Raw genomic sequence first — 72,089 nt, forward strand, 5'->3', positions numbered from 1 at the left:
CTTTTACCTTCAGTCTGTGGATGTCTTTGCTTATGAGGTGAGTCTCTTGGAGACAGTGTATTGTTGGGTCTTGCTTTTTAATCCAATCTGCCAGTCTATGTCTTTTGACTGATGAGTTTAGGCCATTAACATTCAAGATTATAATTGAGATATTATTTGTGTTCCTGGCCATTTTGGTTTATTTCTGGTTTTTAATTTGAGTTAGTTTCTCCTTTGATTGATTACTCCTTTAATGTAGTTCTTCCCTTTGCTGGTTTTCACTTTTTTAATTTAATTTCATTTTTTTTTTTTTTTTTTTTGGTACTGGGGATTGAACAACTGAGGGGCACTTGACCACTGAGCCATATCCCCAACCCTATTTTGTATATTATTTAGAGTCAGGATCTCACTGAGTTACTTAGTACCTTTCTTTTGCTGAGGCTGACTTTGAACTCCAGATCCTCCTGATTACAGGTGTGTGCCACTGCACCCAACTTCATTTCATCTTCACGGAATATTTTGTTGAGAATGTTCTGTAATGCAGGCTTTCTAATTGTGAATTCTTATAACTTTTGTTTATCATGAAAAGTTTTTATTTCATCTTCAGATCTGAAGTTTAATTTTGCTATATATAGAATTCTTGGTTGGCATCCATTTTCTTTCAGAGTTTGGTATGTATTATTCCAGGACCTCCTAGCTTTGAGGGTCTGGATTGAGAAATCAGCTGAAATTCAAATTGTCTTTCCCCTGTATGTAATCTGATATTTTTCTTTCACATATTTTAAAATTCTATCCTTATTCTTTATGTTAGGCATTTTCATTATAATGTGACTTGGTGTGGGTCTGTTGTATATTTGGGATCCTATAAGCTTCTTGTATTTGATTTTCCATTTCATTCTTTAAGTCTGGGAATTTTTCTGATATTATTTTTTTTAAAGATTGGCCACTCCTTTGGTTTGTACTTCCATGCCTTCATCTATCCTGATTAATCTTAAATTTGGTTTTTTTTCCCATGTTATTACATAATTCTTGGAAATTCTGTTCATGGTTTCTTAACATCTTCTCTCCATGGTCAACCCTATTTTCAAGATTATATATTCTTTCTTCACTGCCTGAGGTTCTGTCTTCCAAGTGGTCTAGTCTATTGGTGGTGCTTTCTGTTGAATTTTTAATTTGATTTGTCTTCCTTCATTTTGAAGATTTCTGCTTGATTTCTTTTCAGAATCTCTTTTTATTGAAATGATCTTTCACCTCCTGAATTTTATCTCTGATTTCACTCCTTACATTATCCTTTATGTCACAGATCAATTTAACTATGTACATTCTAAACTCCTTCTCTGACCTTCTTCTACTGTGTTTTTAATGGGTTCTATTGTTGGAGCATCTTGGTTTGTTTTAGGCGATTTGTTCCCTTGTGTCTACCCATCTAGCACTGTGGACCTGAGATAGTACAATTTCTACCCCATAGACTTATAGTGTCCCCTGAAGGTTTCCAGTACCTTGCCTTTAAGGGGGAGACAACAGCAACCAATGTAAACAATATACAGTCTTAAGCCAAATAGCTTCTATTAAGATGTCTACAGTTTTGTCACAAGAAACAGAAATGATGTGTTCAATTATTGTTTACAATCTAAACAGTAAATTTGCAGAAGAGTTCACTATTTCAAATAGTGGACAGAGAGTACAGAAGTGGTGTAGGATGTGATGTTTATGAGGAAGGAAGAGAGAAGATAGAAGTAAAAGATTATAGGAAGAGTGAAAAAAGAATTAATAAAGTCTGACTGTTAGCAGGAGAAAAAAAGAGAAAGAATCCAGGGAAACAGATAAGTGAGAGGAAAAATATACATAAAGTAAAAATGTTTAAAAACCCGAAAGAAAAGAAAAAAATAAAAATAGAAAAAAGTAAAAATAAAACAATATGCAACAAAACTGAAATATACTATTCAGGCATTCCAGTCCTCAATAAACTGATGCATGAAAAATACTTGGTTTCAAAAATGGTAGAAATGTGAGAGAGAAAAAGAAAAAGGATTTTGATGAAAAATTGAACAATTGTTTCCTTTGGACTTCAAAAGTTTCTCCGCTTCCCTTCTCAGCAGTTAGGTAGATTTGTCTGGATTTAGATGCTAGCTCCACCCTCAGGATGGGGGAGGTTGAGAAGGTTAGTCCTATAGGCGGAATCCTGGAGGCAGATTGTAGGTTTAGATATGCTCCAGTCTCTTCACTGGTCTGGAGATTTTAAGTCAGCTCACCTTCAAGCCCTGCAATTGACAGTCCACGCTGGAAGACTCCACCCCAGGAATCTCCTTTGGGTTCCACTTGTAATGGTGTAGGAGCCTGTTCTTAGCCTACTACTTCATCTGTAGACCCCATGGTTCCTTGTCTCTGATTCAGTCTCCTAACTTGATCTCTCTTGCCCCTGCCCTTTCTAATTCCTGGTCAGGCACTTCTCTTCTAGCCAGTCCTGCAAACATCCAGATTGGGGGAAGCGGGTGGTTTCTGTGACCAGTATTCCCCTGTGTAAACCTCTCTCCATGCTTGATTTTCTCCTGGTTACTTAGGCATACACTCTGTCATGCAATGTGTTTTCCCAGCTTGTTTTTCTGGCCAGACTTAGTTCTGCCTGTAATCAGCACCCCTAGCTGCTGGCCCTGGTGCCACAGCTGCAAAATAGTTCCTTCCATGCACATCACCAAGAGAGATGGTGGCCTCCCCAAATACTCCCCAGACGTGGATACTGTGCAGTACAGCTTATTATTTCTAAGCAGTGTTTCTGATCTCTAAGCTCTCTATACTCCAACATGCCTCAGTCTTCCTAAGATTAGGGGTTCCTTTAATTCCTTTATTGTTTTACTGTGTTCATGTAGGCATGATTCTGGTTTGTGCCTCTAGCCTCTATCGTGGCTGTGGGGCTGCGGATCTTTTCCTCTTATTTTATTATCCAAAATCTCCTGAGTCTCTGATCTGTTTTGAGTGTCAAGTATTACATTCCAGTAAAGTCTCCCCCCAAATTCTTGATCATTCATCCACCTAGTTGAAAAGCTGCCTGTCTGCTTTTATTGGTTCATGCCAAGGAGCCACTAGGGAACCAACTATTCTGTCATCTTACTGCCTCTCTCAGCCTAATTGTTTTCTTAACCAAGTTCATGGATTCCCTAAATCATGCAATCCCTGAAGCCAAGTGGAAAATTTCTGTTGGAAGCACAGCTGAGTCCCTCAGCTACCACTTTGCTTGGACAAATGCTATACCTTAACCTCTTGATTTTTGTCTTTTCCTAGTTCTTGGTGCAAAGCTTCCTTACCAGCTCATTAGTCCTTTGATGTTTAAAAAATATTTTCATCAAATTATAAAAAAAAATTTAAGCAAATATCGCAAAAAAACAAAACAAAACAAAACAAAAAAACTCCTCTCTTCGGTATGCCAGTTGATCCCAATTACCTGGTTGGTTCACCAGTAGAAGAAGCAGAAGTCCCTGCTTGTTGCCATGTTCTCTCCACCTTTGTGTACTACAAAGCTCTAATTGCTTCTCATGGGATTACCAGCCCAGCCCCTGGCTGCTAAGCGTCTGGTCTGGCCTCCATTCTCCAAAGTTGCCAGCAGCATTTTTCTAAATATAAATTAGATTTCTAAAAATGTAAATCTGATATTATTATCAGATCTTAACTTAAAGTGTTTCAGAGTCTCCCAAATGTTTTAGTGAGAATTCCAAACTCTAGCATGGTACATGAGACTCCTGTAAGACTCAGGTCTCCTAACCTAGGTCTCCCATGACACACACAATAACAGGGGAAACCACCTCTCCTCCCATACCCCAGTCTCCTCTATGCTCTTGCCAGGCTCAACAACTTAAGGTGTTCCCAGACTGCTGTCTCTGCCCTGTGACTTCTGTGCCTTTGAACATGGCAGCTTTTGTCCCACGTAACCGTCCCCTTTTCCCTTCTAGTCCTGACTTACTCTGACTCCAGTGTTTCAAATCTCAGCTCATACAAAGCCTCTTTGGGAAGCTTCCATGTTTCTTCCAGTCATTATAGTTCTTCTTGTGTTTTTTCATAACTCCCTGTGTCTATTACTATGTTGATAATTGTGTGTGTGTGTGTTTGTGTGTGTGTGTTTATGTGTTTTGTTTTGGTATTGGGGACTGAACTCAGGGAATTTTACCACTGAGCTACATTCCCAGTCCTTTTTATTTTTTGAGACAGGGTCTCACTAAGATGCTCAGGACTTCACTAAATTGCTGAGGCTGACCTGGAACGTGATTCTCCTGCCTCAGCCTTCCAAGTCCCTGGGATTATCAGTGGTCTATTCTGACCTTTGTAAAAGCATATTATACTGTGGTTTGTGTTCTTGTATATCTCCTTTAGTAGACACTTCCACTGCTTTTAAGTTAGGGACTTTCTTCTCTGACCTTACATGTTGCAGTTCATAAAATGATACCCCCAAAATATGGTGCCTTGGATGCTGATCACTTTGAAATAAAGGAGATTGGTAGTCCTCAGAAGCAAGGTTTCTCTGACCTACTTCTGCCCTCCTATCTCTTGTTCTTTTTTCTCCTCTGAAGCCAAAGAGTGAAATTAGAATTCCTCTTTCCAAGGTGGGGCATGGAAACTAGAAACTGTCTTTTCCAAGACAAGCCATAAAATCTAGAAAGCTCACTTTCTCCTTTCTCCCTTAAAGACCTGCAATCTAGAGGGTTTTTGCCTCACACCTGGTAGGAAGAATGTCACCCAAGAGGCCAAGAAGAATCTGAACTGACAGACCTTGCTGGGTTTCCCCCCTCAGTCCATTGGTTGTATCACATTTCTACATGGATGTCTGTTTATCAAACTTAAGCGTAAAAAGTTTTCCCAGGGTGTTTGCCTCTTCATTTCTGGAGGCTCCCATTTCATGTAAAATTGATTAAATAAATTGGTGATGCTTTTTTTTGTCTCTCTCTCTTGCAGTACTGGGATCAAATCCAGGGTCTCATCATGTGAGGCAAGTGCTCTACCAACTGAGTATACCTCAACCCACTTTTCTTTTATTATTCTTTTACTATAGGAGTGTGGGTTGTGATCCTGAGGAGGGTGAGGAAACCTGTCCTACCTTTTCTACTCCTATACATAACACATATTACAATGTCTGACCATATATGTTGGTTTACTAAATTGAATGGAGTTATACTTACTATATTGCTTTTTTTATTTTTTTGGAACTGGGGATTGAACCCAGGGGTGCATTATCACTGAGCTACAACTGCAGACTTTTTTATTTTTATTTGGGGAGAGGGTTTTGCTAAGTTTTTCAGGCTTGCCTCAAACTTTTTGATCCTCCTGCCGCAGCCTCCTGAGTTGCGTGGTTATAGGAGTGTACCACCATGCCTGGCATAATTTTTTTATATATATTGTCTATTTTTTCCTTTTTTTTGACCAGGGATTGAGTCCAGGGATGCTTAACCACTTAGCCACATCATTAGCCCTTTTTATCTTTTATTTTTTGAGACAGGGTCTCACTAAGTTGTTTAGACCTTTGCAAAGTTGTTGAGGTTGGCATTGAACTCACGATCTTTCTGCCCTAGCCTCCCTGGCCACAGAGATTGATATTTTACCTGTCATTTATCTGACCTATTCATTCTATGAAAAAAAAAAAGTGCTAGAGTGATAGTATACTACAACTCTTACCTTTACTGCCACTTTTGCTTAGGTGACTCACATCAGAATTTGTATTCCGTGAAATGGTTTATGAGTTATTCATTCCCATGTTTTAAGAAGTGAGTACTTCAAATTATTAATGTATATCCAAGTTAACAATATGTACTTACTAATCCCTTATTTAACTCTTCTCTAAATTAGGGGTAGTTTTTAAAAATAAGGCAACATAGAACAATAAAGTTGTAGGTATAAAGAGAAGAGGGCTGGAGGTGAAACTTGGTGGTGGTAGAGTGCTTGCCTAGCATGCATGAAACTTGGGCTAGAGCCCCAGCACCACAAAACAATAATGAAAAAAAAAAAAAAACATGAAAAAGGAGATCAGAAACTATGGAAAGCCACAGGGGCCCTGTTAGGAGGAAGCCGGGTAAGGCAGTAAGCACGCTAAGTGGCTCTGTGATCTGTGGTGGGGAAGCCAGAAAGAAGAACCCACAGGACTAATCTGCCTGATTGTATATATCACAAAGTTTGAACAGACGAACTTCCTCTCGCCCTGTAGTGGGGATTGAACTCAGGAGTTCTCTACCACTGAGCTATAACCCCAACCCTTTTTATTTTTTGTTTTGAGACAGGGTCTCACTAAGTTGCCAAGGTTGGCTTCAAATCTGCACTTCTCCTGCCTCAGCCTCCCAAGTAGCTGGGATCACAGGTGTGTGCCATTACACCTACCTGAACAGACAAACTTTTACTGTACTAAGTTCTGAGAAAAACTTATTACATGAAACCTTACATAGAAAATAGTGGATAAGGTAGTTGATAATGTCTTTGGCTGTAATCTTAAAAAGACATAGAGGTGTAATTCATATGGCTGTTTCTTTCCTAAAAGCAAGGAACTAAAATTAATCCAGGATACTAATTTCTGGGTTCAAGTTTGAAACAGAAATAAAACTCAGGGGTCTAAGAGATATGGACTGACAAAACAGTCTTTAGGCTATTTCTTGTTTCATTTGTTCAACGTTGACAAAACTGTGGCTATCAGTCTATCACCTCTGAAGTCACTAAAGAGTTCCGAGCTCACTGAAGAGTAAGTGTTCTGTTGATTGGAGATCGGAAAGCGATAAATGTCATAAAATAGGCAAAAGTGATGACTGAAGGGCAAACCACTTGTCTGATTAAAGAGAGGCTTGCCCATAAAGAGAGCCCTGAGTGGCTGGAACACATGCTGTGCTTGTTAACAAATGATGTTAGATGTGGCACATGCCACTTTTCATTTTCTTAGTTTTTGACCTGTTCTGGAAGTTAGACTGCAGGCACACCATTAGGCTTAGAATGTCTAAATCATCTAGTTCTCTCCAGTATTACTAATATGCAATTCTGAGTATATTAATTCTCCAAAGAATTTTGGTGTGATTTTAATAAAAATAGTAAAACTGTAGGTACAAAAAGGACATTAGAAACTATTGAGGGAAGAGGACAAACAATTAGACTGGGAAGCTGGGGTACAATTGTGAGATAAAGCTGACTTCATGGGAGTGTTATGAGGATTAAGAAGAGTAACTTGTGGGAAACAATTTCCCATTGTCCACTCACAAATGCTCAATGAATATTAATCTCCTTTGTTCCTTCTTTTTCTGTAGGGTAATCATTGAAGCATGTATGTATGTATTTATGATACCGGAAATTGAACCCAGGGGCACCCTACCACTGAACTGCATCCTCTGATAGGGGCTCATTAAGATTCTGAGGTTCGCCTTGAAGTTGCTGACTTGGCCTCCCAAATCTCAGGGACTGCAGGTATTCACCATCCGGCCTGGTTAGTGTGTGTGTGTGTGTTTGTTTCTGTGTGTGTTTGTGTGTCCCACCCAGGGCCTCGGGCATGGAAGGTTAGTACTCTATCACTGAACTACATCCCCAATCCTGTCACTTACTTTTATTTTCATTCCTGTAGAACTTTGTACAACTAGACAGGAGGCAAGACTTATGTAATTGTGTATTGAATTTATTTTGAACGGTTTTCCTTGTCCTAACAAGTTAGGAAAAAATTGTAATAATGTGGTTTGTAGAATATGACCTGCTTAAAGGTGAAAATACTTCCATGTTACGAAAAAAGCCACATCCTCTAAAGTAATGCGAGTAGTAGTATTATTCCCTCAACTAAGTCTTTTTGGAAAACTAGAACTTACTCCATTGAAGCTGTCATAACTCAAAACTTTTGGGATCTTCTTTCCTTTTTGTGGAAAGAAACAGTGCTGGCAAGATGACTAAAAGGACAGACTTTGGAACTCTGGGCTTATTGGTATTTGATCCAACTTCTATTGCTTAGCAGTTTTGTGGCCTTCAGTAAATGAGTTTGTTTTCTCACCTATAAAGTAGGAATATCAATAGTATCTATCTTATGAGAACATAACATATAAGAAATTTAAAATATTTTTAGCATCTAGGGTGGAAATTGTTAATACTCAGAGACACAAAATGAACACATGCCAAAGATTTTATTTAATGAGAGAATCAGCAAAGTGTTAAAACTTTTTCACATGGAGATTTGACCTTATTTTCAAGAGGACAAAACTTGGGGCTGGGATTATGACCTAGTGGTAGAGCATGTGTGAGGCCTTGGTTCAATCCTCAGCACCACATAAAATAAATAAATAAATAAAATAAAGATATAAAAAAATCAAGAAGAAATTAAAAAAAAAAAAGAGGACAAAACTCATTTGTACTGCCATCAATAGGAATCACTGCATAGTGAGCCAGGAAATATGCACATTATTTTAAGTTTGCTATGCCAATTTTTAAATTTTATTTTGAGACATGATCTTGATAAGCTGGCTATACACACACACACACACACATTTTTAAGTTTGTTGGCCTCAAACTTGTGATCCTTCTGCTTCAGCTTCCCATATAGCTGGGATTATTGGCATGCACCACCACACCCAGCTCCTATAAGTCAATTTTTACCTTTTCAGGGTTATAAAATGACCTGTTGGAAGACATGTGTGCATACTCCACAGGGAACAAGCATTCTATTAAAAGGAAATCTGGTGATCTCTTCTGCCCATTCCCAAACCTCAAATTCTCCCATGCAGAGGGTTGTCGAGATTTACAAGTTTATCTACTTAATGCATAAAGTCTGATTCATAGCAAACACTTAATCAACACTAATTATTACTAGTCCTTTCAGAATCTTCAGTATAGTATGTTCCTTTAAATTCTCTCAGCATTTTTTTGGCCTTGTAAGGAATATCCATTTTTTTTTTAAATAGCTGAGTTATCTGAAACCAAATCTATTAAATAAGTACAGAATATTGATTTTGCTTTTATAAGAATGATGTTTTTGATTTGGGGTACAGTGGTAGAGTGCTTACTTAGTGTCTGGGAGGACCTGGGTTTGATTCTCAGAATCTCCAAAAAAACCCAAACCCAATTAAAGAATAAAGCTTTTTTAAAAAAATATTATGTGAGTACTTTCACAGCTGGTTGATCAGATATATTTAAATGCCAATTCTTTAATTCCAAATGTTCAAATAGCTAAGACAAGCTATTTGAAGAACATATTTAGAGTTGATATCTGTGTTTGCTTTGAAATTTACTCTGAAAGCTTTATGGTCAACTTTTAAGTATTGTAAAAGGAAGGTGCATTCAAGGGAGGTGCTAGAGCTGGGTTGACTGCAGAGGCTGCAGCATCAACCCAGTTGATATATTCTGCTGGAACAAACCTGTATAGACCTGCAAGAGTTCTAAAGAAGAGCTATCTTACAAAGGGACAAGCTTATAATAAGGGATATTGTTGTCTGGATACAAGGTGTCCCTGTTAATGCAGGAATGTTTGGCGGTGAAATGATTGAATTGTGAGAGCTGTAACCCAATCAGTTCAACCTACTTTGAATGGACTGACTGGGTGATAACTGTAAGCAGGTGGGGTGTGGCTGGAGGAGGTTGGTCACTGTGGGTGAGGCCTGGAAGACTTCATCTTCCCTGCAGTTCCTCTCTCCCTTCCTTTTCTGCTTCCTGGCAGTCATGAGTGGAGTAGTGCTCTTCCACTAAGCCCTTCTGCCATGATGTTCTGCTTCATGGTGGACACGCCACAATGGTGTTGGCCCACCATAGACTGAACCTTGGAAACCATGAACTGAAATAAATCTTTCCTTCTCTAGATTGTTGTCAGGTATTTCGGTCAGTGATAAAAACCTAACATCAAGTAAGATGTAATTATTTGATGAAAATGTTCTGAAATGCTTTCAGTAGTGAGTTTTTAACAATAAAACAAAATAATAACCATTAAAGTTAAAGTCAACGTCAATTAAACCATATCATTTCCCTTCCTACTTGGTTTTGAAATTCAACTTCCCCTTTATTTACAGATAAACATATCAAGTGAGTTTTCCTTTGATGAAACAACTTAGGAAATGGAACAGTTCACCTTGTGGTTTTAGGAGATAACATCATCTCCCCTGTGCAGCTTGGCATGTGCATGTCAAGAGCTGCCCAAGAAGGTGCGAAGTCCTGCCACTCAATGTAGTCCCTGGACCTGAAACAACTACACAACTTGGGAGCTCCCTAGAAATGTGGAATCTTGGAATCCATTCCAGATCTTCCAAATCAGAATACATGTTTTTTTTTTTTTTTTAATGCTAGCGATTGAACCTAGGGCCTCTATCACTGGTCCACATCCCTCTCACCACCACCTGAATCTGCATCTTAACATGATCTCCTAGTGATTGATATACACATTAAGACTTTATTGGGCTGGGGTTGTGGCTTGGTGGTAGAGCACTTGCCTAGCACATGTGAGGCACTGGATTCAATCCTCAGTACCACATTAAAAAATAAATAAAATAAAGGTATTGTGTCCATCTACAAGTATCTATCTATCTATCGATCAAGAGACTGACTTTATTTGTTGAGTACTGGGGGATTAAACTAAAGGGGACTTTTACCACGGAGCTGGATTCCTAGTGCCACTTATTTTTGAGACTGTGTTTTGCCAAGTTGCTGAGGCTGGCCTAAAACTTGTGATTCTCCTGTCTTAGCCACCATTTTGCTGGGATTACAGACATTCACCACCAGCTGGGTACATTAAGCCTTTATAACTGTTCTAGATTATAGCCCAGGTTCCTCTCCTGCCTGCTTAATGCTACCATGGGGAGCTTGAGGAGGAGGAAAGACTTGGGTTGATCTCAGTCTTAACACTAAATATCTGCTTTGTTTCCCACCACTTAATACCAGCCCTGCTTACTTACTGCTGTGTGGACCAAATGGGATCCAACAAAGTCCTACATGACCTGGGTCCAGCCTGTATGAGCCTACATGCTGTTTCTTCATTGGGATTCTCCTACATCACCAATCTGGTCACCTTCTGGTGAGTTACTCTATTTTAATTTTCTGCAAGGCATTTATGACATGATTTGAGCAGGGACAAAGTCAGACATATTCAGGATTGTAACCCTAGTGCCTTGATCTGTGTCTGACACACTGCATGCTCAATGTATTTAATGAATAGTTGGAGAATAAAAACACTCTGGAAAACATAAAGCACTAGAAGAATATCAAATGCTTTTATCCACATAAAAGCTTCCTTGCTATTACCTATTGATTTCTCTTGGAAATAAGAGCAATATTCTACTGATTATTCCTCAGCCTATATTATGTAAGTGAAAACCTGCTGACTTCATTAAGCAAGAAAGACTGGAATGCAGATTGCTTTTTATTATGTTTCAAGGTCGTAATTCATTTGTTGTCTGTATCTCCTGCCTTTAGGTATCACTGTGAGACTCTTCATTGACATTAGGTCCATTTTATTCATTTCCATGGAGAAAGGGAAGAACGTAAAGGAGAAAAAAGATACTGCTAAAGTCACATTATGGGACAGCTGATGCTGCTCTGCTCAGACACTTTGCCAAGAATGGCCAGATGGCTGAAGGCTGGCCTGGCAGAGCTGCCTGAGGCTCAGGAAGGGCTGCAGGTCAACAGCCAGATCACACTGCATGAAACCACTAGCTGAGAACTGGTCCGAGGTTCCTTCTGCCATGAACCTCAAATGTAATAATGGCTTATTGGTTTAGTTGTGATTTTCAGTTAAGCATGACAGAAATTGGTTTTAAGTTCAATACTGGAGGTTCCAAAGGTTAGTTCACATAATCCAATGACATATTATAGTAGACCACAGCTGTTTTCTTTAATCTATTTAGTTCTCTTACCAGAAAGGTTTAACAAACTCTCCTACTGTCATCAGATTAGGGCTAAACACATCCCTCTGATCATAGGTAGTGATACCTTTTTATGAATACGCTATGAACAACAACTGCAAAAAAGCCACAAAGAAAAAAGTGCACAAAGCGACAGCATATTTACTTGCCTAGTTTGCAGAATAAACAGAGCAATGGCCCCATCTGCTGATACTGTCTAAAATGGCAGGAAATGAGGATGACGTTACAGCAATATTAAGACTCCTGCCTTGACTTCATTTCAATGCCAAAGTGATTCACAGCATTGCTGAGAAAAGTCTATTTGGAGAACTATTTTGATATTGTTCTTAGGCACAAAGTGATGAGAGGTTTCTAATATTTCCTATGATTCCATGCTTATTTTTAAATGAGTTGTACTGCTCCAGAAGCAACGAGAGGTGCAATGGTTTTATATCGGATCAAGTGTTGTGAGCCCTCTTCCAAGTCAATCACATAGTCTCTGAAAAAGGAGGGAAAAAATTTTAGCTGCAGAGATTAAGCTGGTTCTCCATTGCGAGGAGTACTTCCACTGAGAAAGACACATATCACTCACCTCTGCTCATCTGTTTCTGGTTCTACCAGTATGTTTTCTTGTCGTTCTTTCACTCTCAGAAACACATATGAATCTAGATCTGGTTTTGGAACTGCCGGAAAAACAATAATGCAATCAGAAAATGTGTAGCTAACAAGGTTGATTTGGGAAGTCACTGGGGTTAATGGTACCGAACACCCAGGGATCCCTGATGAAAAGCACTGTCGGAGGGTGACACAAGGAGAGATCTGGCTCCTTATAGCCAACACTCATTCAGTAACTAAGTATCTACAATGTGTAGGGAATTATTCTAGGTAGTGGCTCCCCTAATCCAAAAAGGATGTATTCCAAGGCCCTCAATGGGTGCCTGCAACTGTGAACAGTACCAAATTATATATTTCTTACTATACATATCTATAATATGTATAGAAATAAAGTATAATAAAGTTTAATTTATAAATTGGACACAGTAAGAGATTAACAATAATACAAGAACAATTATATTGTAATGAAAGTTATGTGAATGTGGTCTCTCTCCTTTAAAATATATATATTTTTTCTCTTTGGGGGGGTACTAGGGATTAAACCCTGGTTTTATCACTGAGCTATATCCCCTGCCCATTTAGTTTATTTTGAGACAGGGTCTTGCTAAGTTGCCTACATTGGCCTCAAACTCACAATCCTTCTGCCTCAGTCTCACAAGTGACTAGGATTACAGGGAAGTCTCACCATACCCAGCTTCAAAATTTTATTCTACTGTATCTACCTTTATTGTTGTAAGGTTGTGAGATGATATAATGCCTAGGTGATAACATAAAGTGAGGGGAATGACTTAGGCATTGTGAGGCAGTGTTAGGTTGCTAGGTAAGGATTATTTGAACACAAGAGGTGTGTGACAGTTGATTTGATAAGTGAGATTTCATCATGCTAGTCAAAAAGGCACATAATTTAAAACTTAGGACTTATTTATTTCTAGATTTTTCCATTATTATTAATGGATTGTGGGATGTAACAAAAGCTAAGGAAGGAATATACATGAAGTTTTAGGAGGGAGTGTTTAAAGGAGAGATTAAAAAGCTTGGGTCATATGGTGACAGTCTTGAATGTTAGACTAAGGAAGTTAGGTCTTCTAAGTGGTCTTTCATTGATCAGTTACAGGTTAAGAAACTGCTGCCCTCCTGCTATCACTAGCCAACATTTCCAATAAGTGTCCTAGCTGGGCTGATCCACTTTAGTTACTCATCTCCTAGAGTTCCATTTGTACCTAGAAGACTCAATCAACTGCAGGGTCCAGAGAAGCTAAGGATACTTTCCCACTCTAAGAGTCCTGCTTAGGTTTTGTACTACCCTTGGCTCCCTTATCTACAGGAAAACTAGCTCCAAAGTTCTAAGGAGGGTCCCTTGGGCTGCTTAAGAACTCTGGGCCTATTAAAGAAACTCCAACTTATCAGAGTAAATCTGGCTCCACTGGGGAGTTTCTGATTTTAGAAACACAGCTTGGGTTTCAAAAAGTCTACCCTTACCCTGTACTTGGGGCCCAGATGTTCCAGAGGCTTTAGGAAGACTAATTAAGGAAGACCCTGATTTTATCAGGGGAGGCTAGTTCTGCCATGCAGCTTCGATTCCAAGAGTCTGGTTTTTGTCCTTGAAAGTGATCCAACATAAGCAATGTGTATCTTAGGAAGCGTTCACCAGTGTGAAGTAGAAGTGCTGGGGACAATGGCTAGATTCAGTTCCAGGAATTCATATGCATGCCCATCAGCAGTTTCTCAGCTGATGTGATCAACTGGATAAGATAGCACCAGGAAATGATTGGGGATATTGCCTTGGTCCACTCCTGTTCCTTCAAGGTGTAGATAACCGTGACTGACCAAGGAGGGAACTGGAAATGCATGGGGCTTTTTGTTTCCCTTGGGCAGGCTTGCAAAATGACCAATCCAGAATTCAACAAATCTGGTATGGATTTGGCTTGTTCCTGGTGTTATGGACTAAATTGTGTTCTCCCATATTTGTACTTCAGAATAAGATATGTCTGGAAATAAGGCTTTTAAGGAAGTAATTAAATTTAAACAAGGCCATTAGGGTAGGTCCTAATCCAGTCTAAGTGGCATCTTTACATAAAGAGATTAGGACACAGAAAATGATATTAGTGACCCTAATTTTTTCAGTGCTGAGGACTGAATTCAGGGCCTTCACTCCACTGAGCTACACCCCAGACCCATATTAACAACTTTACAAATGAGGCCTGAGGGAGGACTGGACTGGTAGTGTAGCTCAGAGTATAGACCTTGCCTAGCATGTGTGAGTGCTTTTTTTTTTTTTAAAAAAAAAAAAAAAAAAAAAAAAGGAGATTATTTTATTTGCCCCTTCCCTTCTAACATGTGAGGAAACATAGAAAGCACCACCATGAGGGATAGGTTCTCACCAGACACTGATTCTGCTGGTGCTTTGATTTTGGACTTCCCAGCCTCCAGAACTATGTGGCTCGGACTAAGATCCTATTCTACTGCCACAGAGATTCCTGTGCAGGATCCAGGCCAGGTCAGGGAAGAGATGGATTTCCAAGGCCTAGCCACACTTGTGGCCATAGTACACCAAGCTTAGCTTGTGAACAAGGTGGATTCCAATCTCCGGGAGAACTTTTTTATTGGATCTGGAAATTTTGCTTGACAAGATCCTGCTCAGATACAGCAGATTAGGAAAGACTAAGGAATTTAGATTTCACCTGTAAGCCAGAGGTGCCTAACTGCTTCATCCAAGGTTAAGTGTGCCTAACTCTCCTTCCTCAGCTCAGCAGACTTCAGGGGGCAGTGTGAGGGCTTGGGCCAGAGATTTGGCCAAGCCACCTTTCCCCTGGCTGTTTTCCTTTTCCTGTTTTTTTTTTTTTTTTTTGGTTTTGTTTTTTAAACCAGAACCCTTCTTTTCTTTACTGCTTATCTACATACTTATTTTCTCAAATTTGTGAGAGTGAAGTTGAAGATTCTACTCTCAGGCACCTGGAGGTTATTTAGGATGTATACTATGGCACCTTGACCTTGGTGAAAGACAGGGTTTTGCTTACCTGCCCTTAAGAGGTCCACCTTCTGTAGGTTGGGAGGCATGTGCTTTAAGGCAACATTTTTAAGATAGGCCTCTGTGTGAGCCATGTACCTGAAATACACAAATTCAAATTGCTGTGGCACACATGATTGGTAGGAGTCACCCTGGTTGTCAGACAGATAGCAATGGATGAGGCTCTGGCTCTGGCTCTGTGGGGATAACCACCAAAACTTGTGCCTACAAGCTGAAGACAAAGGCAGTTTCATGCTTCCTGCTCACTCACTCTTTGGCAAAGGCAAACTCCTCTGGAGAAAGGCTGGAAGACTCTCCCTCAGGTCGCATTTTCTCCTTCTCAAGGATGTGAGGAAAAAACTTCTCTATCTGTGAGGATAAACAAAAACCATGAAAACATCTGTTAGGATTCAAATGTCAAATATATCTGCTTGCTGAAAGAAGTTGGAGATAGAATCTGATAAGGGGCTGAGGATGTAGCTCAGTGGTAGAGAGCTTGCCTGGCATGTACCAGGTCCTAGTTCAAACCCCAACACTCATAAACAAAAGGAAAAACTTTACAAAATGGCAAGTTTTCATGGTTAAAACTCCTTTTTGTTGTTGTTGTTTTATTATTCATTCTAGTCAGTGAACATCATTGTGGTTTTAATTTACATTCTTTAATGGCTAATGATGCTGAGCACCTTTTCACATAATCATTTGCCATTTAATGTTTTGCTTGATGAAATATATGCTCAAATAATTTGCCATTTTTTCACTGCATGGTTGCTTCCTTGATATTTTAGAGTTCTTTGTATGTTCTGGATACATTGTCACTTCTATGATTTGCAAATATTTTCTTCCAGTCTATAGCTTATTTTTTCTTTATCTTATTGGTTTCTTTTGCAGAATAAATGTTTTAAATTTGGATGAAATCTAAATTATCTTTTTTTTTTTTTTTTGAGATGTTCCTTTGGTGTCATATCTAAAAATTCTTTGCCAACCCCAAGGTAATATAGATTTTCCACCATGCTTTCTTCTTAAAGATTTCTACTTTTAGCAGGGCATGGTGGCACAAGCCTGTAATCCCAGCGGCTCAGGAGGCTAAGGCAGTAAGTTCACAAGTTCAAAGCCAGCCTCAGCAATGGTGAGGTGCTAGCAACTCAGTGAGACCCTGTCTCTAAATAAAATACAAAACAGGGCTAGGGATGTGGCTCAGTGGTTTCGTGCTCTTGAGTTCAATTCCCAGTAACCCCCCCCAAAATTTATACTTTTACATATATATATATATATATATATATATATATATATATATATATATATTTTTTTTTTTTTTTTTTTTTTTTAATTTCAAGACAACTTTTACATAAGGTATGAAAGCTGACTTTTTGCATGTGGACATCCAATTATTCCAACACCATTTGTTTAGAAATGTAAATTACTGAATTTCTTTTACATTTTTATCAAAAAATCAATTGATTATTCATATACTTATTGGCTCTACTCCATCCACTGATCTGTTGTTCCATAGGTTCACCAATACAGACTGTCACAATTACTGTGGCTTTATCATATGTCTTAAAACCAAGTACTACGCTTCCTTTATTTTTTCATGGTTTTGGCTATTGGTTTGGGGATAACTGATATATTTTCTAATAAGACTTATGCTCTGGATTTTAAGGGGAGGTTTCCAAAAATTTGAGGAAAGATAAAGGCTCTAAAAAAGAAGACAGTTAAAGAGAAATGGGAAGCTTTCATAAAAGAAAACCTGAAAATACAATTGTAAATGATGTCAAAGAAGAAAAGGTATGACTTAACATTTTAATATAACTGCACAGAGTGTTCTATGAGCTGAAATACAAACACTGTAAGATGTATACAGAATACACAAGTAGACATAACAACATTTAATTATAAGACTAAAACCAGAAATGAAGTAAGGCTTGAAAAAAAAAATGCTAAGAAAAACAAACAAACATCTTACAACCAAACAAACCAAAAAGCTAAAAGCTACAAAATGGTGTATATCCAAGAACTGGAAAAGGACTGGCCTGTGGTTTGTGCTGTTATTTTTGTCAAAGGAAATGTTCTTTGGAAGTAGGAAATTGACAGTGGTAAGCAGGAAATAAAGGCCAAGAGAAAGTAGCACTTAACTGTTTTTAAAGGACAGTAAAAGTCTTTTGGCTTAGACCAATTGTGTTCTGGGATAAATTAACAAATTAACATATGTATGGAGTTCATGCTTATAAAACCTTTTCTGTCATATGTAAATTTCTACCACATCACTTAATGTACTAAAATATGTGTAGTTTCATGATCTTAGAAGAATCACTAAAATCAAAAGGCGCTGTAAAAGATTGGAGATAGGAAAATTTCCTGATTTTTCAAAAATGGAAAGGTGCTGCATCTTCACATATGAACTAATATAGTGCCATTGATAAATGGCACTATATTAAGATGGATAATTTTAGAGAGACTTATTTGTCTTTGTCACAGTGGAGATTGAACCTAGGGCCTCACACATGCTTACCACTGAGGTACATCACTAGCCTGAGAATGGATGATTTTAAAAGGCTTATGAAATCAAAAAGATGTAGTTAACATGAAGATGATTTACCTGACTAAAATAGGGAGAAAAAGGGGTAAGTGGACTAGTTGGGAGTGGGAGGCACATCTGCCTCCCTGTCCATCTACCTCCCTATCTATGCATTCCTGCCTATCTATCTATCTATATAGTACTAGGGATTGAACCCAGGAGATTTCTATCACTAAGCTAACATCCCCATTCCTTTCTATTTTTTGAGACAGGATCTACATTACTGAGATTGGCCTCAAATTTGATCCTTTTGCCTCAGCTCTCAAGATGCTGGGATTACAGGTGTGAGCCACCATGCCTGGTAACATATATACTTTTAAAATTATCTACTAATGTCTTTGTGATACCCTTATACACAAATTACGAACCTGGGGTTGGAGTGATAGTATAAATTGGGAGGTTCACAAATGGTTGAATACAGAATATTGATTCCAGGCTGGGAATATAGCTCAGTTAGTAGAGTGCTTGCCTCACATGCACAAGGCCCCAGCGGGGTTCAATCCCCAGTACCACACACGCACACAAAAAAGAAAAAAAAAATTGGTTCAATGGATAGATGTCAATATATGTATGGAGTTTACAAAACAGAGAGTTTTGTAAAATCTCTGGTGAAATACTCTTACATTGGCTCAGTCTTATTAATGAATGATATTTTTTATGAATATACATAAAAATTGCTGATGACATAAAGTGTTAAGAGATGGCTAATATATTAGGTGATAAGGTCAGAATCCAGAGACTAGGGAAACTGCCTGTATGATTAAGGTAAATTTTAAGAAGAATAAGTATCAAAATCTTACATTTGAGAGTCAAAACCCAAGCCATATAAAGACAGGATGGTGACTAAGGGGTGATTATAACTTAAACATTTTTGAAGGGGTTAAATAAGTGTGGAATGAGCTTTGCATGATGTCTCTGTCAAATGTGCTAATGTGACAGTGGGTGGTGGTACTACAATAAGTTCAATGTCCAGAGTAACAGAAGTGATCATCCTATTTAACAAAAGTGGCCAAATTTCAACTGGGATATTTTATTTAGTTCCATGTAGTATAATTTGAGAAATATGAACCTTTTTAGAGAAGAGACCAGGAGAGTAAATGGATTCAAATGGTTGAACTGGTTAACCAAGATAAGACTTGGATGAGATTTGTGGGCTGTCTTCAGATATCTGAAACACTCACATGTATTGTGAGTATGTAGAAAAGAGAATGTATTGATTTCTAATAACTAGACAAATGGAAACAAGAAGAAATCTCAAGAAAGTAAGAATTTCCAAGGGCTAAAAAATACATCATACAAAATAATATTCATAATTTCATTTTTATAAGTTAGATGACTATAGAGCTATAGTAGAATGCCAAGCTTTCATGGTCCATTTGACAGATGTAAAAAAATTTTAAAACTAGTTTTCTCTAGGTAGTATTTCCTATTCAAACAATGAGAACCACTCTATCATTATTACTCCCTCATTGTAACTCCATGGGGCATCATCCACATATCAATAAACAGACTAGAAAATATATATAGTGTCCCTGGGTTGTACATCCAATGTTTCAGCTATATTTCCCAGAACAATCTCTTGCCTTCCTTATTCTTTGGCTACTTTGATGTTGGGCTCTTAATAGCATCTTCAGGCTCTGGACACTCTCAGGCCCTGTCCTAATTTTCCCTGGGGCCTTTATTATAAACTTTATTGCCTTAATGCCTACAGGTATCTCTATGTCAAACCTTCATGAGTCGACACCGCAAGTAGCTGCTGAGGACATAGCGGATCCTCTCCATCTCCATTCGATGGATACTGACCTTCAGATCCCCCTTTTTGGCTCTCTTGAGATTTTCTTCCTGTTAAAGGAAGAACTAAAGTTTATTTAAAACATAATGTTCAAAGACTAAAAACCATCAACACCGGCAAAGTTGAGGACCCAAAGACAAAGGAAAACAAAAAACTCTTATACATGAGTTCTTATTTTCAAGTTTTTTGAGGGGTGATAGAAATTGAACTCAAGGCCTCATGCATAATCTTTTAATTATACAAATAATATATGACTACAGTCTTGATATATATAGTTTAATCAATACTTAATTACTTTTAGAAAGTAACCATTTGAATAGAATCTGAATATGGCCAGCCACAAAGGCTCTGAACTCCAATATAATCACAAAGGAAATTTTACAGCACATAGAAGGAATGCCTAAAAGCTTTATAAAGCAGTATAAATATCAGTTGAGAAACTGTAGAATAATCACATTTTAAAACTACTCTGAAGTTGATAATACTTAAACCCAGATCACCTAAGCCAAGCAGCATAAACTCAAAATGGTTGTAGAGGTCAGGCAGGTAAGGGAAATGAGCAAGGAGGGTAGTCAGGGATTGTGGAAAACAGAAGAGCCTGATGGAAGTGGGTAACAGCCCGCTCTGGTCAACTCTTCTCATGTGGAAATGTGGGATCAGCAATGACAGGTCTTTAGACCTTTCATAGGATGCTGACAGGAACTTTCATGTTTTGTAAATATAAGTAACCAACTCTAATATAGCCAACAGAACAGGTTTTTTTTTTTTTTTTTTTTTTTAAATCAGACTACAATCTCTCACTACGTTTTAATTTTCTCATCCTTTGTAACCCAGAGACAAGCAATTCTTACCATGTGATCTAGTTGTTCTATGACACATTCTACAATTTCAGACTTGCTTTCTAGCAGTTCAGGGGCAAACTTTTCATTCATCCAAGCCTAAAAAACAATGTAGATAAATGTGAGGGTCATTTACAATGGAGAAAAATAATCCAGTGGGTCAGATCATAGATCATGAAAATCACAGATGTCACAAACAAAGAAAGCTATTTGCATATTAGTTGGAAATATTAGAAATGCTCTGAAGACAAAGTATGTTAAAGGATGGCTCTTTTATGTTTTCTTTCAGTGGGAAGGCTGTGCTTACAACCTTTTATTAAAATAACAAAAAAATCAGTTCACTTCAGTTGTCAGTATAAGTTTTGATGAGAGTAACGCCACCTGGTGTTCCAGCAGTACTGTCATCAAGTAACATTAACACATTGCTACTTCTCCCACCAGGGGGCACTGACTGTCACCTATTTTAAGAGACAAGTAACCTTATGTGAATCTACACCTCTTCATTCCTAAAGCTCTGTGCACTTTACAAATACTTTTCACTCATCATTATAATATCTGAGAGGAAGTGGATATAATACTAATAGCTCCAAAGTAGAAAGGATCACAATAGAAATGGATAACTCATTTATTAAGGTTTTAAAGCATGAGGATAAGTGTTTAATTTATGACTCAGAACCAGCTGCTTGGTACATTTTGCAGATTACCAAGGCTTGGAGAACTGAAATATACATAAGTGACCAAGGAAAGCTATACTTATCTTTCAATTACAGGAAATTGAGTTTTAGCATAGCTCAGAATTACATGTCAACCAGACTCAACCTATTTTTTCTGATGTCCTTGAGTCTCTGCTTCCCCAATTACCATCATTACAACACATTATTAAATGCTGGGTATTGCTACAGTAATAAATTTTTTTCAAGTGCTTGAGCTTCTGTAAGTTTTGTAGCTATATAATTTTGTGTGTGTGTGTGTGTGTGTACACGCACATGCGCTGAGGATTGAACACAGGACCTTGTGCATGTGAAGCAAATATATTAACACTGCACTACTGGTACCCCCTCAGAAAAGAAATATTTAACACAAAGAAAAATGATATCAACATTTGTGTGTATATAACTTTATTAAAGAATAGTGTCATTATTTTAAAAGTCATTGTGTGTGATGATTATTTCCTTAAAGATGATCATTAGCTGACATTTAGCACTTAATTTTTTTTATAGTTTCACTACATTTGTTTGCATCAATACATGTTCTTCCCAGCCTTTTAATAAAAGCACATTGGAAGAAAGTGATAATCGCTGGGGTAAAATAAAGTGAATTTGGGGAGATCTTTCAGTTATATTGTGAAATTATGATAATATCATCATTAGAGAAATTTTTCTATTAGTATAAAATTTTTAAATAAAATCTTTCCAAAGTTTATAGTGAAAAACTTGTGTTTGAATTCATGGTCTTTTAAAAAATAATCAGGTTCTATGTTTACAGTGGCTATATCTGGTTCCTACTCTGCCCCTGCTGCCAATTTTTTTTTTTTTTTTTTCTGGTGATGAGAATCAAAACCCAGGGCCTCGTACATGCTAGGCAAGTGCTCTACTACTGAGGTACACACACACAACCCTGAGCAGAATTTTTAACAGCCTGTTTATCATCATTATGGTTGAACTGTGTCCCCCTCCAAAAATCATATGTTGTCTGGAGTATAGCTCTATGGTAGAGGTCTGGCCTAGCATGCATGACACCCTGGGTTGGATCCCCAGAACTGCAAATCAAACAAAATCATCAGAAATGAAAATCCATATGTTGAATTTCTAACTCCTAATACCTTAGAATATGACTGTGTTTGGAGACAGGATCTTTTAAAAAAGTAATTAAATTAAAATGATGTCCTTAGGATGGGCTCTAATCCAGTTAGACTGGTATCCTTGTAAGAATAGAAAATTTGTGATATAAGAAAAACTTTTGTAAAGCAACAAGGTAGACCACTTTAAAAAAAGTTTACCAGTGAATTTAAGTTCAAATATTTTTTGGTATTTATGTATGTTATGAATTTAGCAAATAGCAACAACAAGCCTGTTTCAATTTTTGTGCTTTTTAAATTTAAATGGATAAAATAAAAAAATATAAATATTTATGCAACAAACTTTTATGTATATATTGCATGATGTTTATAATGGAATAAACATATAGCTCTTCAAAAAAAAAAAAAAAAAGAACAGAAAATTTTATCACAGACACACACAAAAGGGAGACATGAGAGTAACCTACAAGACTATGTGAAGACATGAGAGTCATCTTCAAGCCTAGCAGAAAGGCCTCAGAAGAAACCAACCATCCTGGTATCTTAATCTTAGCATTCAGAGTTGAGAAGATAGAGTTCTGTTGGTTAAGCCATCCAACCTCTGTTATGTAGTCCTAGCAAACTCATACAATCATTAAAAGGAGAAACACTGCACTGTAGGCAACACCTTTTAAACCACTGTTTACAGGCATTCATCAGTATGCCATATATGTTGCTAGAGCTATGTTCATCAGTGGCCCCATCAGATTGTTCTTTTAGACTGTGCTACACAGCACAAGTGCTTCTATTTGCTACAGTAGCAGCAGCAGTTCAGGTTGTGGATCACCTCCTTGGCAGCACTTGGGGCACTGCAAGAGAACATCAAGCAAAAAGATACAACTCATATGCACTGCCAAGTTGTAGCTGTGCTGTCAGATCCTGCTATCCTCAGGCTGCTTTCCAAGGAGTCCCTAAGGACACCAAAAAGAGCATGCAGCCTAGGGCTCTGGCTGTCCAAGGGTGGAAGGATCAATACTGTGAGGTACTTGTAGCATATTACTGTACAAATGGCATTACCCAAGATAACAAGCTTTGCCTTAAACAATAGTTTTGTGAGCATGTGAACTCTAAACAAATGGTTTCTTCTGCAACTGGTATTTTCCTCCTCCCTCCCTTTTTTTCCCAGTGCTGGAGGTAGAACCCTGGACATCATGCACACCAGACAAGTGCTCTACAACTAGGGTATACTCCAGCCCATGCAACTTGTATTTTATTGTTCTAAGTTATTTTCCTGAGAGTTATCCATACTATTGCAGAAGCTCTTTTTTTTTTTTAAGGTTTCCCAGATGATGAACTATTTATTTACTTATTTATTTATTGTGATCCTGGGGACTGAACTCAAGGCCTCACACATGCCAGGAAGTGCTAAACCACTGAGCTATACCCCCAGTCCTGCAGAAGGTCTTTTACTCTTTTTCATTATTGTTTACTTTTTTCCCAATGTGCAATTTTTTACCAGTTGTTTTGTTGATGAATATCTGGGCTATTTTCATTTTTAACCATTGTAAACAATACTATGAACATACTGTGCACATCTCCTAGTGTACATGTGGAAGCTTTTTCTAGGTACATACCTGGAAGAGTTATTGGGCCACAAGGAATTTGCATCTTCAACTTTACTAGACAATAACAAATTATTTTCCAAAGAGATTGTACCAGTTTGCACCTCCACTGAAGTACATAGGTTGCAAATTATTCTAAATTCTTGCCAGAGTTTACCAAAAAGAGCATGCAGCCTAGGGCTCTGGCTGTCCAAGGGTGGAAGGATCAACACTGTGAGGTACTTGTAGCATATTACTGTACAAATGGCATTACCAAAGATAACAAGCTTTGCCTTAAACAATAGTTTTGTGAGCATGTGAACTCTAACAAATGGTTGTACCTTTTTTCATTTCTGCCAATCTGACTGGTATGAAATGATCTCTGATTGTGATTTTAATTTTCATTTTTTTAAATATTTTTTTTAGTTGAGATGGACACAATATCTTTATTTTTATTTGTTTATTTTTATGTGGTGCTGACGATTGAACCCAAGGCCTCATGCGTACAAGGCAAGTGCTCTACCACTGAGCTACAAACCCAGCCCCATAATTTCCATTTTTCTGATTACTAAAAAGCTTGAACAATTTTTTTCATATGCTTATTGGCCATTCTGATTTCTTATTCTGAATGAAAACCCCTGAAATAATGTGCAAAATTCTGCACAGGCACATATCTATGTGCATATATATATTTTCATATTTTATAAATATACATATTATTTTTACTGGTCTCTCAAAATGTTCTGTGACATAAAAACAGACTAAGGGGCTAGGAATATAGTTCAGTTGTTAGAATGCTTGCCTTGCATGCACAAGGACCTGGGTTTAATCCCCAGCACCACAAAACAAAACAAACAAAACAAAACAAAAAACAGAAAACCCAGATTTTTAAGAATCCCTGCAAATGGCCAAGGATGTAGGTTAGTGGTAGAGCCCTGGCCTAACATGTGTAAAGTCCTGGATTTAATCCCCAGAGTCATACATACAGCTTGTCACTCATGATACGGCAGGAAAGAATGAAGAATACTAAATTTTTAAACATGAGAGAGTTCTGGAAAGACAGTTAAAGAGAGAGGGCAAGAGTAAGGCAGAAAGTGCAGTGAATACACAACACAGGTTGGGACCACTGGTGTAGCTCACTGGTTGAGTATGTGCTTAGCATGTATAAGGCCCAGAGTTCAATCCCTACCATGTTTTCGAGTCAGAGAGATCTGAGTTCTTGTCTTAGCTGTGGTCTTACTGTGTGACCTTGCTTAAAGTACTTCACATCTCTAAGCTTTAGTTTCCACATCTGTAAAATGGAGATAATAATACTTGCCACAAAGGGTAAGGAATACAGTTACTAAGAGCTACAATTCAGTGAGGGTTTTTTATGTATCAGACAATATGTAAACAGTTAATCATTACAATGACTCTATGAAGTAGTTACTATTATCATCTCTATGAGACAAGCTATATAACTTGCTTAAGGGCACATAATAGACTAACAGCATGAAGGGATTTAACTCCTAACTACCAGAACTCCTAAACTACCAGAGGCTCATGAGAAAATCTTTGTAAAGAACTTAATACAGTTACTAGCACACAGAAAATACTCAATAAATCATTAACATTTAATTAGAAAGAAATAACTCAAATTATTTTAAAGAGTTGAACTACAGAGTATGACTCAAGAAAATATATGGGAGGAAAAGAAAGAATATGACCATTTTTTTTCCTTGAAGAAGGTATTTCAGCATTTTCTGGCTAACTCAGTCATTCTTCAGGGAAAGGAGAGGTATTTCAAGTGACTTAGGTGCAGAATTTAAAAGTCTAAAGTACACTTCTGCAGTCCCTGTAAATACTAAGTAGATCTTTGTTGTGTGAAATGTTCTATGAAACATACCCAAAGATGTCCCCTAATAACCTCCCTTGAATATCCCTTGATATTATGAGATTTCTAACAGAGGATGTCCTCTACTTTCTATTTTTGTGTAAGAATTCCATTTCCTCATATTTCTAATCAGTGACACTTGGACAGTTGATCTAATTTTAAAACCTAAAATTGGAACAAAGAGATTCTGTTTGAAATGCTTACCTGCTCCAGCCTTTCAATGAGCTCTGCAGGAGTTAGGACCACCTCTTCACTACCCCCATCAGAGTCTTGTTCTGTTAGATCCAGTTCCTCTGCCATCCTCTCTGAAACAAGAAATCTAGTAACACCAAAAAAATAATACATTAAAATAACACTAAAACAATAACACTAAAAGAACCAATGGAAAGGTGTTTTCCATTTGCAAGAATAGGCTACTAGGTATCTGAAGATGAGAACAATTTATGGGATTTGTAGGAGCCCACTGGAGGTGGCTAGGGATCTCACACTGACTTTTTAATATCTTGCCTCTTTCTTCAAATCTTAGGTATCAGTTTCTCAAAGAGGTCTCCCTTAAAACTGCTTCCACTATGTATACCTTGAATTAAACACCTTTCACACTAAATGATAATTATTCTTTGGTCTTCCCTTTAGTGGTCCTTTGCCTCCGAGGTTGTATTCATTTTAGTTCAAGTAGGAATCCGCATCTGTCCAGTGCCTGGCACTTCCAAGCACTGGGTATACAATCACCTGTACAGCCTGTGCAATCAGCACAGTGCTTGACTCGCAGCCCGCACTTAAACATGTTGGAGAATCAATGCCTAAGCTTTAGTTTCCACATCTGTAAAATTTCCCAGAGGCACAAGGTGCAGCGACATGAGACTAGTCGGTGACCCCTTAAGAGAGAGGATGGTGAAGCGGAGATAACTCCCCGGCGCCCCAAGGAAACTGAGAACATATTCCTTCCTCACTTTTCTCGGTGTCACCAGTACAGGCCATCCCCTCCCCCAACACATACACAGAGGTCCCACTCGCATACCCACTCGGGGACTCAGGAAGCAGAGACACTCCAGAGAAGCAGGAGGTCGGAATGCGAAGATCGTGGGGAAGCAGCTGGGGGTCTCCCAAGTAGCACCCGGAAACCTAAAGGCAGTAGAACGAATCCTTTGAGGCCTTCGCGGGACGTACCCAAGAAGCTTCTCAGCTCCCGCGCCACCTTGAGAAACTTTCCGCCCAGACAAAACGTCAGCACGCACGGGCGGCGCTAACCAATCATGGCGAAAAGAAAAGAGACAGGCATTCCATGTCCCCGCCCACAGGAGGGCGGGGCGAGGATTCGTTCAAACTCTAAGAGCCCTGACGGAGGCTGACTCTCTGGTCCGCAGTCCTGGAGGACAAACCCAAGGGTCGCCCAGAGGCGACGCAGTGCTTTGGGCTCCTTAGTCTTTGCCAGGGCTTTAGCTGTGATGAGTACTTGTTTTTCTAAAACTTTACCCTAATGGTTCTTGAACCCAGATTTTTAGGCTAGTGACGCAAGACGGCCAGCAACAGCTGGGAACCTTTGAGAAACGCAGGTTCTCAGGCTCCACAAACTTACTGAATCAGAAACTATGGGGGCGTTTTTCCAGATCCTCCAGGTGATTCAGATCCAGGTGAGGTTTGAGAAGCATTGCTTTAGATAATGCTTTCATCTCAGCTGCGTGACTGATTTTGTTGACATGTAGGGGAAAAGAAGGATAGTACTGTATATTTTTTTCCTTCGTGTGATGTCAGTGTTTTTTGTCAGAATTGATGCTTTTCTCTCTGCTTTTATTTCCTGTGCATAGCTTCTGGCTTCCCTAGATGGCTCTCTTTCCCATCAATCTGAAGACTCTTTGGGAATTTTCCTATGTCATATTGATTAGCTAGAAAAAAAGGTTGACTGATTGACAAATTGATAGTGTCTGCCTGATTACAATCATATTATAAACATCACAATAGAATATGGCAGGTGAGAGAGTAGGCATATATACATGGTGCTGTGGAAGAAGGATTTCCAAGAGAAGGGGACTGTTTGCACTGTGTCTTACAGAATGTGTTTTGTGAATGACAGGTAGATGGCTTTTTAAAGGTTCGTTTCAGTGATTTCACAACACAGCAGTTTTCAGTTGTGGCAAATTGAATTTTCCAAAGATAGCTTCTCTGATATAGATCTCTCCCACAAGCCCTTCTTACAGTGTGACATTGATACGTCTCCATCAAGAGGTAGGGAGTCTATGTTCTTGTCTTTTTTTCTTTTTCTTGTGGTGCTGGGGATTGAACGCAGGCCCTCACATCTACTAGGCAAGTACTCCACTACTGAGCTATACCCCCAGCCCTGTTTTTGCCTTTTAACTATGGGAAAACCTTTGCAATTCCTTTGGCAGAAGTGATGTTGCGTGGTTTCTATGACTAAGTCAGAAGAGGCCATGCAATTTCAACCCAGCTTTTTTTTCTTGAGTCACTGGGGAGCAAGTCTGGCTACTCTAGAGCTGCTTTGCTGGAGAGCCCCTGTGGAGAAGTGAGAGAGAGAGAGAGACAGACAGAGAATCTATAGCCCAGACGCCCAGCAATTCCATTCTCCAGATGTTTGAGTTGACTGAGCCTTCAGATGATTCTACCTTTCAGACTTGAAAATATTCCAGCTAACATGGAGGGGTGCAGAGACAAGCTATCTCTGCCAAACTCTGCCCAGATTGCAAATTTGCAAGCAAAATAAATGTAGTTCCAAGGTCCTATATTTTTGAGTGGTTTGTTACAGAGCATTAGATGACTAGAACACTGGTCTTTGATCATAATTCCATTCTTCCATAAATATCATTAACACAAACATTTTCAATTCTTTTATTAACATTCCTTAAGTGTTACAAATTTGAATTTAAGCACAGGTAACTTCTCTATACAAGTGCCAATTTCTCAGACTTCACTTCTCTGGAATCGGCTGCATTCTCCAATCTCCCACTGATTCTCGGGAGTCCATCTTCTGCTTCTTTATTTAACAGAAGTATGACTTAAACAAATCACTCCTCTGGGCTTCTGTTGCATGGTCTATCAAGTGAGAAAATATGTGTATGCCTGAAGGCAGAGGAAGACCAAAACATTGGGAGGACCCCTTTCACATCTAAGATCCTTGACTTCAGCTTAAATTCACCAGATAAAATAAGTTTGCAGAGAAGTCTGGCTACTCTATCTATTATGTAAATAAGCCTTTAAAGAAATGGAAAGAAAGAAAGAGAACATAGACAGCTACAGGGAAACTGCATAGACTTTGGTGAAACTCTTGGTCAAGTGGCACTATGAAGTTTAAGAGGGTGTGGGAAAAGACATATCTTTATGTTACATTATATATTAGGAGAAAAACCAGGAATATCTGGTTGATGGGTACTCAGTGTCAATTTTTTAGACATAAGCGCATAACCATAAAATAGATCTCCATAACGTACCTCAACATTGTAAAAGCTATAGATGCTAAACTGAAGGCCAACATCATTCTAAATGGAGAAAATTTAAAGCTTTTACTCTAAGAACTGGAACAAAGATTCCCTCTTTCACCACTTCTATTCAACATTATCCTTGAAATTCTAGCCAGAGCACTTGGACAGAAGAAAGAAATTAAAGGGATATTAATTGGAAAAGAAGAACTCAAACTATCAATATTTGCCTACAACATGATTGATTCTATATTTAGAAGAGCCCAAAATTCCACCAGAAAACTTTGAGAACTAATAAATTAATTCAGTAAAGTAGCAGAATAGAAAATTAACACCCATAAATCAAATGCATTCCTATATATCAGTGATGAATCCACTGAATGAGAAATTAGGAAAACTACCCCATTCACAATAGCCTCAAAAAAATTAAATAAACTACTTGGGAATCAATCTAAGAAAAGAGGTGAACGATCCCTACAATGAAAACTATAGAACACTAAAGAAAAAAATTGAAGAAGACTTTAGAAGATGGAAAGATCTCCCATGCTCTTGGATAGGCAGAATTAATATTGTCAAATGGCTATACTAACAAAAGCATTATACAGATTTAATTCCTATTAAAATCCCAATGACATTCTTCATAGAACTAGAAAAAGCAATCACGAAATTCATTTGTAAGAATAAGAGACCTAGAATAACCAAAGCAATCCTTAGCAAGAAGAATGAAACAGGAAGCATCACAATACCAGAACTTAAATTATACTACAGAGTTTTAATAACAAAAACAGCATGGTAGTGGCATCAAAACAGACATGTAGACCAGTGGTACAGAATAGAGGACACAGAGACAAACCCACATAAATACAGTTATCTCATACTAGACAAAAGCACCAAAAACATACATTGGAGAAAAGATAGTCTCTTCAACAAATGGTGCTAAGAAAACTGGAAATTCACATGTAGCAAAATGAAATTAAACCCCTCTCACCCTGCACAAAAATCAACTCAAAGTGGATCAAAGACTTAGGTAGTAGAACTTAGGTACTAGAACAGAGAACTAATAAGAGAAAAAGTAGGCCCAAATCTCCACTTTCTCATCTTAGAAACTGACTTCCTTAACAAGACTTCTAAAGTCCAAGAAATAAAGTCAAGAATCAATAAATGGGATGGATTTAAACTAAAAAGCTTCTTCATAGAAAAAGAAACAATCAATAATGTGAAGAGAGAGCCTATAGAATGGGAGAAAATCTTTGCCACCTGTACCTCAGATAAAGCATTAATCTTTAGAATATATAAAGAACTCAAAAAACTTAACATAAAAAACCAAATAACTCAATAAATAAATGGGCTAAAGATCTGAACAGACACTTCACAGAAGAAAGAATACAATCTATCAACAAATATATGAAAAGATGTTCAACATCTCTAGCCATTACAGAAATGCAAATGAAAATACACTGAGATTCCATCCCATTCCAGTCAGAATGGCAATTATCAAGGATACAAGCAACTATAAATATTGGTGAGGATGTGGGTAAAAGGTACACTCATACATTGCTACGGGACTGCAAATTGGTGTAACCACTATGGAAAGCAGTATGGAGATTCCTCAGAAAAATTGGAATGGAACCATTTGACACAGTTACCCCACTCCTCAGTTATACCCAAAGGACTTAAAATCAGCATATTGCAGTGATGCAACCATATCAATGTTTATAGCAGCTGAATTCACAATATCTAAACTATGGAACAAACCTAGGTACCCTTTGACAGATGCATGGATAAGGAAAATGTGGTATACATACACAATGGAATATTACTCAGCCTTAAAGAAGAATTAAATTACAGTATTTGCTGGTTAGTGGATGGAACTGGAGAATATCATGCTAAGTGAAACAAGCCAATCCCAAAGAAGCAAAGGCCAAATGTTTTCTCTGATATGTAGATACTAATTTGCAATGGGGGAGCACTATGGAAGAAGAGAGGTACTTTGGATTAGATGGAGGGGAGTGAAGGGAGAGGAGGTGGTATGGGGGTAGGAATGATAGTGGAATGAATCAGACATTATTAACCTATGTGCAAATATGATTACACAGCCAGTGTAATTCTACATTATGTATGAAGAAGAGAGAACCAGAAGAATGAGAAGATATACTGCAGGTATGTATCGTGTGTCAAAATGCATTCTACTGTCATGTATAACTAATTAGAATAAATTTTTAAAAAGAATAAAAAAATGTATTGCCATTTATTAAAATGAACATGTATAAGAGAGAATGACATAGGTTATGAAAGCAGGAGGAGGAGGTCTGATGGCGATAAATGTAGCTGCAGGGCAGAATTTGTAGGCAAGCTCTGATGATTCAAAGAGGAAGATGAACACCCTAAGATGAAATCAGGTGAGTATAATATGAAGTTACAAACGTGGCAGAAGAAGGAAAAAGCCTCTGTCTAAAGTTGATGTGGAAAAGGAGGATCTTATAAAGTTGAAGAAAGTAACAGGTCAATACAATTTCCAGATCCTTCTCAATGAAGACAGTAACAGAGTTAAGAGGGGGAAAAAGAAAGAGCGAGAGAAAGAGGGGTATAAACACAGATGCTAGGCAAGAACTTTTAAGGGACAAGTTCCTATGCTTGGGAGGGGGGCATGTTGCTACCCTAAAAAAGGGACTGCTAACATTCCTTTATTTTATTTTATTCTTTCAGGTACTAGCGATTGAACCCAGGGGCATTCTACCACTGAACTATAAATCCTACCACTGAACTATAAATCCTACCCCCAACTCTTATATATATATATATATTTTTAGTTTTTGAGACAAGGTCTCTTAAATTGTGCAGGCTGGTCTGGGAACTTGCAATTTCTCTACCTTAGCCTCCCGAGTAGCTGGGGTTATATGTGTGCTCAAATTTTTGTTTCAGGGAAGTCCCTCCAGAGAAAAACACATGACCAGTCCAAAAAAAAAAAAAATCCTCTGAGTGATTCTGAGTCATTCTTCTAGGTGACTAGAGTAAAAAATTGCTAATTATAATCTCATTATAACTCATGGAACATGCATTAGTTTCCCTGATAAAATTCCATTGCCCATGTATTTGGGGAGATACTTCTTTGGTGATTATCCCTAGTATCCTCCTTACTTGTATAAGTAATAAACTCCTCTTCACTCTTATTACTGGTTGTTCTTGTTGGCTTTATATTCACCAAGGGGCAAAACATTGTGTTCAGTTACTTGGTATATTTATTTCGAAAGCAAAGAATTGCGATTTGGGTATACTGAATCAGGACATTTTTGAAAAGCGTCCTGTAAGGGACGTGCAGAAGTTTTTAATAAGGGTTTTCCACAAAAATCTGGTTTTGGAGGCAGTTCATTTACTGGGCAGAAATTCTAAATTGAAAACCTCTTGTGATGGGTTATTTAACTAGATTCAATTGTTTATCCAAGCCTATTGGAACAGTCTGTGGCTTAACCTTTAGCAGGTATGCATGCAATCCTTTCAGTCACCTGATTCCACTCTAGAAATTCTTAGACTTAATTACTTCATCTTCTTTCACAATGTCCATTATTGACATAGCAAATAGAACAGCCAAGATATTTATGGGTAGCTATGGAAATATTAATTAATAGGAATGAAACTAACTTTTAAATCAAGTTTATAAGGCAATATGTATATCTTGTACAATAATGTGAGGTTTTCTAGAGAAAGATGAGTTTCAAATACAAGGTCAGACCTTTGTTATTGTTTTCCCATCTTCACTGGCATTATCTAGTGGGTTAACAGCTGTTTCTTATTGTTGCATTCCATCACATTGTTGGTCTCACTACTGGAGCACTAACTTTTGGGAGTGTGTTAGTTGAAGTTTAATCTGCCAGTTTTTCTGAATGAATGAAGATTTGAACTAAAGATAGGAATGTAAGAGGGCAGAACACGTATTTAAGGATGACCCAAAAGTCCTCTTAGAATATTTCCTTTTAGCCTTATAAGGAAACGTTTGTTTGGTAAATTTTTAAGTATTTTTCTGGTCAATGAGAAAACCCAATACCCATTTGTGTGGCCAAGATGCTGGAAAACTCAGGATGCCAAGGTCAAGTTTGGATCTCCCTTATAAATATGAAAGAATTTCTTTCTTCTTAAAATTTAGCCTCTCAGCAACAAAAACTGTCCTGCCATTTGCTTGTTGTAAGAATATACAATGACTATGAATTTTCCTTTTTTGAAAACTTTAAGCTGAGCAGGGTGGTGCAAACCTGTGGTCTCAGTTACTTGGGAGGCTGAGCCGGAGGATCAGGGGCTCATGAGTTGGAGCCAGCTTGATCAACATGAGAACCATCTCAAAAAAAAAAAAAAAAAAAAGGTCTATCTTTTGAAACACTGTGGCCAACATAGCATTTAACAGACTGAGTAAAATGATTTTCCTAATGATTTTCTGGATAAGACTCAAGCAAAGAGATTATTATAATGCACCAATAAATAAAAAGTGAATATGAAAAAAAAAGTTAAGCAAAAAGAAAAATGAACTTTCTATAAAGAATTTATTTCATGGGCATCTTTGATAAAAAGCTTATATTATTAAGTTCTAGGCAGGTCTTCATGTTTATTAGTCAATATAACTTACTCCAGAGAATTGTCCATAGGTCCAAATAAAAACAGGGCAAGCTCAGAATTTCTAAATGCTTGATGCTTAATGCATACACTGTCCTCACTGTGTGTGTGTGTTGAATTGCATCATATTGTTGGTCTATATACACACATTCATAAGAAAAGGTTTGAATATAGACAAAGGAAATGCTTATTAATGTTTGGATCTAGAATGTCCTTCAGAAGCTCATATGTTGAAGGTTTTGTCCTCAATGCAGCAATATTCTGAGGTGGGGCTCTTGGTAAATGATTGAATCATTAGGGTTCTAATTCAACAGATTAATCCACTGATGGATTCTTAGCTAAATATACTATCAGGAGGTGCTGGAAACTGCAGGAGATGGAATTTAGTTAAAGGGAGTGGATCCTCAGGAGCATGACCTTGGGATTATATCACGTCTGTAGCTGCTCCCTGGCCTCGCCTTCTACTGAGGCCATAAATTGAGCATCTCTGCTCCATCACCTTCTCTCTGCTATATTCTATCTCACCAAAGCCTCAAATGGATGGAGGCAAGTGAACGTTGGCTGAAACCTCTGAAACCATGAGCCAAAAATAAACCTTTCTTCCTTTTAGTTGATTTTATCAGGTATTTTGTCACAGTCATGAAAACCTAACACAATGCTAAAGAGTAGCCTTGCTCAAGAATTTCCCTCTGTAAAAATTCCATTATTTTTAATTACATCTTTCCTTTTTTCATGTGAATGTATCATAGATATGGGCACCATTGTGAGAACTTTGCCTAAGTATAGAAATGAGCCATTTCACTTTAGATTAAAGGTGGCTGAAAGAAATTTTTTCCTGTGGGTCAATACTTAGAACACAATTCAGATTCATCTGTGTATAGGTAATGGTTTTCTTGACAAAATACAGTAAGATTGATTTAAAAATGTTTGTTAAGTCCCAAACTTCCTAATTAGAGTTACAGAGATGAATTTGTATTATAATTGTTATGATTATTTAATTTTTACATGTTATACCTTATACATCTCTTGAGGTGACAATACTTGAAATCACAAGTAATAAGAGGCAGGGGTTAATGGAAGAAAATTGTGAAATTTTAAATTTATAATGTCTTGAAAACCAGTAGCACCATTCCTAAGTTTCTTCATTAAAACATGTTGTGGTGCACACCTGTAATCCCAGCAACTTGGAGGCTGAGGCAGGAGGATTGCAAGTTCAAAATCAGCTTTAGCAACTTAGCCCTAAGCAATGTAATGAGACCTTGTCTTAAATAAAAAATATAAAACTCTGGAATTGTAACTCAATGGTTAAGCACCCCTGGGTTCAATCCCCAATGGGGGAAAAAAAGCACTTTGTACAGGTGAGGGCTGTAGCTCAGTAGTAATGTACACACTGAGCATGAGTAAGGGTCTTGGTTCAATCTCAGGCATCAACAAACAAACAAAATCACTTTGTACAGGTTTCTCACTGGTGAAATTAAATGTTTTAATTAGCATTCATCCCTTATTTATTAAAAGCTAAGAGACATGATGATTATGTTTCATTATCTGGGTATTTGCTATTAAATTAGCTCAGAGCAGAAAAGGCTATATATAATATTACCAGAAGAATATCCCAAAGTGATAAAAACTATTAGATTTTTTTTTCAGTTATTTTTACTTTAGTCATGAAAATACTTTTAACTGTAAATACTGAAATTGGTCATGAAGTTGTGTTGTTAGTATTTTTTTGAAATAAGAACAGCTGTCATTCAAGGAGTTGTTAATTCAGAATCTTTAAGATTTGGATGTGACCCATGGAGCTCTGTGAAGGCTGAAATTACTCTGGACTTTTCTCTGTGGAGAAGTGAGATCCTAAGTTTCTCAGCCACCCTCTTTTTGTCTTCGACATGTTTACTTTAAGTGAGAAATTTCAGCCTGAATTCAGCTTGAATTTGACCTTTACCCTCAGTAATATGCAAGTTCATTTGTTTTAGAGGTCTACTCACACACTTGTTAGCAGGAAAAAGCATTTTTTTTTTTTTTTTGGTATGTTAGAACTAGCTGAGCTCAGAGGATAGTGCCTGTTGACTGAGACTTAGACTAACTGGCCTTAGCCTCAGAGGAGACTAAGCTGGAGGTGTGAGTGACATCCCAGGGAGTGGTGGCTATTGTGTCCAAGTGATCAAAGCACGTCAAGATACTGCAGATGTTAACTGGTGTGCATGGATATTTACATTGACAAATACAATTGTTGTTTCTGTTATAAAGTATGGAAAATAAAAAGCCAGGTATTATAAGTTTGGGGGTTAGGGGGCATAGCTTAGTGGTAGAGTGCTTATATGTACAGGGCTCTGGGTTCAGTCCCCAGCACTGCAAAAAAAGACATTATAAATTCCATATAAGTTCTTTGGCGACTCTATTTCTTACCCCATTCCTCTTTCTAGAGGTAACTTCTCTCCTAAACTTGGTATTTATTGTTGTCAGGCATATTTTTATATTTTAACACAAAGGTATGTGTCTCCAAAAAGTAATATAATAATGAGAGTGGTGTGTATGTATATACTCACTACATCAATTAGCATAACTCATGGCATATATAATCATAAAACAACTTATTTATTTATTTGGGTTGGGGGCCAAATCCAGGGCCTCAAGCATATTAGGCAACTGCTCTATACTGAGCTATAACCCTAGCCCCCTTATTTTTGTCCTTTTGCATTTATTTTTTGAGGATAGTTCTTCTCCTGCTTCTGGATAAAAACTGATTACTCTTGTCATTCCTTGGTTCAAAAGAAAAGTTCATAATCTAAGTACCAGAGCATGGTATAAACTGATTCAGTAATTAAAATGTCCAACTTTATGTTATCATCCAAACCTCTCCTGGGAAATGGTGCCATTTGGGGCCTTGGCACTGGCCTCCATTGGCAGATTGGACACTCAGCAGTGGCAGTAGCCAGATCAGCCACAATGATGAAATCCATGTTGCTGAGTCAGACATAACCATCCATTCTTGCGGCCATGATCATTCTACGTGGTTCCACCAAGCCAGCATCAGGGAGTCTAGGAAGAAGTCAACTCACATCCAAAGGACTTTCCATTTCCTCAGTGAGAGCGTCTCTGCAGTGGGCATTTGCATGGTATATGAGTTTCTTCACACTCTGTGCCCATTCCTAGAAGTCCACATACATAGGGTTCTTCTCCTTCTCTTCCTCCTCTTTACCAGCCTCCATTTTTCTTTTTCTAGGTCCCTAAGCAACTGTCCAACTAGTAGCAACTTTCATGCATCAGTTTCCATGTTCAGGTTTCTTGCTGAGGCCTCACTGAGGCTAATCCCTATTGAAGCTATAGGAGAAGGTAGTCAGGTTGATACAGTCTACAGGATTAGTCTTTTAGAATAAAAGAACAGAGGAGAAAGGACCTAGAAACAGAAGATGATCATACTACCACACAAGCTTGGTCTGCATTGAGGTCTCTATTTTGTTCCATTTTCTTTGAGTTTATCCTTATACCAATGCTATGCCATCTCAATCACTACTTCATAACATGTCTTGCTAGTTGTAGGGAATGTCTCACCATTTCTAGACTCATAATGTCAGATAGATACCATAAAAATCCCTATTGGGATTTTTACTGCCAGCCAAATAAGATTTGCCCCACCTTCCTTGTGCTAGGGATACAACCCAGGACTTGAAGCATGCTAAGTAAGCATTCTACCACTAAGCTACACCCCCCAGCTCAATTTTTAAGTTCTTGATGAAGCTTGTCTGTTAAATGAACTGATCAGACTAAATTCTACCTTGTGAGATTAAATGTCTTCCTTATATCTCAGAGATTCTTTTATTTTCTGTTGCAATGAGTTAATATGCAGCTGCATATTTTTCTAACACATTTCCTGTATAGAAAACTTGGGCTCACTTCCAAATTTACATTGTACTTGGGAATAAAAAAGCAAGTTTCCTCAGAATTCTTTAGTCTCGATAAAGGGTCTGATTATTTTAAAGTTACAGGTCTCATTTGCAAGGGGTTAGTAAAGTTTCTACTGTAAATATATATGGCTACTCTTAGGGTTTCTGGTTACTTAAAAAATGTTTCCTATCGTAAAGCAGCCTATCCACATAATCAGATAATTGGTGAAGATCTTTCCTGCAATATTAAGAATGCCCCAACATGTAAGCTGGCCTTTCCTTTCTTATTAACTGAAGCACTCATTTTAAAATTTAGATACTGTCCTAGTCTGTTTATCCTTAGAACATTTTAAGACTGGGAAATGAGAGTGTGAAAGTGCTCCAGCCAGCAAAAACACATCCTTTTATAAGCACAACGGTATTAATCCATTCAGAGTGCAGAGCCCCTCGTCACCTCTCATCAGGCCCCACCTCCCACCACTGTTGCATGAGGGTTTAAATCTCCAACACATGCTTTTGCAGGGACACATTCAAACCATGGCACTAATATTTACATTAATGTTGCTTTTCAAGCACATAATTAAGCTTCTACAAAAGTAGGAAATGTACTAAATAAAAACACTGGTACATAGATGTGGAAAAGTTATGCACATCAATCCTTTAATTGGAAAGAGTTTACACCTATGTTTTCGATCTTTGTATCCCACAGAACCTGAGCTTCTAAGGTTATATTCCTTGCCATTTGATTGCTTCCAAGAGTAAACGCCAAAACATTTTGAATACAAATTATGCTCATTTTCTGGTAATAAACTGGTCTGTGAAAATATGAGGTAGGAGTACATATGAACAAGAACAAGGAAAACATACCTAGCAATAGAGGATTAAGTCCCTGTACTCTCTTTAAAAAAAAAAAAAATGTGAATTTGTCAATTTATGAATTTGAACATTAAAAATTTCACTATCAAGAAAAAAGGGACAGTACACAATTATCACTATCTTTTAAAGTTTAAGCAGTTAAATTATCACTATCATTAGTTCAGATACTATTAATAAAACAAAGTCTGTGGCAAACATCAGTAGTTCCAACTACTTGGCAGGCTGAGGCAGGGGGATTACTTGAGCCAGGTCAGGGTCAGCCTGGAGAAGATAGCAAAATCCTGTTTCTAAAAATAAAAAACAAAACCCCAGAAAATTCCATTAGCATAAATAAACTTGTTTTAACTTGATAATCGTGCTTAACTAAAATCTTTGGTAGTGCCTGATTTACAAAATTAATTCTGCAAGATGGAGGCTTAAAAACTTGATGGGCATTCAATTCCTATAGGACTTCATGGTTTTAGGCAGAATTTCACAGAATGTCACATCTGCATATGGATGGGCTACTTCAGGATAGGAAAACATTTTAAGTAACCATAAACCCTAGGGGTAGCCATATTGACAATAGAAAATTCATTAACCCCTGCCAATGAGAGGTATAAATTTAAAATAATCAGATCCTTTGCGGAGACTCTTGAGTTACCCCAAAAAGGGTTATGAATCTCCTAATGTAATTGTATCCACTCATTTTGGAGCAGCCTGCACTTAGATTGCACTCCTAAAGTATCCTAAGAATCCTAGAAGTTACATAGTCCAGAACCTGCATTTTGGCATTCCTAACAAAGATGTTAATTAGGTGTTTGCTATGCTCTACACATTTCCAAGTTTACACTACTGGACATTAATTGACTACTTGTGTTACTATTTGTTTCACTGGATAGGAAAGAAGTTGAACATTTTATGTAGGAAAATAAGGTCACAAATGAATAGACTAGCTTATAAACTGTTATTCTCTACAAATCTACATCATTAAAAAAAAAACTGGCGTCATCAGATGATCTAAGACAGTAACAATAATTGTGACCATTTTCCTAATGAACCATTCCAGTCTCTTCGTATACTTTTAAAAACTCTTGGGAACTATTCCTTGACTTTTATCAACACTACTGTATCTGCTCTAAAAACATGTAAACAAGTGAAAGGTGTGACCTACTGATATTCATTTATGGTACGTGCAGGGACACTTGTAATTCCAGTGACAGGGGAGCCAAGGTAGGAGGATTGCAAGTTTGAGGCCAGGCTACGCAACTTAGTGGGACCCTGCCTCAAAATAAAAATAGTGTAGCTCATTGGAACAGTGACTCCAGGTTCAATCCCCCTAATCAAAAAACAAAACAAAAAACTAATCTACATTGTAACCAGTGATTCAATCTTTCTGCCAAATTTAATGCCATGTCATTTACCACTTTATCAAATCACACCAAATATGACACAGAGACAATTTGTTTAAGAAAAGTTTTACTAATGTGTTAATATTTCAGCAAAGTTATTGCAATGGGTTTAAAAGGCAGACACACTATAAGAGGCTATAAAGTAACAAAGTTTTATACAATTAAAATATTACACAGACCTATGGGATTTATTGAATAATACCACATCCAGAAAAGAAATTACATCTGAAAGGTTAAATCCAGTATTAGCACCTACAATATCTCTGAAAGTAAATCCTTTAACTGCTTCGTTCTCTCCTAATATATTTCTTAACTTTCTCCCAAAAACAGTGCTCTCAAACCCAGAAAAGAATGAGGAGCATAAGAAACCCAAACACTAGGAACATACAGACAAAAGAAGAGCTAGAAGTACTGATTCAGACTTAAGAGTTTAACTTGGAAGTCACTTAACTTATCTGAAACCAATTATAAGATTTCTGTGCACTGAATACTGTAAGAGGCTGTATGAGGAATCTATAAATCATAAAGTTGCCAGTAGGATAAAAATTAGCAATATACAGTATTATGCCTATCAAATTTTTTTCTCATAAGTTATATTTATAACAAAACTATAATTAAAATATTTACTATACTTGCTTATTACACATTCAGGGACACAGCAGGGACATATGTGTTTGATGGTTTAGCATCCACTTTATTGTGCTTACTTATTTGTGTAATGAACAAGCAACACATACCACATCTTTCCAACATTCAAGGTAATGCAATAATAACATAAAAGGCTCCAAATAAAATAACTGGAAATTGCATTCAATACTGCTTTAATTAGATATAACTGCTATAGTAAAACAAATAACATTATACAGTATTTTTTCAATGAGTTTCGGTTTGAAAACTGAACAACAGAAATCAATCTCAAGATTTGAATCATGGCAAAACTGGCAGTTCTTTGAAATCTGGGAAATGCATCAGCATAACCACAGACACAGTCTATCCCTCACCTGGAAAAAAGCCATTTATTAATTTGGGGGAATAAGACTGAACATTCACTAATATAAACTCCTTGAAGTCTAAAGCCACCTGGAAAATTGGCCCAAGGAATGAATAGATTTCATGGTACTGGTGGCAAGTAAGAAATAAATAAAACTTTGCATTGGGCTGACCAATTGCATATTTTATAATCACTTTGAATAAAAAAATGTGAAATGTTTCATTGTGTTTTCTCAGAAACGAATCAAAAGATTACAGAATCCTACACAATTTAAAGACACAAAGTGGATGCTGAGCGACTAGAGGTCACTCCAGGTGTGGAATTTTAGAAAGTTAGTCCTTGGAGTAAATGGCACCGTGGCTCTGGCAGCAGATACAAAGGAATGATGCTCTGGAGAGGAGGTAGGGACACTCTGTGATCAGCCAGTGGGTAGATGAGGGTCCCAGCTGGATGTGGGATCTATAATCAGAGGAGAAAAATAAAAGTTTTAGACAGGGGTACTAAAAATCACCTCTAACCATCTCTCTAACATCAACTGATATGAACTTATTCTATATGGGCTATATTCCACCAAGCAAGGGTTCCAACTGATAGAATACTGACATCTGTATGACTTGTCTAAATCAGAATGCAGCTTAACAGTCTAGAAATTAAACCTATATAATCAGATCTCTGGCCAATCATGCCATGATCAGCACAGGGTCAGCTGCTGATCACTGAGACAGGGTGCTTGATTGCTATCTACTAGCTGTTTAATCTTTAAGCAACTTCAGTTCTCCGTGCCTCAGTTTCCTCACTTGAAAAACACGGAAAACAATATCCACCTTGGAGAGTTGTGATGATTAATCATTTACAATGGCTGTTTAATTGTAAATTAATTACAATTGATTGATTAATCATGGCTGGCACACAGTGCCAACAAATGTTAGCTATTTTTATTATCACTAATTTGTGATATAATAATCATTAATGTTTTAAAATAAAGACAACACTCTTAATCCAGAGAGAAAACACTTATCAGTGTATCTACTATTAGAGATACATGATATTAAAAAAAATCAAAGAGCAACATGATTTTGTTTAAAGCTCTTCTATAAAATGAAGACCATGGTTGATGTATTCTTTTGTTAAATTTAATTCCCATGTAATACTTCAATATGCAGACAACTTGCACACTTAAGAAAAACTGTAGAACTAAATAAATTATTCTTCTAATTTTCTCTCTAACATCTCAGCCCACACCAGATCCTGGACTAAGAATAGCTCTGTACACTAAACTGTATTGAACAAAAATATTTGCATTCATGAAACTATCCAGAAGTTTCTAATGTAAATCTTCCCCATTTCAAAATTTCACAGTTGTTTGAATATTGATAGATTAGCCTCTGGTGTGTAATTGCTTAAAACCCCGTACCACCTCAGAAAAACATCCTATTAAGCAATAATAGCTGCAAAATGAGTCATGTCAAATGGGTTGTGCCAAGTCAATGCAGCTGCAATTGATAAAACAAACTTATTCAAATAGCACATAACACAAACCACACAGAAAGTTCCTACTTGATTGTTTGAGAAATAACATTTTGAAAAATAACAGTTTAAAAATTGTACACAAGAAAGTCTATGGACAAGTAACATTATGTGTTCCAAAACAAAGCCTTTTTAAAGGAATAAAACATATGGCAGAGGATGTCATCACTTAAATCTCTGGTTTTTCAAGGGTTCAGGTGACACATTAGTGCTCAAAGAAGGCAGCTCTGGAATGTTGGATGATTTGTAGAATTCAATAAACGGAACAGGAGCAGGAAAAAATGAACTTTTAAAATGGCTGTTGAAAAAGGAAAGAGAAGAAAGGGACACACATCTAGAATACTCTGATAAACTCTTTCCTTTCTGTATTTTCCTACTGCTGCAAATACTGCAAAAGAAGCGTGGTGTACAAAACTGGCCTTTTATGGCTAGTCATACTCGGATTCATATTCTAAATACTTGTTCACTATGGGATCTTGATAATTTAATACATTTGGTACCTCAGTTTGCTCATCTGTAAAATGGGGGAAACATTTTACAGGGTTTTGGGGTAATTTAGAAGGACCATTGGTACAATACCTGGTACATAGTGGGTGTGATGTAAGTGGGAACTATTATTGTTGCCTTAGAAAAGAATATGTAGCTGGGCGTGGTGGTGCATGCCTGTCATACCAGCAGCTTGGGAGGCTGAGGCAGAAGGATCAAAGCCAGCCTTAGCAATGGTGAGGCACTAACCAACTCAGTGAGACCCTGTCTCTAAATAAAATACAAAATAGGGCTAGGGAATGTGGCTCAGTGGTCAAGTGCCCCTGAGTTCAATCCCTGGTATGTCCCCCCTCTCCAATGCATTTATTCTGAGTTTGTGCTGCCTGTGAATGAGCAATAAATATCTGCAAGCCAATTAGAAATGTGTAGCAGCAGAATACTTCTGTAGAGAGTGCACATAACTGAAATTGACAATGGTTAACTATTATCTACTGTCCCTTAGAAGGCCAACCAAATGTAGTTATGGGCTCAACATGATTCTGCCTATAAATTCTAATTAGTATTAACTAATTTGTTTCTTACTTATTATAAAGGGCATTATCTGGATATAAAAGAACATTAACATTTTAAACAGGAATCAATTTTACCTACTAGGTCAAGTTTTTTAGGCAGGGCTCTGAAGCCACTTAAATATAATAAAAGAAATATTCAGAATCTTACCACTTCTCTCTGAAATAAATATTTCTTTCCTTATTAAAACCGTTTGTCACATATGCAGGCAAATCTCTGAACTGATTCATATACAAAAAATCCAACACTTAAGTGTTTAGGATAGTTCAAAATGTTAAAACAAAACAAGACAAAGAATCCTTACTCTAAAAACAAAAAAACAAAACTAACCTAGAGACAATATGGGGAAAAAATTAAATTCTATTACTAAATTTATCTTGAATTATTTTAAAAATCAAGTTGCTTGGGTGATCAGCTTAAGCTAATACAATAAATATAACATTATTTAACTGTATAATTCAATGACTTATTTACTATGCAGATAGGAAAAGTCATGTATAAATTTTCAAAAGCTGTATATAAACCATACTACTTCATATTTACCTTTAATTTTATGGTTTATCTTCCACTGCTCATGCCTCTGTCTTCATAAATGGTAATTTCAATCTAAACAGCATGGCTGTTAAGAAAACACACTATAGAATGCAACATACAAAAGGGGACTGACTATGGCAACATGTATATGGTTTGCAGAGATTTGCTACTTTGTTAAACCTGCTTTCTCCACTTTGCTGAAAATTCTAACACTAATGATTTATTTACCAAAAAAAAAAAAAATATGAAAAGAGTGCTTTATTTATAGAATTAGGAAATTCTTAACTGAGAATTCATGGAGGTAATGAATTCAGTGGTTCAAAATTGCCTTGAAATTATATGAAAACCTTTTCTTGAGAGAGGGTTCATGACCCCTAAAAGTTTAAAAATCACTGCTGCAGAGTATAAATAAAACTGCTGAAATTATTATCAGCTGGAAGGCCTAGGATTTTGTGACCTAGGTTTTTTAGGAAATTATTTACTCATTACTTCAGTTATCAAGCTAAATTAGTTTTTGTAATTTTATTTACCAAATTCACTTAGCGATTTTCAAAGCTTACTGCTTCTAAAAATATGCACAGTGTGTCAAAGGTAATGAAATTATACATCTGGCATCTGTAATTGATTTCAACTAGTCAGATGACCCCATGGAACTGCAATTCATTTGGATGACAAGTCTCACCACACATTATGAGTTTATACATTTCAAAGGGGCTTTAGGTTCAGAGTTTCTGCAGCTGAAATGCATTACTCATACAACTCCCATTATTACTCCAAGATGCCCTCAGAACCACCAAGAAAGATGGTAACCAGAATACTAAACAATCCAGAGACCTGTACAATGCAAAAGACATGCTTTTAGAAAAAATGCTGGAGACAGCATGCTTACAGCAGATATGCAATTCACATAGAAACTTCCTAAGGCAAATACAAAAGATAGGAATTAAACTGTCTCTGGCCAACACACAATGGTCCCATCAATTTTTTTTTTTTTTTTAAATATTTAGACCTTATGATGTGGACTAAAAAAAAGATACAACTCGAAGTCCTCTCTCAATAGGGTCTGTCAGGAGGAGACCTTGGGGAGCATATATCTTCTCATTCTGTTCTTGAATATACTTGGAGACTTTCTTCAGAACCTGGCAGAAAGAGACACCGCAGCTTTTTACAAATTTCAGCAGATTTGCCTTGTAGCATAAGCTAGATCTCAAAATATTCAGACAGTGGAATTAGTTTACAAGGGAAGTCAAATGGATATTGTAAGGCAGAATACAGAGCTCTGATTAATCGGCTCACATCAGTTGCATTCAATTTATAGCACAGGATGATAAGACTGTTCAAGTCAAAAGTATCTTCCATGCAGTGTAAATGCAAATGTATACAAAAGCACGATGAGAACCAATTTCCTTCCTTCTTACCTCCCTGTCACCTCAATCATGGATATACAGAAATAAGCTGACAATTACATACGCAATGGCTTGTTATGCTTCTCTCATTACTCAGTGTCAGGTAATGCGACCTTTTCTAAAATCAAGGACAGTTCCTGGCCTTCTCTTTCAACATTTCCAAATGTTTTCCTCTCTTTGTGCATTTTCGTAATGGTACAAAGTTGGCTTATAACTAAAGGGAACCCAGTCATTTTAGAAAAGGAAAGTTTATTTCCTTTTAGAGCATGCAGACATTAGCTGTCATGGAGTTTCTGATTGTGACAGCCGTGCATTTCCATGTTTGCATGTAGTGTTATTCTGCAGTTTACTCTTGTTTCCCAGGCAGGAACCTCAATTTATAAGTTTAGTATTAAGCTTGTAAAAGTCAAGGCAAATACAGACAAAAACCAGATAGAATAAAAAGGAACTTCTGGAATAGCCACATCTCTAGCTTTAGTAATGGCAATTCTGAGACAGATAAGCTAGAAGAAAATAAATCTTAATAGCTTTATCCAAAATCAAAGAATTACATGTTTTATTTCAGGCTCAAAGTTATTCATAACCCTTTTCTGGCTCTAATGTTCAAAGGGACTTTGATTCAGCTCTTTAAATTACTATATATTTTCTTAAATTCACACTATCAGTAAATGATAAAGTCAGAAACGTGACTGCAGCACAAAGGGAAAAAGAACTATATAAAGATAAAGTTTAAAGTTAAGCAATATTTTAAGGATGGGGGTATGTGTATCAGGCCAAACTAACAAATTCAGATGTTATAATTTAGATGCTGTGGTATAAATTTATTTAGAATTTAAAATTATACGGTTGTACAAAGAATTTCCTTACTGAAGAAAGATGTAGTTTTTTCAAGTTATATCTTTGTGGACAGTACAATCTCAAGTTTTCTCTTTTAAAAAAGTATAGAATTATTGACAGAGCAGTCTGCATTATTCTTTAATTAAAAATACTATTTCTAAAGAAAGATTTTTTCACTTAATTACCTGAAGCAATGCATATATCACTACCATTTTCAGCTTTCAAAGAATCTGAGCTGTGCTTGGTCATTATGAGACCCCCCCCCCCCCCAAAAAAGAAGGCAAGCTTCAGGTACTATCTGTGTATCAGAGTTGTCAATCATCCTAAAATAATGAACAGAAGGAAGTATCCCATAAAGGTGTCCAACTCAGGACTCTTAATCTTCTCTTCAATTTCCTTCTGAGCTCAAATGCCAGAATCAGAAACTAGAGACTCAGTCTCTCTTTGCCTCTGTCCATTAATACTGGAGGGGACACTCAGAAAAAGGTTTGCATGGCTGGTTTTGAAGAAAGGATTCCTTCAGAACAGCTTTCCTTTTCTTTTAGGGTTACAGGTTACTAGTAAGGAAATAGCATTCCTTTATTTAATTCAAGCATAACTTTGTTGGGCAAGATTTTTATTTAAACTCTAGTAACATAGTAACATTCATGTGCATATAGGTTCAGTTCAGAAAGAAAACAATTACTCTTCTTTTTGTATAAACTCCAAATCCTTTTATGCTACTTTGGTGAAGGCAATTCTGTCCCAAACAAGATGCTTTTAAACTTTTAAGGCCCCTTAGAAACAGAAAATTAATAATATTGGCAGCACAAAGCACAATTCTCACCCCAAGAAACCTTACATTGACATGTTATTATTTTGGTAAATCAATGTCAAAATAAACCATAATATTTAAAAAAATTATCTATTATTCTCAGACCTTTGACACGATTTGTATATTTACAAAATGAAACATGGTCAAACCTCTGGAAGGTTTCCCTAGAAATATTAAACTGAAGATGGTCCAATAGACCTTCAAGAAAAAACAGCCTGAGTGAGGCTTGGTGTGAGCATATACAGAAAATACCCAAGTGTCTGTCTTTCTAACTAATCTTTTTAGATTTCAGTACACAGTAAAAAGAGATGCTTTCTAGTTGATAAACAAGGCAGACAGTTACTGAGAGGAGAACCTTCCACAAGCTCATTTGTTCCCTAATTATCATGGATAGCAACAATAGAGAAACAACACTGAAGTCTTTATCTTCATTTTAAATCAATAAATGGCATAATATGGGAAACAAAATGCATGAATTGTTCTAGCAAGTTTTAAAAAGCCTATTTACAAATTCAAAAAATTTAACCCACATGACAAAAGTGTAAGCATCATTATATTTGCCTAACTTTAGACTAGAAACTTGAGTATTTAAAACAAAAGACACTGATGACTCAACCCTGTCTTTCATAAATAAAATCACAGAAATTCCTAGGGGACAGTCTGGGAAGGGAGAGGATGATTATTCTTACTTTTTCTCTTTTTTTAAAGATTATTAAAGACAAAAAGACATATTTTATAAGTTTTCTTTAAAAAGTTTAGGTATGCAGCTGGCAGTGGTAGCATATGTTTGTTACCCCAACAATTTAGGAGACTGAGGTAGGAGGACCACAAGTTCCAGTCCAGATTTGGCAATTTAGAACCTGTCTCAAAATAAAAAAGGGGCTGAGGATGAACTCCAGTAGTAAAGCACTCCTATGTTCAATCTCCAGTATTGCCTCCCACCTGCCCAAACAAACAAACAGACCCAAAAAACCAGAAAAGAAAAACAAAGTATAGGTACATGCTGGGGGTGTAGCTTAGTGGTAAAGCACTAGCCTAGTGAGGCCCTGAGTTCCACCATCAGCTCCCCTCATCAAAAGATAAAAGTACAGGTACACTATATTATAATCATTAGTTACTAACTTTGCAAGATCTGGTTATTTGTATCTAATTCCTAGGAAAAAATATCATTTATTTGAAAAGTTTGATCATGCCTTAAGTCTTGGTTTCTTGATTAATTTTATTTGGTTTTGACTTGCTTTATAAAAAGAAATCTTGATTAGGGCTGGGGTTGTGGCTCGATGGGAGAGTGCTTGCCTAGCATGTGTAAGGCACTGGGTTTGATCCTCAGCACCACATAAAATAAATAAATAAAGCAAAAGTATCGGGTCCATCTTTAACTAAAAAAAAAAAAAAAAAGGTCTTGATTAGATCTATAAACTAGTACTTCATATATTGTCTGTAAATCTAAGTTAAAACATACTGGGATCAGTTTCCATTTATATTTGATATTGAGAAGAATCATCTTTTAACATTATCAAATGGATTTTAATTGAGAGCTAAGTATTTTAGCATCCAAACTAGCAGATGGCTAAACAGTATTATTTATGCTTAGAGTAAAAACACATTTGTGAGTTCACAAATATCCCATCAAACTTATATAGACATGAACTTCATTTTAAAACTGATCTCAAGAAAACACCGCTTACTAAGTATTTCCTGAATGTGAGGCAACATATAATTCCAACATACAATTTACAGTTGAGAGAACTCGGAAAGATGAATGTGTTCAAGATCCCTTTAACTAGTATGACTTGGCTGGCACCCAATTATTAATTTCTTTCCACAACTGATGTCAGCAGGAAGTATCTAATATCTATTTCAGCAAATATACATGAACAAATTAATTAAAATTTTATAAACAAATTAATTAAATTTGTTAATTAAAATTTTATAAACAAATTTAAATGGTGTAGAGAAATAGTCTTAATATGCCACTAAACACAAAACACCCAAGAGGATGTATTTCTATCTTAATTGGCAATATCATGTACTTCTCTTTAAATGACCATTCTAGAATGACAAAATTTTTTTCCCCTTATGCACTGAGGATTGAACCCAGGACTGCTCTACCACTGAGCTATATCCTGAGTCCTTTTTATTTTGAGACAGGGTCTCACTAAGTTGCCCAGGCTGACCTTGAACTTGCGATCCTCCTGCCTCCCATCTCCAAAACTGCTGGGATTACAAGCATGCATCACCATGCTAGCTGGATGACCATATTTTTTATCCATTTGTGTTTAGCACACCTTCCTCTCTTATATGGAGCTCTTCTCTGAGGGTCTTGGTTCTACTATTAACATATCCCTTGAGGTGATCACTCCCTTTCATCTACACTATTGTGTGTAGTACTTCTGTGTGGACTTCTGTGGAGCTTCCTAAACTTTTTCCCAGAGCGAAAAGATCTCTTTGAAATGAAAATCTGACCATATTACTCTCTTGTTTAAAACTTCCAAGTAACTTCTGGATGCACCACAAATAAAAGCTATACTTCTTTACAAGAACAACATACTCTTGTGTGATGCCACTTCTGTGTACCTTTCCAAATCCATCTGAGGCATTCTCTGAACCCTCTTCTTGTGCCATACTATCTTCTTTCAGTTCCTGGAACATATTAAGCTCCCTGGGCCTTTGCATATACTCATCTCTCTGCCAGAATGGTATCAGGATTTTCATCCTTCAGAGAGCAGCTTAAATGTCATCACCTTGAGGTCTTTTCTGACCATAAATAGGTTCCTATTATATCATAGGTCAGTTTATTTCCTTCAAGGCACTTATTCATTTTATAATTTTGTTAGTTTTACTTCTTTACTTGTTAGTATCAGTTTGTTACCATGAAGTTATCAACTCCACAAGGTCAGCAATCATGTTTGTCTTGTTCAATTATTTCCCTGGTATCTTGCTTAGCACGTTACTTAACACACAGTAGACTTTCAACAGATATTTATTGAATGAATGAATCCCCTGACCTTTCATTCACCAAATTAAATTATTAAAGAAGAGATACAAAACAAAACAAAACAGATTGCAAGCTGATACTAATCCTGGGTAACTTTAAAAACAGGAATAAATGTTAGCTGCTTCTGAATGTGATATGCAGGATACAAGCTGCTAACTTAGGTATTTAAATATACCTTTTATATAAGATAGGATTGTAGTTAAGACTAAGAGAGTACAGTGTTAGGCATTAAGAGGGATATTTATTGGTGAAGGTATTATTTGACCTCAACAATAATACATAGTTGAAGGGCAGATAAGACGTGAACATAAATCATTATATTCCAAGTAAAGCACACGTCACCTAGAATAGAAATCAAATGGTGTAGGAATACAGAGGAAAAGAAAAAAATTCAGATTAGAAGAGTAAGGAGAAGTTTGATGAAGTGGGAAATAAGGAATGAGTGGTATCTGAATACGGGAAGAATGTCATTCTAGATGGATGAAAACTATGGAAAGTTTTCATCCATCAAAAAAAAGTCACTTTTGTGACTGATGAGCATCAAGTTTAGATGATGAAGAAAGTGAAAGGGGTAGAAGACACAGGTGGTGTGGTAAGCTGGAGGTCAGCTCAAGGGGTGCTTGAACCTGACCCAGTAGCAGTAACTGGGAAGTTAGAAAAGATCTCTTACTTAGCAGCAGTGGTAGGAAGTAAGGCTGTTTTATAAAGACAGTAGCAGATAGGCTGGAAAAGTAAAAGAAGGGAAGAAATCAGATGGGTCAGGAGACTAATTCAATACAAGATAATAGGGGCACAAATTAGTATAAAGACAGATGAAGTGAATTAATAAACAGGAAAATGAAAGACATTTTGGTCTTTGACAACTAATTATTTTTCTCTTTTTCATCTCTTATACCTAAAAATGGTAGTGAAAAGACAGTGGTACTATTGAACAAAATAAAGAGATCGGAGTTTTGACTTTTGGACACCTAAAGTTGAGAAGCCAGCAACTCTGGATTCAGCAGTTATTTGGTAAGAAAAGACAAGAACTCAGGTGGCAGGATAAAACTGAAGACAGAAATCTGGGGAAATAAAGCAAAATGATCCTCAAAAAGATGGGACAGAATGAGAATATATAGATTCTCCACATTCATCTTAAAAGAATCAACTGTCATGTTGATTCCCAGTGGACACACCAATTCTGCTCTGTTTCTGAAACACTCAGGACTCATTCCTATATGCTCTGGATAAAGGAGCAACATTATAACTTGAATTATCACCTAGATGCCCCTATTAACTTTATGGCAATTTTCACTATGGAAACACAAATGTATAATAAATGTACTTTCTTTACGATTTCAAGAGATTTAGAGACAACAAATGTGGCTTTACCTTCTCATAATGAGTTTCCATACATAAGAAAATGGTATATGCTGTTAAACAAGCCAAACAGCCTTCAAGATACGATTGGCCCCCAAGCTTCTCTGCTTCTGCATAAAGGTTATTTAGAGTTCGAACTGTCTCTTCAAACTGCTGCCTATCAATCTGTAGGGAAGAAAGAATTTAAAAGTAAGTTTTGGAAAAAAACCCAGCAACTCATTAATGCTTTCTATGACTCATTTATATTGATATTTTGCAATTTTAAAGTCAGCAAATACTCATCATTATACAAAATACATGTATGAAGATGTGAATTTGGTGTCAACATACCTTATATATAATCAGAGATATGATAAATTATTGTATAATGATGTATTAAGAATTGTAATGCAAAAAAAATAAATAAAGTCAGCAAATAATTTTTTTGGTGATTCGATCTGGATTGTTACTGAAACCGATTGGGGACTGTTTAATTTTATCCTTCTTATGAACACTGGATGTCTTCAGGCTAGTAGTTCTTTATTCTTTATAACAAATTTCAAATAACTAAATTACATAATCTATTCTTTTCTTCATTCACTTGTATTCACATTGATTGAGCACCTCCTTTCAGATCCTATGACCAGCCTTAGAGAAAGATGAATAAGACACTGTTTCATTTCTCAAGAGTTTAGTTCTGTAAAACATAAAAACTCCATAAACTAGACATCATAGTAAAGGCATACACAAGGCACAGTGGGGTCATAAAAGGAAGAAGTTCCCTTTATTTGGGAAGTAATCTTAAATTGAGTATCTAAACATTAGAAATTACTAGGAAAATGAAAGGTTATTTTAAGTAGGGTGATTAAAAGCTACAAAGTTCTATATTCTGCTTTCCCTGTCTGCCATCTTTTAAAGTAACTATTTTATTACTAAAAGCTCACAATGGAACAAAATAACAACTTTTCACACCAAGTCACTCCTATTACCTCTTTCTATTCAATGACACTGTTGCTATAAGTTTACACTAATAGTCATGCCCTGTGATGTTTCACTCAATGAGACCACATATGTGACAGTGGCCACATAGATTATATCAGCCAGCAATGTGGCAGCCCTTAGTGTGTGTGACTACACTCCATGATGATCAAAAGGGAGGACATCACCTAATGATGCATTTACGTGTTCTTGTTCATGTTGTTATTGTTAAATGGCACACAACTGTACCACTCTAACATCTACTTTTTCACTCTATCTGCTTTTACTTTATTCTTCCAATATCACTTTACTTTCTTCTTCTAATAGTGCTTTATAGAATTTGAATCTCAATACTTGACCCTAGGACTTTTAAGACCCATTGTAAGAGTATTTTATCTAATACTGTCATTCTTGGTAACAAATTACAATTTACCTGTCTTCACTTTAGGCCTTCTCTCACATAATGCCTCCATAATTCATAAAACTTATAATTACTTACTTATGAATCCCCTTTTATGAAGTTTTCCTTTCAATTGAAACAGATTCAGAAAGATATCAAAGAACCTCAAAGTATGTACGAGACAAAATAATCCCAGTAACAATTTTTGATCTGCTTACAATGTTATGATTTGGTAAATTCCTTTGAATTATTTCTCCATATACATTATAATTCAAAATCATGGGATCTAGCCTTATTTCTTTCAGGTTTGCATTCTTGAGATTTCATGCTTTACATGTTGGGGGCAAAATCATAGGCCAGGGAGGAAAAACAAATAAGCAAAAAAACCAAAGTGAAAACTGTTTTAGAAAAAGATTAACAGAAGAAGAAAAAAAAGTTTTTGATGGGTTTATGGTGTGGTTCTGTGGTAGAGCACATGCTCAGCATTTGCGAGGCCCTGGTTTCAATCTCTAATACACAAAAAAAACTTTTGAAAGTTTATTTTTAAAAAGCACAAAAGGCAACCGTAAAGGCATACAACATAACGGTAGTTTACTACATCATGTTTAGCTTGACAGGATGCATATGACAGTGGTCCCATGTTGTTATAATTGAGCTGAAAATTTACTATCACCTAGTGACACACACAAAGTAGTAGGGGAATACATCCTTCACGTCTGTGGTAGTACTGGTGTCAACAACCAACCATGTTGCCAGTCATAGAGAAAGTAGTTATGTATTCAATTATGAATAGTACATAAAACTCCCCATGATGATAATAAGTGAATATGTTACTGGTTTATGTATATTCTGTGCTATTCTTTATTCCTACTTATAAGTTTACTATAAAACAATATGTCAGCAGCAGCCTCATACATTTCAGATTTGTGTAAGTTTATTCTATGATGTTTGTACAACAAAAAAGTTGCCCAATGATGTATTTGTCAGAATGTATCCTTATTGTTAAGTGACACAACTGTCCTTAAAATGCAAGAGCTCAAAATAACAAATTAAGGCATTTTTTCCCTACTACCTTTAGGCCCTAAGAAGACAGCTCTCTGTACTCCTGTCACTCTCTGAACACTGATACAGGAATTAAAATTTGGAGATTATATATAAAGTTGAAGCAAAATACAAATTTGGACCATTAGACACTGAAACCCAGAATGGAAATGGAAATCAGACTCTTTCCCAGAATTTTTTTGTTCTTATTGAATTGCATGGTGCTAAAGCTTAGAGTGATCACAAATCCAAGGTGGCAAATCAAAGGTAATCTCTACACACCAAATGTAGACATATTTTAAAAGGTATGCAGGGGAATTACAGCCACAATTATAGTCCACTCATTTTTCTTCTACCCAGACTAACGGTGACTAAGATATCTCTGCATTTTGGCTGAAATGAGACTAAAGCTTCCTTTAAAGAACTATCTGGCATAAAGTTGTTATTTTGTTGAAATATTGTACCTATACTTAATCCAAATTTGAGTAGACTATGCTTTAGTATATTTATATTTGCAAATTTCCAGGAAAAAACAAAACAAAACTGTCTAGAAACAAAGCACTTAAGCGTCAAAAGCATTCTAACAAGTGGTGGAGAAGTAGTCTTGTTAACGGAACTTATCTAAACTCTCAAATTAAAGTACACAAATGTGTGCTTTTTAAAAAATGCATAGAAGTAACACAAAACATTTGTATGTTAGTTTCTTCTTCTATTAAATTGCCTAGTGGGATATTCTCACATAAGGAAAATCAGACCCAGTGGCAGAGCAATCAGTGACATTTCTAGGGTAGTAGAGAAACATAGAGAGAAACCTTTCAGTTTCCCATCAAAGTGAGGAAGATTTAAACCTGTAATTTAAATTTAATCTTGGCATAGGAAAAAAAAACTAAAGCTTTCCTAAGTGGTTGAAAATATAAGGTAGTATTTTAACCCAAACATTTAAAAAGACAAAAAAAAAAAAAAATTAAAAAGGACAACTGAATAGCAACATATAATATTCCAAACAGTATTTAGTACCACAAGCCTGTTCTGGGCTATATGAAGTCAAAGAAGTAAAATAACTCCAGAATTTAGCAACACAATTTCCTGTAATAATCAGTTGAAGTATTATGATTACATTTTGCTTCTGTACTCCACTATAAAAAAAGGCTCTACCATATTCAGTGGAAGGCTTCTGCATAAATGTATTTGTCTCAACTATGAGCTGGAAGTTTGACTTTTAAACATACAAAGGAATCCTGCAATATGCAAATGTGTACAGAAAAAAGTTTACATTGCTTTGAATGTATTTAAATTATGTAAGTCATAGTTTCTAAAAGAAGCTTAAAAATATTTGATCCATTTTATGTCAGTATTTACATGTAGAACATGTTAACTGTAAAGTACTTTAAAAATCTAGTACTAAACTTGCTCAACTTCTACCTCTTCAAACTACTGTTGAAATGTCCACTTACTGTCATGCCAAGTTAACTCAACACCGACAACAAAATGTAGCATTTGAATAGCATTTCACAAACAAGCGAAACTACAAACCATCTTTTTAAGGCATGCTTGATATATTTAATTTACTGTTAAATAAGCATCTTTGGGTCCCTAACCTACTGGTAGTTATAAATCAAGCTGAAGGAAACTATAAATGATCATTGTTATAAATGATCATGTCAATCAGGTAGAGCAACACACCTTGGTCAAAAAATCTGATTATTTTTGATGTTTGGGATTTGAACCCAGGGCCTCAGGAGTGCTGAGAATATGCTCTAGCACTAAGCTACAATCCTAGCCTGCAAGTTTGCTTTAAATGGCTGCTGTAGGTCTCTCTCTAGTAAGCACTTACCTCACCCTCTTAGTCTATGACCAGCATTTCCAATCCTCACACCCACATCATACCTAATTACCTCTCAGTCCCTCTCCCTGGATACCATAGAGGAAAGAACCACAAAACTTGCTCCCAGCTAACCAGAAACTGACCTGAATAGGAAACAGAGCTGGAGACTAAAAGAACTGTCCTTTGGTTGGGTGAACACATGGGAGTACAAGAAAACACACACCTTCACCCACTCCATTTAACTTTTTCAGAAAGATAAAATTGAGGGAATGGGTAAATCTGAAGGAAGATGAAACAAATCTCATTCTTTCATTTTTGTCTTATATGCTGATGAAAATTTTGATATGCAAGCCAAACAGGTAGCTACCAGTGATCATAACTGGGAGCGACGAGCTTAAGGCCCTGTTCTGAAATATTTTCCTGTCCAAGCCCATGTCATGCTCTACGTTTTTCAGGTTCCAAGAAGGCCTGTCTGCCTTGCCTGGCACAACACTTAACAAACCTTTTTAGCTGAGCAGTTTGACCAGCACAGTGACCACAAATGCCAGTCATGAGGAAGATGATGCTTTCTTTGCGAGGAAAGGTAGGAGGATATAGCTCACAACCAGCTGAGTGAGATGACTGATCATCACTCTTGTCAATAACCAGGAGGTGGGGATGACTGACAGAAGGGTACAACGACTGGTGGATACAGACTTCCCACACTGGGCATCATAAAGTTCTATAAGATCATCACACCTAGGGGCTTGGTCTTATTTTTCCTTCTCCAAACATCAGATCTTGCTGCCTTCAAATATCTTTAGCCACGGCCCCCTTCTGGGTCTGCCTCTCCCCCAGAACCGAGAGACAGACCGGATATCTTGCCCATTCTCCCTCTCTGCTCCGAATCTCGTGCCGTGATACCCTCCCTCGCCCCAGAGCAAGTGCAGGGAGATACGATGCGTACCCGGTTCTCCAGCTCCGCGGGGAACTTGGTCTGGAACTGGCAGCGTGTACCACTGCTGTAGTCTCGTTGAATGAATACCTTCCCGGACACCGGCGCCTGCTGCGGCCTCATGGCGAGGACAGGACCGGCCGCGCTGCGAGTTCGGGGAGTGGGGGAGGGGGCACCATGGGTCAGATGCCCGGCCTGGACCCGGGACTCTGGCCCGCCTGCCCTTAGGACCCACCCACCACCCAAAGAAGCCCAAGGCCTCCCCCTCTCCGCTCCCCTTCACCCATGCTGTCGCAGCGGGCTTTCAGCTACCGCCCCTGCCCAAGCCCAGAGCCCCCCACATCCCGGTTAGGCCCGGGAATCACCAACCCGCCTCTCCTGCCCTCCAGCTGCTGTCGCGCCGCCTTCGCCGTCACTTACGTTCTGACGCAAAAACCTCCTTTCCCCGCCCCTCAGTTCGGCCTCCTACCTTAAGTCTTTGACTCCTCCGGTCGTAAAGCGACCCTGTCGAGGCTGCGCGCTGCGGTGCCGGGTGGAAGAAGGAGCGCCGGGGGCGGGACCATGCCGACCCCGCCTCCTGCTAAGGAGGGCGGAGTCCTTCCGGAAGGAAAGGGCTACAGAACTGGGCGAAGCGGGCGGGGCAGCTGTGGAGACTGAAGCCCACAGCCGAGGCTGGGGTTTGAGACTCGGAATTTCCCATTGTGTCATTTCCCCGTTGGTTGTGGCGAGGTGATTTCTGATCACTGATTGTAAGTGCGTTATTTTCATTCTTGATTGGACATCGCAGCTTCCGCGTGGGTTACGTCACCCAGTTTAAACACAAAAACCAAACAAAACATCCTCCCTCAAATGCAAAACAAACTGCTCACACATATTAGAAACAGAAATCAGACTACTGGGAGTGCATTTGACTCCCCGATAAATTCCTGAAACAAGAGTTCGAGGGAGGACAAAGAATCTGCCTGAGCTACATTCTCAAACATCCATCTTCCAGCTCTTCCCTGGGGTGTTGTCTTTCTTAACCCCAAAGATTTGCATCCAGTACCACAGCCTACACCCCTCACGTGACCTCAGCAGACAAGCAGTTCTGGGCCCATGGCCCTGCCCTCACTTATCATCTCTTTGCAAGGCCTCCAGAGAAACCCCACTTACCCTTGTCTGGTGCTTCTTGGCTAGTAATGTTGTTAACTCCACTATCTGATCCTCTTTTTTACATATTAAACATTTTTTCTTATTGTATTTTAAAAAGAGCTTAATGAAGACATAAAGGGCATACAATAAACCACGCATATATGAAGTGGGAAAGTTGAAAATTTTTGACATTTTTATGCCCATATGTCATCATCACCATCAAACTATTAAATCTTTGTCACCCCCAGAAGTTTGCTCGTGCTTCTTTGCAATCCTGTTTTTCTGTCCTCCCAAAGCCCTCCTTGCCCAGATACTGATCTACTTTCTCTCACTATGCATTAGTTTGCATTTCCTTGAATTTTACATAAATTAAATCAAAGTGTGTACTCTTCTTTTGTCTGGCTTATTTTACATAAATTATTTTGAGGGTCATCTCTACTTTTTTTATGTTGGGTAGTTATTCCAATGTGTGGATATTCTACAGTTTGTTTTTCCATTCCCTCGTTGATGCAAATTTGGGTAGTTCGAATTTTGGGGTATTACAAATAAAGCTGCTATGGACGTTCATCTACAGATCTTTGTATAGATACCTGTTTTAATTTTTCTTGGGTAAATACCTAATGGTTGGGTCATGGTGTATTTTACTTTTGGGAAACTGCTAAACGCTTTTCAAAAGAGCTGTGTATGAAAGTTCCAGATTCTCCATATCTTTGCCAACAAAAATGTAGTGATATCTCCTTGTCGTTATAATTTTAATTTTTCCATGCCTAATGATTTTGAGCATATTTACAAGCACTTATTTGCCATCATATATCTTCTCTGGTGAAGTGACTTCATCTTTTGGTTTGTGTTTGTGTATTAGTCATCTTTCTATCACTATGCTGATATATACCCAACACAATTTATGAAAAAGATTTATTTTGGCTCATGATTCTGGAAGTTCAAATCCCAAATTGGCTGGCCTAATTGGTTTAGGCCTCTGGCAAGGCAGCATATCATGGCAGGACAGCATGTCCAAGTGAGTGTCACATCTTGAGCTAGGAAGCAGCAAGAGACAAAGGATGGATGGACTCACACAGTTCCCTTTCAGGGCACACCCCAGTGACTTAAGAACCTCTGGTAAGACTTCACCTCTTAAAGGCCCACACACTTTCCAATACTGCTACCTTGGGGATGGAGCCTTTACATAAGGACCTCTGGGGGACACTACCCATTTTAAAACCATACCAATTTTTTTCCTGTTATTGAGTTTTGAGGTATTCTGGAGAAAAGTCTTTTCTCAGATACGAGATTTGCAAACATTTTTCCTAGTTTGTGGTTTATCATTTAATTTTCTAAATATTGTGAGCATCTTGGGGAGGACATTATTCTGCCCACCACAGATATAGGTTGAATCCCCCCACAATATAATTACCCAATTGTTCCAACACCATTTATTGAAAAAACTCTTCGTTCTCCTCTAAATTGCCTTTGTATCTTTGTAAAAAATCAGTTTGTATATGGACTTTGCATTCTGTTCCTTCATCTGATCCTATTTTGTATTAAAAGTTTACTTGTATTTGTCTCTGAAATAGGTGCTTCCTTGCCAACTTGGTAGGATCTCCTGGGAGCTGTTTTTCTACATACCAATATTTGCAGTTTAGAACACCCTGAAAAAGGTAAAATAGTTTCTACCTTAAAACTCTTGGTCTAATGGAGTATACAAGAAAAAAGAAAAGAAAAAAAAACCAACCCAGACAATTTTCTTACATTGTGTATTTGGGGCCTTCCCTATAGTCTTTGGCCACTAAGTATAGGTGATGAAGCAAATTATTGTTTCCCCAAGAAATGGGTGGGTAAATGAAACTCAAAGAAAACTCTCTTAGAATTTGGGGAGAGGATCCGGGGTGAAAGAGGAATCAAAGGATAATAACCCATTTTATGTCATTGTTTACCTCATCCATAAACACACTCCCCATGTTTATATTCTTTTGGAAAAAAACTTGGTAGGGGAGGCACTGATGGGCAGTAAAGATGTCCAGAATATCAGGGCAGGGTAGCTTGCTCAATGTTTCTCAAGGTTTAGATCTTAAGTTCCTTTTGGGGAATCAGAGCAACACACGTGCTATTCAGCTCTCTAATGAGAGATGGCCAAGACTGGGCCTGAGATGGTATCTCCATATGTCCTGTTCTGTGGTCCACCTGTGCCTGGGGAAACCAGACAGACCTATATGGAAATGCCAAGAAACCCAGTAAATTAGAAGAAGCCTGGGATAGGAATAAAGAGGCTGCTGAATAAGAAAACCTTTGGTTAGGTGTGCTGACTCTATATTGTTGTCAGTATGATGTTACAAGAACTAGGTGGAACCTGTCACCTGTAATTGAATAAAAACACAAAATTCCCAGAGACTAGGTAGACCCGTCTCTGGAGAATTCCACAATAAGATCTCAGCTTTCCTTCTTACAAATCAGAATGATATGTAAACTCCTTTAGGATTTGAAATCCCCTAGGGGAAGAGGGAACTCTCGGTCGACTCAGCTTAAAACCTAAAAAAAAAAGTTGAAAGAGAAACTTTCTTGAATGGACACATTTAGAGTCTTTCTCCCCACTTGTTACCAAGAAAGAATAAAGAGAATAAAGAAAAAATAACTTCTATTTTTTTAGCCTACTTGTCACAGCCTATGCATATCACCTCACATAAACCACACCTGGAAAGTTATCCCAAAGGTGGAAATGTGATCTTCATATGAGTAAGAGTTAATTGGTTGAGTGGACTCTCTCCTCAACTATTGTTTAAGTTGGGGTTGAAGTTCCACCTAATCACTGATAGAGATGTACATGTGATTATGGAATCGTTTTTATTTTTATTTTAAGCAAAATGGTTAAGACTGGATCAGTGATATTCCTTTACCCAGTGACTCCTAACTTGTTTTTATGCACCTGATGGATCACAGTTACATTTATGGCATACTTCCATGGATGTTCCCAGTTCAAAGATTATGTAATAGATAAAACATTTCGATTTCTATCAATCTTCCAGTATATAGGGTAGACCCAAGATGGCTATAGTTAGATTCCCTTACCAAGGCTTCCAGTGGGATATGTTTTTAGTATGCAGCAAGGTCATGAACACCTGATTCAGTGTATGCACTCAAGGTCATGAACACTTTCTTGTGAGCATGTGCTCACTTATATAACCTGTTGGCAATTAGGCCTATGGAAAGAATCAGAGGGCTGGAGAGTGGGGCCAATGCCATCTCTGAATAAAGCCTGTCTACTATCCAGCTGTGCCTTGTATCTTCCTAAATTTACCTGCTGGGATCCTGAATCTGTTTCCCAGGGTCTGAGCCTCATCCTGACACACCCTTCTCTATTTTTCATCCTCCTTCTTCCTTTCTTCCTTCCATCCTTTTAGTCCTCCTTTATCAGTTGATTTCACTATTGGTGGTATTGATGGTTTGGAATGACCCCACCCTACTCATTTGGGCACTACTAATACATATCCAGTCTTAATTATCAAAGAAACCTATAGCTATGGCATGAAATGCCCTTGAAATTTTTTTCTAAACAATTCTCTCATAGCAGAAATTTCAATCATACATCGGACTCTCAGAAGGATTTCTATAATCTCTTGGTGTTGACAGGTATAGTTCAGTGGTAGAGTGGTTGCCTAGCATGCACAAGGCCCTGGGTTCAGTCTACAGTACTAGAAAAATGGGGGGTGAAGTATTGGGGAATGAGATTGATCATAACATAACTTCATGAATGAATATGTTGTAGTGAATCTTGCTATTATGTATAATTATGATGTACCTACCAATAAAAACCATATAAAAGCTTTCTGAAGACTCTTGGAAGAATTTTTCAAACTATTCACATAATAACCTTTGATATGTATAATCTAATTTCCTCACTCTAAACTACTTCCTTGATTCATATTTAGCTGGGACTGCCAATTGTCTTTTTATTTCTAAAGATGAATCCTTTTACAATTCTAATATTCTAGCATTTGTCTCCTGCTTAGGAGACTAAAACATTTCCTATCATCTATTGTATTTAAACAACTTCTTTGATGTAATTCAAGTGCATGACTCTTTTTGCTTATAAAGCTCCTCCATTAGTCAGGCTCTTGTGTTTACTGACCTTTCTGTAGCTCTCCCCACCACCAGTTCCTCTACCACATCTTCATTTATCCATTTTATCTCTTAGAGTGACCTTTCACATTTTCTTGCATTTAAATCAAGTCATATTCTTTTCATACTTACTTCAACCCCTCATTAGTTTATTCATTCATTCATTCAGTTCACTTACTCAACAGATCTTCATTGACACCTACAGCAGAGAAACCCTCCCTAACTAAACTCTTTACCCTATCAATAATTCTCCTCAGCACTTATGAACACCATTTGTACCATATTATATTGCACTCCTTCAATCCCTTGGGGATTATTTCCTTTTAAAATGCATACATTTCTAAGTGTAGGATGGACACAATTATAGAAATAATAGAATTCTAAAGAAGATGGTTGATATTACCTGTTCACTTCCCATTCTCAACAGAAATTCCCTGTACAATCAATTGGGAATTAACTACCAATTTTAGAGACCAGTAGATTACAACTTTATGACATGGATCCAGAAGGATAAACTTTTACTGGTTGGAAATCTACATTCCTGTATCATCTGTAACAGAATGTTAGGATGGAACTCTTCCTCAGAATTCTGCAAAAGCCCTAAATGCTGAGAACAGTCATTGAGTGCCAGGTACCACATATCTTGAAGCTTAAAGCTTGGCTACCTCTATAGACACATTAAAGAGATTGTAAAATCTATCCTGTCATTATCAACCCATCACCATCTACCAGTCCTTTGAACCTTCTTTCTTTGAAGGGATTATTGGAAGCTGTGGCTTTCCCCCTCATAGTAAGTCAGAAGAGCTTCCAGTGTATCCCCTGGAGTTTGAAGAGCTCATACTTGAAATGTTTAAGGCTGAAGGCAATGCCTGCCATTGCCTGTTATTGGTGAGGAAGATGCATTAGAAGGGAATTGAGTGTTGGGGTTGTAGCTCAGTGGTAGAGTGCTTGCTTAGCATGTGTGAAGCATTGGGTTGGATCCTCAGCACCACATAAAAACAAATAAAGGTATTGCCATCTACAACTAGAAAGAAAGAAAGAAAGAAAGATGACTTGAACATTCCCTGATGGTGCAGGATTTTTCTAGGATCAAGTATCAGTCTGTAGAAGGCAATTGGTCTCAGTTTTCTCAGAAGGGACAAGAACTCCTAGAAAGGAAAAAGAACTTGAACAGACAGGTGAATGGCCAGGGGAAAACTGTAAGTTGCCTATGGGAGGAGAGGCATTGCTTCAGCTGAGGAAGCCCAGGTTGGCTCCTGGAGGAAGCCCCCATGTGCTTATGAAAAAAGAGGTCCTTCTGTTCTGTAATGGGTAATTTGAATTGCCAACTTGATTGGATTAAGATACCAAGATGAAGAGGCTTAGGGGTGTGTCAATGAGATTGTGTCTAGGTATGATTGGCATGTGGGATAGCCAGTTGAAATGGAGACCCTCCCTAAGCTTGGGCAGCACTGGACCATAGGATGATGGCTTGGATGAAAAAAAGTTGGAAGAACAAGGAAGCAGCATCAGATGCTCACTCCATTGGTTTTGAATGGATTCTCGATTGCTGCTGTATTAGTCTGAGGATATTAGACTCTTGCTTCTTCACTCTTACAAAGCAGACTCTGCCAGTGATTTTCCAGGGAGTTGCCCCAAACCCTCAGTCTCAGACTAGGGTAGAACCATTGATCCCTCTTGTTCTGACGCTTCTTGAACTGTGTAGTTACTGGTTCTTTCAGCTCTCCAGTCTACAGACAGCCATTGTGGACTATCCAGTTTCTGGTTGGGTAAACCAACCTAATCTCCTTTTTATAATTATACTTCTTGTTGATTCTGTTCCTCTAGAGAACCCTAATACATATCCCCAAGAGGGCATGGCCACCAGATTACAACCATATCTACTACTTTGCCCCTTTTCTCTAATCTCCTCTTCCCTTTGGTCTGACCCCAAAGTATCAGAAATGGTGGCTGTTCACACAGGGAATGCAATGGAGCGAGAAAGAGAAACTAACTCACCAATGCTCCTTCCCCAAACTGTCCCTCTGTTGTCTCTGTTAGATGAGGAAAGAAGTCTTAGCTGGGCATGGTGGGCACATGCCTGTAATCCCAGTGGCTCAGGAGCCTGAGGCAGGAGGATTGTGAGTTCAAACCCAGCCTCAGCAATTTAGCAAGGCCCTAAGCAACTCAGCAAGACCCTGTCTCTAAATAAAATATAAAACAGGGCTGGGGAGGGGCTAGGGTTGTGGCTCAGTGGTAGAGCGCTTTCCTACATGCTTGAGGCACTGGGATTGATCCCAGGCACCACACAAAAGTGAACTAATAAAATAAAGTCATGGTGTCCATCTAAAATGAAAAATATATTTAAAAAAAGGGGGCCTGAGGATGTGGTTAGGCACCTTTGGGTTCAATCCCTGGTACAAAAAAATAATAATAAAAAGAAGACTTAAAGTTAAATGTGTTTGGAGTGTTGATGTTACATCAGAGGAAAATTTTAATTACTGAAATGTATGTGTTCAGGTGATTGAGAAGAATCAGAACAGTTATGGTATTTGTTGGAGACTTTCTCAAGGAATTGAAAAGAACTAGTCCAGAGAGCAGGCTAAAAGGGACATTGGGAGAAAGTATAAAAACTTCCAATCCTCAATCCCCATTATCTCCCCAGACTACTAAGAATCAATCTATAATTTATATAGAATCAATCCTCTTCAGCATTTTAACCTGTCTTTAGGTATTTTAAAGAAGTTCACAGACTCATACCCATCCCAACTCCAATCAGATTAAGTCTCCTTAGTTTCTAATGTAACATAAGTTTCAGGCAACACTGTTATACTCCACTTTATCAGTGTCCCTCTGAACATACCACATGTAGCAATAGTATGGCCTTCTGGAACCTGGACACCAGGCTTATTAATGTAGGGCATTCCATGGGTGATTCTTACTTAGACTTTGTTTCTTTAAAATCTTTGTAATTTTTCATGAGCTGCTTTTAAGTCAAGCATTCCCTACTTTTTGTTTATGTATTTTTATTATTTATTTACTTGGTTCAGGGGATCAAATCCAGGGTCACTTAGCAACAGTTCCTGTTTGTTAGATTTTTTTTTTAGCATTTATTTTTTAGTTGTAGGTGGACACCCAATATCTTTATTTCATTTTTTATATGGTGCCGAGGATCGAACCCAGTGCCTCACACGTGCTAGGCGAACACTCTACTACTGAGCCACAATCCCAGTCCTGTTTGTTAGAAATTCTTAAAACTCAGATGTAGGAATTTGTATTTTAAAATGTCATAGTATTTGATGTTTGTTACTTATTATATATTTATATCATAAACGATAAAGTTTTGTCTTATAGTAGAGTTTGAGAATATTCTGAATCTTGATTCTGTCATTCTATGATATTAGTCACCTATTAGTCACTCTTCCTGTCTTGGAGTCATTACAAGTGATTCTTTTGTGACTTCATGGGAATGATTGAGAAGCAGGATGCTATGGTGATCAAGAGAATGGACTCTGGAACCAGATTCAATGTATTTAAAATCCTGGAGCTGTACCTGTGTTAGTCAGCTTTTATCACTGTGACCAAAATACCTGATCAGAACAATTTAAAGGAAGAACAGCTTATTTTAGCTCACAGTTTTAGAAGTTTAGTTGATGGTTGGCCAACTCTATTGCTCTGGGCCAAAGGTGAGACAGAACATAATGGTGGAAGTTCACCACAGAGGAGTGCTGCTCTGGTTATGATGGCTAGGAAGCAGAGAGAGAAGGGAAGGAGATGTAGGGAAGATGAAACTTTCCAGGGAACACTCCACTGACCTGCTTCCTCTAGCTATACCCAATCTGCCTATGATTATCACCCAGTTCATTCAAATTAGGATGGATTTAGTAGGTGACAGTTATTATAATCCAATCATTTTACCTCTGATTATTCCTGCATTAACACAGCTTTTGGGGGGCACCTCATATCTAAACCATAGTAGCCCCCTTTTAGCTGTATAACCCTGGTGTATTAATAAACCCATCTCTGCATCAGTTTCTTCATATGTGAAACGGAATACTACTAATAATGAACTATTCTTAAGGTAAGTACCTGTGGGAGACCAACCTTGCACGTGACTGAGTCACACTCCCCGGCTGGGTGCTGAGACGCTCAGTCACAGAAATGTGGCAGAGCTTTCCCTACCCTTCTTGAGTTCAAGGGTCAGTGTCTCGTGCATGGGAGTGTCTTGCTACAGCCCCATGGGTAAAGCTATGCTCACCTGTTCCTTTGTAATATAATCCCTTGCCCTGTTTAGGATAGAATCTTCCATGGAAGTGCCCTGTGTGTGTGTCCCCTTCTCTTATTGTGCCCTTGGTTGTGGCCTACCCAGGTGTCAGTCAACCTGCTGACAGTGGACATCATGAAGATAGACTCAGCCCCCTGAAATCTGACCCTTTGCCTCATTTGAATAGCTTCTCCTCAATAAAAGGGGTCAGCACACGCTCTCACTCTCTCTCTTTCTGCGGACCCTTAAGGTCAGAGGAGCCGTCACAGCGACCCCAAACAAAAAGGTATTTGTGTCTCTTGTGTGGTTATTTTGTGCAGCCCAGTTAGCCCAGTTTATCTGGAATAACCTCTGAGCCTTTTAGTCGCTAACCGAAACCCGGCAGGTACCTGTGTCCATTAGCTCTTTCTGCTGAATAAGCTACCTCAAAACTTAATAACTTAAAGCAATAATCATTTATTTAGCTTATAATTGTTCAGGTTGGTAAGAGGGTTGGTAACTGGGCTCTCCCAGTTAGGTCTTTTCGTCTGAAGCTGGTCGCCTCATTTATCTGTGGTCATCTGCAGGTTGATGGGCAGTTTGCTGCTGGGGGCAGGCTAATCACCTACTGAAATGCCTCAGCTCTTCTCCAGCAGGCTGACCCTGGCTTGTTGCATGGTGTGGAGCGGGAAAGCTTGCAGGATCTCTTAAGGCTGGGGCTTGCATCTGCAACATTATCTACTCTCACCACTTTATTGACTAAAGCTAGTCAAGGGCCAGCTCAGATTAGGGACTGGGGAAAGATGCTGTATTACTTTTTCATGGAAGGAGCTGCAAACCACAATGTAGGGGTCTAGGTGATATCGCCGGTTATCAGTGCTGAGTTTGGCTCCCTCACATGTTGAAGTATAACATTAGAGAAGCACATCAAGGCAAGCATATAAAGCAGGGTTTATTTAAAAAGGGGTAACATAGACTTCTCCCTGGAGAGAGAAGGGCGCCATAGCTGGTATCCTGATATCCCAAGAAGTGGGGGTGTTTTGCCTTTTTATATGTCCTAGGTTTCCTTTGTTCTCCTGCTCCCTTCCCCTTATCTCTTTGGAGATGAGAAGCAGATGGACTGGGTGTGTGTGTGTGTGGCAGATGTAGCAGCCCAGGACACTTTAATTAAAAACTTTATAACTCCCTGTACGTGGGGCAATTCCTGGGACAGGTTACCTTAGCAACAGGTTGGAGCAGGGTCAAGTTAGGATAGGATGGAGGAAGGGCTTTGAAGGAATTTACATTTCAATTCCTCCATTCTCTGGAACTGACCCTTGCCTATTTACCAGTCTAATTCTGGCTTCTTGGATAGGGAAAAATTAAGAGTTCACACATTTTTTTTTTTATAATTGTCCTTCCTATTGACTCATATAGGGGCTGAGAAATAAATGTGTTAATATGCATAAGTTGCTTACCTGGTGTTTGGCTATATAAATATTAGTAATTGAGCAGAGTCTGCGACAGTCAGCTTCCTCACTTCTACAAAAATGAATGAATAAGTGCATATCAGAGGACTCTTCAGGTTGATACAATCTATTGATTAGCATTCAGAAGATAAGTCAGCTATAAATCTGTGTATTGGTTTAGATGTTAACTGCATTGAGTCAGAAATACTTTGGCATTGGAGTTTGGATTCTACCCCTTCCTAGCTTGGCCCTTATTGTAACTGAATATGATAATATCTACTGTATTATTTATCTAGGACTACCATAAAAATTACTGAAAATTGGGTGACTTAAAACAACAAAAATTTATTCTCTTCCATTGTGAAGGCTAAAAATCATGCTGTCAGCAGGGCCACAGTCTCTCTGATGGCCCTAGGGAAGAAGCCTGGTTTGTCTCTTTCAGCTTCTCATGATTGCCTGTCATCCTTGGAGTTACTTTTTTTTGTGACAGCTTAACTTCAATCTTTTCCTGTCTTCCCAGGCTTTTTTTTTTCCTCCTGCATCTCCTCTATGTCTTTCAATTTCTCTCACCTTATAAGAAATACCAGTTATTGGATTTAGGAAATCTTTCATGTCCATCTTAACCTGATTGTATCTTCAAAGATACTATTTCCAAATAAGGGTCTGAAGTTTCTGACTGACATGGATTTTGGGGGATACTATTCTTCCCAGTACACCTGCCTTGTGGGGTTTTGGCAGCAAATAATACATACTTGAGAAAATTGACTCATAAAGAGAAAAGATACATTGTGACTCATGGTTTTAGAGGTTTCAGTCTGTGAGCAGGTGGACCCCTGGCTTTTAGGCCTCTAGTGGGGATACTGGATGTTAATGGTGGAGAACATATGGTAGAACAAAATCACCTATCTCATGGTCAGGAAAAAATAAGGGGAAGAGGATGGAGCCAGGCTCCACTATCCCCTTTGTGGGCATGCCCTCAATGGTCTAAAGACTGCCACTATACCTCTCCTGTTAAAGGTCCCACCACATCCCACCAGCACTACCCTGGGGACTAAGATTTTAACACATGGGCCTTTTGGGGACATTCAAGACTCAAACTATAGCAGTACTTAATAAACATAAATAATTGTTATTGTTATTATTATTATTGGAGATGTGGTCAAATGCTTTGCTAAAATCAGCATAGTATATATAATAACTACTAATCATTAAGCTATTAGTATCAGGAACTAGGCTGAGTTCTTCAGATAACACTATATCATATAATTCCTACTACATATACTAATCCAGTAACACTGGCCAAAGATGATATGGTAATATGTTTTATAATCTGTAAACCTATGCAACTTCAAACTGTCATCTTATTCTTTTATGTTTTAAAAATCCTGAAGGATTTTTAAGGGTGGAGTTGTAGCTGGGGATGTCCCAACATTTTACATTTTGGGGCTGTGTTTGTAGCTCAGTGGTAGAGCGCTTTCTTAGCATGTGTGAGGCGCTGGGTTCGATCCTTAGCACCACATAAAAAGAAAATAAAGGTATTGTGTCCATCTACAACTAAAAAAAATTTTTTTTAAAATCCTTTAAGAAGCTGGATGTGGTGGCGCATGCCTGTAATCCCAGTGATGTGGGAGGCTGAGTTTGAGGCAACTGTCACGAGCAGCTTCTCAGCCTTGTCTGGTTACCAGGAGTTCCCTTCCGGATATCTGCACTGGACCCCGGACCGCGACGTACGCGAACACCAAGCACGAACTCGATTGCCTTTTGAAATGCTGGTTTATTCGCACACCACACAAAGCAATACACGAGGTGGCTGGCTCACACTGCACGATCTTACTCTCAGGCGATGAGAGTTGATTGTGAGCAAATACATGGAGTTTCCCTCGCGCTTATATACTCTATATGTTTACAACAAACTTGTTTATGTCTAACTTATCTAACATAAGCACACTACCTAGTTACATCATCAACTTATCTAACATGGGCATACTATCTAGTCATCCTATAACCAAAAACATGTTTACAACTAAAAAGTCACTTAGTCACTGCAAAGTCCAAAACAAGTCCAAAACAAGTCCTTTTGCTGATTCATGTTGTTTATTCATCCTTGATGTTTTACTCCTGTCAGCAACTTAGTGAGACTCTGTCTCAAAATAAAAAATAAAAATAGAAAGGGCTGGGAATTTGGCTCAGTGCCTCTGAGTTCAATCCCTGGTACCCTCCTCCAAATTCTTTAATATTTAAATATTTTTAAAGCATCCATCAGACCTGGTGATGAAAGAATGGGCCAAAAATAGAGCATGTATATCTTATGAAAGCTCACATCTTATAGGATGTCAGAAAGGTGGGAGGAGAGACATTATAGCAGATAGATGATAAGCTTTGGAGGAAGGAGGAAGTTTAACTGAGGGAGAATTGAACATTCCAATTCCTAGGGTAGGGGACCATGAGGGTTCCTGAAGGGAGTGGAGCCTGGTGTCTGTTTGGTTGAGTGGGGTGAAGGGGTAGGGATGAGAGATCTTAGATAGTGATGAAAGGTGGTTATAAAGATCTTACTTCCTTTCTTCCTTATGTCCCATCTATTGTCTCTTCCTCAAGCTAAATGAATAACAGTTTCTTTCATCTCTTATGTGTGATCTCTATTCTGAAGTTGCTTTTTGTTTGACTCTCAGAAGCTTCTGGTGTTTCAAACTAGTTACTCTAATAAGAGCATTAACCTGTGCAGAATATTGTCAGAGAATTCCTTTAGTCCCTTCATTTTAAATTCTATTTTTCCCATGTCAGAACAAAGCTAGCATTTTGATAGGGGATCTCATTCTGTATTGCTGACTCATGTTCAATTTTCCACCCTGCTTTATAAACAACTTCCCATTCTGCAGCTTGTTTCTTTTCTTCAGCTACACTCTCTCTCTCTTGTTCTTTGTTCTGTTCATGTCCAACCACTTCCTCCCAAGCCTTTCACTAAAATTTGAATTGAATTGAAAGATGTACTAAAGAAACTTAAACTGTCTTCCTTGTCCACACTCATGTTGCTGTCTAAAGCTTCTTTCTGTTTCTTCTCACATTGCCTTTCATTGTTTCCTTCTAAAGCATTGTAGCAGAACTGAGTGAGTAGATCAGATCCATTTCTGAGTTTTCGTTTTTGGTTTCTAGGGTTTACTTGTATAAGAGGCAGAAATCCAAAGTTCATCAATTGTTCTCATATGTTTGTTGGTAATTTCAAGTGAGCTTGTGTTTCAGAAGCTTGCACATCTTTCCTGCATTTTAAGACAACATTATTAGCATACCTGAGTCGACAGCATCTGTTCCTTCCCATTTAAATCCCACCATCCAAAACAACATGCATCCCAGTTTCTGGAAATAGGCCGAACAGATGTCTAATAGTTGTACTGAACACTTTCCCATGAAGAAGCTGCTATTGCTTGCATTTTTCTTTTTATTTTTCTTGTGGTATTGGGAATCAAATCCACGGCTTTGTGTGTGCTAGGTAAGTGCTGTACCACTGAGATATATCCTTAGCTCTCTTGATTGGGTTTTTGTGTTTCTTGCATTGTGAGGGAGAAAAGCAGATTGAAAAATGTCATTAGTAAAGGAACATTGCCTTTTTTACATAGGTTCAGATGGAAGACCTCTCAAATCTGCAGTGGCTAGTAGTTAAAGGGAGAAGAGGGCTTAGAGATGTCAGACTCTCTTCATCAATACAGTGCAGAATCACAGAGCCAGAAGCAAGGCTACATCATGCATGTGTGCTACAGATTGGATTCTGAATGTCCCCCAAAGGCCCCTGTGTTGAAAGCTTGGTCCTGAGCCAGTGGTGCTATTGGGAGGTGGGTGGAGACTTAAGGAGGTGTGGTCTAATGGAAGAAAGATAGGTCACTGAGGATATGCCCTTGAAGGGAGGACGCTAGCCCTACCTCTTTCTCCTTCTTTGCTTCCCAGCGGCCATGAAGTGAACAGTCCACCTCTGCTTAGTGTTACTGCCATAATGTACTTTGCTGCCACAAGTCCAAGGCAACAGGGCCAACTGACCATGATATAAAACCTCTGAAACCAAGAGCCAAAATAAACATTTTTCCTTTTAATTTTTATTATCTCAGGTATTTTGTTATAGTTAGTGACAACTGGCTAATATAGTGTGCAACCTGTGCAGTTGCACAGGGTTCTTCATTTAGAAGGATTCTCTGCTTGGTTAAGTTTCTTTTGTCATCATCTTGAGATTCTTAATGATTTTTGAGCATGGGGTCTACATTTTAATTTTACACTGGGCCTCAAAAATTGTGTACCTCATCATGGATAGAACTTCAAATGATGAGAACACACCATTATTATCTGGGATAGATAGTTAAACTTCCTTCTTTCTTGTGGAATCTGATTCAATGTGAGTTTTAACAAAACTTAAAAAGAAAAAGAAAAAGAGTCTTCCTTAGAATTTTATTTATTCTATTTT

At 37.8% G+C, this 72,089-nt stretch overlaps 2 protein-coding genes and 1 long non-coding RNA gene across 10 annotated transcripts; 1 reads left to right on the forward strand and 2 right to left on the reverse strand.

Moving 5' to 3' along the window:
• Positions 1 to 8,077: 8,077 nt before the first annotated feature.
• Gins4 (GINS complex subunit 4) lies at positions 8,078 to 27,087 on the reverse strand. Of its 5 annotated transcripts, none has more exons than XM_046443117.2 (8): positions 26,894 to 27,087; positions 26,076 to 26,176; positions 20,633 to 20,719; positions 19,718 to 19,831; positions 15,686 to 15,783; positions 15,425 to 15,513; positions 12,385 to 12,475; positions 8,078 to 12,291 (listed from the first exon to the last, which is right to left on the reverse strand). In XM_046443117.2, exons 2-8 carry the CDS (start codon positions 26,169 to 26,171, stop codon positions 12,195 to 12,197), a joined length of 672 nt encoding a protein of 223 aa, XP_046299073.1. In that variant the 5' UTR covers positions 26,172 to 26,176; positions 26,894 to 27,087; the 3' UTR covers positions 8,078 to 12,194. The 5 variants fall into 5 exon arrangements, with proteins under 5 accessions (XP_046299073.1, XP_046299072.1, XP_046299071.1 ...); XM_046443116.2 differs by having other exon boundaries at positions 26,076 to 26,190; XM_046443115.2 differs by having other exon boundaries at positions 26,890 to 27,087.
• Positions 27,088 to 27,238: 151 nt separating this feature from the next.
• On the forward strand, positions 27,239 to 32,469 carry LOC131424141 (uncharacterized). The gene is made up of 3 exons (XR_009226692.1): positions 27,239 to 27,502; positions 31,396 to 31,459; positions 32,006 to 32,469. It is a non-coding gene; the product is annotated as an uncharacterized LOC131424141 (long non-coding RNA).
• Positions 32,470 to 40,102: 7,633 nt separating this feature from the next.
• Golga7 (golgin A7) lies at positions 40,103 to 57,333 on the reverse strand. Of its 4 annotated transcripts, none has more exons than XM_058578917.1 (6): positions 57,201 to 57,333; positions 56,744 to 56,876; positions 51,587 to 51,739; positions 45,198 to 45,299; positions 44,170 to 44,232; positions 40,103 to 41,502 (listed from the first exon to the last, which is right to left on the reverse strand). In XM_058578917.1, exons 2-5 carry the CDS (start codon positions 56,852 to 56,854, stop codon positions 44,185 to 44,187), a joined length of 414 nt encoding a protein of 137 aa, XP_058434900.1. In that variant the 5' UTR covers positions 56,855 to 56,876; positions 57,201 to 57,333; the 3' UTR covers positions 40,103 to 41,502; positions 44,170 to 44,184. The 4 variants fall into 4 exon arrangements, with proteins under 4 accessions (XP_058434900.1, XP_046299075.1, XP_046299078.1 ...); XM_046443119.2 differs by having other exon boundaries at positions 44,170 to 44,237; positions 57,201 to 57,331; XM_046443122.2 differs by lacking the exon at positions 57,201 to 57,333 and adding an exon at positions 57,114 to 57,175.
• Positions 57,334 to 72,089: the final 14,756 nt, after the last annotated feature.

The sequence above is a fragment of the Marmota monax genome, unplaced genomic scaffold, assembly GCF_021218885.2.
Source record: "Marmota monax isolate L192 unplaced genomic scaffold, Marmota_monax_Labrador192_F-V1.1 WCK01_AAM20220418_F8-fsc00252, whole genome shotgun sequence".
Taxonomy (NCBI): Eukaryota; Metazoa; Chordata; class Mammalia; order Rodentia; family Sciuridae; genus Marmota; species Marmota monax.

What these genes read in the sequence shown, in the direction of transcription:
- Gins4 (XM_046443117.2), bottom strand. Translation starts at nt 26,171, where the DNA reads ATGGCAGAGGAACTGGATCTAACAGAACAAGACTCTGATGGGGGTAGT. An exon ending in TGCGGTGTCGACTCATGAAG is followed by an intron (nt 15,784 to 19,717) that starts GTTTGACATAGA and finishes TTATCCTCACAG; the next exon opens with ATAGAGAAGTTTTTTCCTCA. An exon ending in CCAGAAACAGATGAGCAGAG is followed by an intron (nt 12,292 to 12,384) that starts GTGAGTGATATG and finishes CTCCTTTTTCAG; the next exon opens with AGACTATGTGATTGACTTGG.
- Golga7 (XM_058578917.1), bottom strand. Translation starts at nt 56,854, where the DNA reads ATGAGGCCGCAGCAGGCGCCGGTGTCCGGGAAGGTATTCATTCAACGA. An exon ending in CCGCGGAGCTGGAGAACCGG is followed by an intron (nt 51,740 to 56,743) that starts GTACGCATCGTA and finishes TCTTCCCTACAG; the next exon opens with ATTGATAGGCAGCAGTTTGA. An exon ending in TGGAAACTCATTATGAGAAG is followed by an intron (nt 45,300 to 51,586) that starts GTAAAGCCACAT and finishes TCTTTCTGCCAG; the next exon opens with GTTCTGAAGAAAGTCTCCAA.